A 72,089-nucleotide genomic window follows, 5' to 3' on the forward strand; every position below is an offset into this window, starting at 1 on the left:
AAACATCCTCCCCTACAAATATGAAAAAATCTAAAAACAACAGGCAACTAATATTTAATATTTAACACTCTCATCTGTACGGTTAAAGGATTTCCACTGCAATTCATAGTTTTAGTACACCATAAGGAGGTACGGATTAGTATAAACATTTGTGAATTGCGTAAGATTTCCAAACTAATTTCGAACTAACATAAACATATATGCGATCTTTCACCACTTTCATTTGTGTTTAAATGACTACACTATTTGTCAAATACATGAAAGGGTATGTTTTTTGTTATTCAAAATATATGAAAAGGTTGGATACAGGATGTCTAAGATGCTCATCTCTACCAAAAAAAAAATATTGAAGTGCCCCTCCCTACCCCGATTTATGACCACTTCAACGGATTCTTGTCAGACTTAAATATATCTATATATATATCACAGTTTATAAATATTGATTAATTTATGACATCTTTTTTGGTGGTCTAGGTGGCAGTTTGTACGATGGGGTTGCTGGTTTATGTGTTGTGTTACTCGGAAGTGGAGCTGGTGCCCGTTTTGACATCGGACTAGGTAGTGGTGGTTTATTTCCATTGTTTTGATCATTATTTGTAGGTATATTAGGAAGAGGCCGACCGACAGATCGTGGAGGTCGTTGTTCTCTGGAAGAGGCAGGTTTGCCAATATCGGAATCTGGCAACGGAAGAGGTGGTCTATTTCTACTTGGAGGAGGTGGCGTTCCGGGTTTGAAAGTATCTGACGTCCGTGGAGGTAATATCGGAGATTCTTCTTCTTCTTTTTTGACTTTTTGCAAAAACTGGTCTTTCAGGGATATTCGTTTTTCTGCACTCTAAGAAAAACAAAATTGATACATTGTAATCTTCATTTTAAAATATAAATTAGTTATAATTTTTACGTAAGCTAATTTTGCTATGGCTCAAAATATTTCGTACTTAAGGAATTTATGTCTCCCGCTTTCCATGGCCTTTTACCGTCACTCTATTTAGACCACATTTCATAACCATGCTAACATTCCCCCTCCTACTCCTGTAAACCCTTTCCCAAATTTTTGGGTTATTTATTCCCATAGCTCGTCACCTTTGTCCTTTCCACGGAAATGTAATCCATGAAATTGTTTAATTTTTATCTTTGATTTGTGGTCTATAGTATGTAGATTAAACGACAAGGCTTATGTTGATCGCCCATTGTTATATGTCCTTTTTGTTATTCACAAACAGAAATACCAAGGGGACGACTGAGTACAAAATAAGTTGTTTAACCCCGATCCATGTTTATGTGCCGATCGAAGGTTAGGCAGGTCCTCAGTAGTAGTCTTGGTTTTAATAAAAGTGTTCTCGTGTCATTTAAAGAATTTTTTTTTGTGGTATCATTTACAACTATTTTATGATGCATATATTAACGCCATTATAGACTATTGTAGTTCAGTTTGGGGAAATTTATTACAAAAAGATTCAGATAGAAAAAGAGTAGCAAGAATAATACTGAATAGGATATTTCTGTTCCATCAAATTTTATGTTTTCTGCTTTTAAATGGCGACCCTTTACAGAAAGAGAAACAAAAACAACAATCAATTCTAATGTATAAAATTGTAAATGAACAACCACCTGCTTAATTATCAATGCTTATTAATAATGATGTTCAACACTACAACTTACGATCTGTCTCTACTAACGATCTATTTGTTCCAAGACCAAATACTAATTTGTATAAAAAAATTTTTCATTGATATATAGGTGTCAGTTGTTTTGTTTTTGACGTAAGATTGTTTTATCGTTAATTTTATGCCCACAATCTCGTTTTATTTTTATATATGTTATATTTGAATCACTTGCAACTGTAAGATTTTTATTGGTCATTTTAAATATAAATGGAAGTGAGATAGATAAAATAGCAAGCAATATGCATACAAAAGAAAAAAAGAAAAGAAAGAAAAGCCGAAAAATACCAACTATACAGACAATTCAAAAAATCAAAAAAAGATTGAAGAAATGGTAAAGTCGACAAAAGGGATGATTTTTCTTTCCCTATTGTGAATTTTTCTTTTTTTTTGGATGGCGATGTTCCTTTGGCACCAGCTTACGGTGTTTATATATCACACCAATTTTTGATTTAAGAGAGAATACCAAAATTTTATATGAGGATAATTCATGCAAATGTTTGATTTTTTTTGTGCAATTGGAAGAATTGGAGAAAAGGTTCACAAATTTTTAATCTTAAAAAAGGATATCACAATAATTATTCCTATTGAATATCAAAACATTTCACATAGCAGCTTACAAAGAATAGAATTTGAAAATTTACCAATCGGAATCCCTTGAAATTATTTTTTATAGACTAGCAAAGAAGTATTAGAAAAAATAAATTAAAAATGCTTATTTTTAAGATCTACTTAGACCCTCTATGATACATAATTTCAAAGCTTGTTCGATCCCACCCCAAGATATCGTATCTTATGTCGTAACTACAATACCCTTCCCTTTTCACCAATATGACCTATCGAATTAGACTATTTAACGGATTTGTAATAACATAAGCAACACGACGGGTGCCACATGTGGAGCAGGATCTGCTTACCCTTCCGGAGCACCTGAGATCATCCCCAGTTTTTGGTGGGGTTCGTGTTGCTTAGACTTCAGTTTTCTATGTTGTGTCACCTGTACTATTATTTGTCTGTTTGTCTTTTTTTAATTTTGGCCATGGCGTTGTCAGTTTGTTTTTGATCTATGAGTTTGAATGTCCCTCTGGTATCTTTCGTTTCTCTTCTTTAATAAATAAATATAGTCGATCGTTTCAATAAATTGATAAAACAATATTGTCTTTTCAGATAGATATTTGAACATTGACAAGCAAGAATAAAAAAAAGCGAAATAAGTCATTTATTATGTTAAATACGAACGAAATTATGGCTTTTCATCAATGACATTTTAAGCATTATTTTTTTCTACATAATGACTCATCAGTAACGCTCAAATCAAAACAATTGGAAAACCAAATCAAATAGAAAGTAGAAAATTCCAAAAGGTTGTGTCAAATACGGCTAAGGCAATCTTCACCTGGGGGTAGAAAACCTTAGTGTTTTATAAAACGATAAATAGCAATCATCTATTAATTGACATAGCTTCTTCCTTATTACTTTCACATAAAATATACATAGTGAACCGACAGAAAACATGCAACACATAAAACAGTACATTTTAAAAGTTTGTTAGTGAGGTTGTAAGCACAATTTCCACTAAACTAAAAATGGTTCCAGCTCTTTTCATAATGCTAGCAAGACAAAGGTTTGTTTGACTTGCTTGCTTTGTTTGTATCAATGTTAGCTCAAGCATTGTTATTAAGATTGACATCTGCAAACAATATAAGTAGGCGGAGTTAAACCTGTGTATAGGTAAATGTGATTATTTGATAATGTCCAATCAAATTTAAATATAATGTATACAAGTTTAAATCCGCCTTTTTATGTTGTTTTCAGATGTCAATCTTAATTACAATGCTTGAGCAAACATTGATACAAACAAAGCAAGCAAGCCAAACAAACCTTTGTCTTGCTAGCATTATGAAAAGAGCTGTAATAATTTGCAAGGCATTCCAAAACAATATATAGAGAGGCAACTAAACAAAGTTCTAGCAAATGTGGCCTGTATTGGAAATATGTACTGACTTATAGAAAAATGGATGCTTATAGCCAGTAAATTAGTTTTAAACGAGGAGTGGTCAGTCACAAATTGCAAGTTTACATATATATACAAGGTTTTAGGTTTTATATTTAATTGAATAGAATCAATGCAAATCCTACGTCGGACTTACTGCTGAAAAATAAGAATTACCTCTAAATAATATATCTGTACACTGTATATATGTATATGTTCATGGTCACAGGAAGCACATGAAGCATGCCATGACACATAAATATATAGCAAATGAACTAATACACACAAATAATAGTCTTCAGTATTATTTGTAAAGCAAGTGCTAACTATTTCAATTAGGATGGTTAAATAACACACGGGCTATAATATATTGAAATGCAAATCATATACGTACTCTGCGGATGTTTAAAATCTGTTAGAACAAACAATGAAAATTAAAAGGGCATAACAATATTATTTAGGATATGAGAATCTACGCAAACATGACAATTAGCATTTGAAAAGGAAAGAAAAGCCAGTTTACTTTAAACATATTTTCTCAAAGCGAAAAGGACCAAACACATGAAAACCACTTATGTCTTCTCTACAGTACAATATATATATATATATATATAACAATGAAAAATTAAGTGAGCATGCATTATAACATATGAATAACATTTATATTACAAACCTGAATTGAACATAGAAAAGGTGATTAAAACGAACGATCGATGATGATGACAATGTGTGTTTAACATATATAGATATAAGAAGATGTGGTATGAGTGCCAATGAGACAACTCTCCAAGTCACAATTTGTGAAAGTAAACCATTATAGGTAAAAGTACGGGCTTCAACACAGAGGCTATGTTAATATCATACCACCATGAATTTTTCTGATACCTTTATAAAGTGTAAAACTTGTTTGAAAACTTGAACATTTTCGTCATAGAAAAGATTATATTTTCCCAAAAGCAAAAGTGCTGTATCTAAATTGCAGCTTCCAGGAAGCCAACTTAGACTATTAAATATGATAGTTCTTTTGTTTAAATTAAAGGAAATCAAAAGGCGTTTATCATCTCTACCGATCCATATTGACATTTTGCATCAGATATAATATCAGCCCAATGTAAATCATATATTGTAAATGAATTTTAGTCTGAAACGGTCATTTTGATCATAACAGGATCCGAAAAAGTCTGAATAATAAATTATTCAGGCATGTTGAGCTTTTCAGTCTGTATCCACTGCGGTGTACTGTTCAGACAATTCGCTTGTAATCAATTCAGTACTGTAGTCGGTAACATTTTATTAAAATAAATTACCTCTTTTGGTTCAGATTGTCGTCTCTGTACTTCATATACTGGTGTGTCCTACAAAACAAATATTTTCAATTTCGTAGAGATGTTTTGTGTTAGGGTAAATGATTTGCACTTATACGAATAGATTCTGATAGTGAAATAATAAAAAGCAAACAACATTGATATTTTTTCACCGTGTCCCCTTATATTGTACAACTGGAGATGTTTATGATTGATCTTAATGTTGATTATTGGTTGAGAATTGTATTTATTTTATCTTGAAACTGATTGGTTTGCAAGAACATGCAAGTACTCTCAACTAAAACAAGCACTTTAATAAATACAATGAAAAATAATATTATATTCAAGATATTGTTACATATTGAAGAATGAATTTCTTCGAAATATAAACAAAATATACTTAACAATATCGATTATTCAAACTAAACCAAGTTTTAAGTCGTTTTTATGACCCTCAGAGAATTTATTTTATAAAATCAAGAATAGGAATTCGTACATTTGAAAAAGAGAGGGATTTTCTTTAATACCATATTAATATATAGGATATGGAACCTTTGTTACGAGAATAAAGAAGATGAGATGCAAAAATTCACCTTTTTTGTGTCATATTTTTTTTTTAGCAAAAATCAGCTAGAAAAGACAGGATAAAGATACTAAAGGGATATTTAAACTCATGATATCAAAACAAACTGACAATGCCATGGCAAAACACGAAAAAAGACGAAAAGACAAACAACAGTACACAAAACACAACATGGAAGACTGAGCACCGCAAACCCCACAAAATAAAAAAACGAAATCACAAATCTCTTATTAATTGGTTGATGAGCAATGAAGACAAAAATCATTCACAATTGGTTCTCAATTATAAGAAAGTTTAAATGTAAAGTTACAGAGATATTATATCTAGTAAGATTATCACATACCTCTGAATGTTTAGATATATCTACACAGCACTGTATTTGAAATAAAAAATAAATAAATGTGTACTGCCTATTTATTTACTTTCAAATCAAATGTTAATCAACCAAATCAACAACAAATCGTGATTTATTTTGTTTAATTACAAACTTTTACAAAAATTATGTTTGATAATTAAGATAGTTGTCATTCTGCTGGTCCTGTGTGCTCTCAGTGACAAGTTAAATATGTTTTGTTGTTCTTTGTATTACTACGGTTCTCCTCCTTCTTAACTTGACCAATTGACTTTTAGTTAGCAACTAACAATTGATCTATATTAATTTGATATAAAATGATGACATATATGTTAGATAAGATTTACACGTTCTGTGTATTGGCAAATATCATGTCGTTGCTATGGATTGAGATATTCCTACCAAATCTAACTCTTTTTGTGATGTTAGATTTACAAACGTTTTGAAATTCATTTTTACGTTGAGTCGGAGATCGAAAGACTGAATGAATCAAAGACAAGCATTCAAGATAAAGGAATCTCATCGGGTGCATGGATTTAATCGGTCGTTTACCTGACTTATATGCGAATTTATACGTGAAATTACCAAGATTCACTACCCAAACAGCTTCCCACTACTGTATGATATGTAAAAAATTAAAGATAACATGTTTAAAATTAAGCACGTCAGACGCTCGCTTCGTCTACATAAAACTCATCAGAGGTGATCGATTTAACAGTTGAAAAGCAAAATTAAATACGAAGTTGAAGAGCATCAAAAATCGAAAATTCCGAAAAGTTTGTTCCAAATTCGTCTAAGACAATCCATGCCTGCGTTAGATAAACCTTAGTGTTCTGAATAATTCAATATTTTATAAAAAGTAAACTGTACTTACATCAATACCATCACTATCAGATGCACTCTCCTCATGCATGCTTCCTAAACTGCTATCTCTCCAAGATTGGGTACTCATTGTACTGCCTCTTGATCCTCCACTTGATGAGCCTGAACCGAAAAATTGTTTTTAAAGGTTTATTCAATAAAATGTTTCCTAAAAATTTGTTTCTTTGTTCCCAGGAAAAAGAAATTGTATATTGAAGCTTTTGAAAAGTAGTGGAGCATTTCGGTAAAAAAATCTTTTCAGTTAAAGACAAAACCATACTACATGCTATTAAACAACTGTTTATCTTCAACAAATACTTACTTGAATTACTTATAGTGCTATCCCGTCCTGGGGTGTGTGTCTTACCATCCCTGCCGACAGAAGGATGCTTAAAATATAATAATCTTGAGTTAAAACATTTAAGAAACTGTTTGAACAGAGATATGTCTCGCCTTTTTGTTATTTTGATAGTAAAATGCAAATGTTGAAATTTATATAGCAGTATTTTAACATGTGAGTTGTGCATAATATTCAGTCTATGAACCATGACTAAAGGTACAGGGCCAAAAAATCTCCATGGAAATGAGATATACCAATGCTAAAACATATGCTTACCAAATGTCATTGACCTACCACTACTGGTTCCCCAATAACCTACCTAATCACAAACTAATACATGTAAACTAAGCAAAAGTTTCAAAGTCAATAGACCAGGACTGAGGGGGCGGGGCAAAATAATTACCATGGAAATGAGATATGCCAATGCTAATACAACTGCATACCAAATATCATTTATCTACCACTTGTGGTTCCCCATAAACTGACTTAATCACAAACTAATACATGTAAACTAAGCAAAAGTTTCAAAGTCAATAGACCAGGACTATAATTACCATTGAAATGAGATATACCAATGCTTATATAAACTGCATACCAAATGTCATTGACCTACCACTAGTGGTTCCCCACAAAACTGACCTAATAACAAAGTAAAACATTGTCGACGACGCCGCCGCCGGAAAGAGCATTCCTATGTCTCGCCTTTTGACTCCGTCAAGGCGAAACAAAAACCACATACAACACAAACATCTTGTAACAGACATATTATCTCACAGCATCAATTTTCCCTGATTTATAATAAGTAAAAAAAATCCCCGAAAAATACAGATACTTCTCCATTGTAATTGAATTAATAAAGTAGCTGTAGACATATGTAAGGTTGATATGAGACGGATGTAAAATTTATGAATCATTTTACAACAACTGAATAGAAAAATCAATGTTTCATGAAAATTAATACAATTTCTAATTCAAGACTAAATATTTCTATCTTACCGTGATTTGCATTACATATATTTCCTCTGCTTGAGTTTTTTTTCTTGGAGAAACTTTCTGTTTTAATTTGGTAAAAATACTTTGTCGCTGTTGCAGTTGCTTTTCCGGTTTAAAGACTGTTTGGTACTGGTTTCTGAGTTCTTCAATTGCCAGTTGTCGCTCTTTCAGCGATTTCGATTGGGCAGCCTTATTTCTATCCACCCACGAAGAATACAGCCTTTCAGCTTCGTCTACTGTAAACTCACCATTCTTCACGGCATTGCCAATTTCTATTAGTTCATCATGAGTTGAAGATCCTAATGTTGATGCTGTTTGAATAGCTATTTTAACAGATGGATAACAAAATCAGGCAAACAAAGTATTTATTCTGAAATGTATTACAATTGCACTACAAAGGCTTCCAACAATAACGTTGAAATACTTTATTTGAAAGGCATCTTTCACATACTTATCATATTCAAATTAAATTCAAGAATTTAGCTGTCTTCAAAAGTTAATAAATTAATTAAAACATCATTCTGTTCATGCTTAAACAAATAGTTTTTCACTCAAATCAAGTAATTGGATTTTTTTCAATAATTATTGATCGGGCTAGTAATTTTTGTTAATGATTAGTAAAAACGGGTAATTAGTGGAAATTTCAATTGGGCAGTTTTAATAATTATGAGAAGTCATATTTGTATTTCAAATAATAAGTTATAACAAGTAATATTTTAAGAGATTCCAACTAATATCGTTTTGATAACGTTTAGTTGATTGAAGCAATGTTAATATTCATTTTAAATAATTAAAAGTATTTTCATAAGTATTCATAAGTAATAACGAGTCATATTACAAACAGTCCGAAGTAATAACCCAATTAAATGTGAGCAATTGACAGTAAAAGTGTAGCCTTTTGATTAGGTCCATACCGATGAAAGTATATAGACTTAGGAAGCAATCCGAAATACATGTTGCTTTCCGTGCCAGTACTCTTTAAGTGCATTTGTCTCTTCTAAATATGCATGTGAAAATGAAAATGTGCAAGTCTTTCGTTCACCTAAGCATTGTTAAAAATTTCTAGGTCAAATCTTAATGATTTCCTGCCATTCTTTGATGCAGTTAACCGAAATCAAACGACAACTTGATTCTGTTTGGCTGAACTTCCCAATCAACCTCAAATAAAATACGAAATATTTATAGTTTTGTGTAGCGATATAAAGCCATATAGTCAATACCTATCTATTTCAAGTAAGACATAGACAAAAAATGTTTTTATGATAAAAATATGATTAACATATAGCTGCTTTCCAATAATTTTAAATTCTAATAATCCAAAATAAATACAAGTAATCATTTAATTTATTCAATGTAATTACTAAGTAGTCGAAAGAAATAAAAAATGTGTACTTTATGTACTTCCAAGTCATATTTTTTTGGAAATTGCAAGTAATCTAAAACTTGTGAACATCACTGACACCTACATGTAATTAAGGTAGGAAGTTAGTTTTCAATGTTAATTGCCTACACGTGTGTACAACTACTTATTGTATGTGTCCTGACATCAATACTCTCAATAGATGTTCGTTCACCTGAAAACCCACCTGATCAAAGTACTCCATTACCTAGTTTCTCTATGTTTGAATTCAGGTTTGTTTAGTTGCAATCTATTTTATAAACATAAATGCTTGATTGTACTTTTGAATTGAACATACATTTTCAATTTTGATTAATAAAATAAGTCATCTTAAAAACACATTCATGATCACAATAATCTCGTATGTTCCAGTGTTACAATGTGTATTTATTCAATACAGTACATATTTTCTAACTCTAACAATTCATTTAGACCGCAAGGCAATGAAATAGAAAGAAAACAATATTTGTCATTAGAAAGGGTTCTTAAATAACGAAAAGTGTAATTTTGGCTTTACCATGTGAATACATAATAGTGATTCCTCGCTCATTCGATGAGGGTAAATCCAGGAAAGGCCTTTGGATGCATGAAATTTTAAAAGTTATTTTCAAATACTAGTCAATACCACTGCTGGTTGGTGGTCTAGTAGTTCTCGATTGGATCAGCATGTCAGTAGTCAGTGATTAGGTACTGACATGATTTATAACATACTATTCTAAAATTTCTCGTTGACGAATTACGAAAACAATTAAAGAAACTAACTTTCCAATTCCATCAAGCCAAGTTGATCTTAGATGAATTTAGCCATACTTTTTAGGTCCCGTTTGTTCATATCGCTCCGAACGTGTCCACGCATTTATACATCTCTAGCTTTCAAATGTTTTGGTTTTAGTGTTCTTGATTAATGTAAACCCAGAAAGCGCTTCGGACGCACAAAAGGAGAAGATATGATGATAAGATTCTTTTTACCCTTGAATTCGAAAATCCAAAAGAATTATAAATCAACCAGATACTACCCTTAAGCTGCTCATATAACTTTAGACTGTCGGACATCAGTATTTATATTTTTGAATTATGGCTTTTATATTGCGGCTTCAAACTTTTTACATTTAGTGCAAAACATCAAAACTGACAACATAGCCTCATTTTGAAATGAGCGACAGCTTGACCCAAAACGATACTATACTACAAATTTTATTTGACATATTTACAAAATATGTGCGAAATATCTTCCTGGGTCAAGCTGTTGCTCATACATATTTTTTGTCCAAAAACTTTGCGTGTAATGGCAGTTTTTAGTCAAATACGTAAATTTCGTTATGTTTCTGACGTCATTGTGACATCGCAAGGGACCTTTTTGCACTAAAGTATTCAGATTATACATGTTACATTATCGAGTTTGTTTATCAATAAAATAAACATATATTAAAAGGTTTAAAATTTAGCTTTTTTGCAATTTCAGGGACCAAATAATAGCTCTTATCATACCGCCTCCTTTATGAGGTATTGATTTTTTTAAATATCCCTGTTTTGTCTTCACTTTTCTCTGTTTGGCTACATCGGAAAAGTCATTTCTCTCTAATATTCTGAAGTATGGAGACCCCTGATAAATTTTCATGGAAATTATTATAAGATGATGAAACCGAGCATGCAAACATGGCCCCAACAAAATAACCGCGACGAAAGCAATTTCTACTGAAGGGTGAGCAGTTTCTGTATCATGCTAGACATTAGCATGTTTCATTAGAAAGTCATGCTTGGGACGGAAGGAAAGGAGGAAGGTCAGTTGTCTTTCAGAAAACTAAAGACCTCAACCTTGTGGCCAATACTAGTATGCTCCTGTTTTTGAGAAGTTTTTGTATAATAAAGAAAACAATATTTTTGAAACTCTCTGAAATATATGGACAGGACAAATTTTCTATGATTTGATTCTGAGAGGGCAAATGTGTTTGACATTACATGCATTGGTAAAAACATTTAGGGTACCAACTAACTTGCAACAGATGCCCAAATCGACAATAATGAAAAATATTTCTTATACAAACAGATAAAACAAAAAAGGACCATAAGTAAAGCCAAACTCGGACAAGGGATCAGAGGTATGCATGAGAAAGATACATTCTTTAATTTAAAGATTTCAAACATTTTCAATACATTGCATCACTATCTGACATTATAAGATTACAAATCACTTGCCATGGTATTCTATATTTGGCATGTCATTTAGGAAAAGAAGTATACAATGAGACACCATAAAGCAACGAGTTACTTATACTGCAAACAGCTATCAATCCAAGTGGAAATGAAATGTGAATGATATAAATTCATATTATAAGTAGTAAAATGACCATGTAAAGTTGTAGTCACTATTAGTAAACTCCAAGTAATTACCTAAGCTAAATCAAGTTAAATGATCTAGTAATCATTAAAAACCAAACGAAGTAATAAGGAATTTTTTTTTGTAGTAATCAAAAGTTGTATCAGTCACTTGAAAACTTGCATGTTAAGGACAAGTAAGTCATTGTTAGAATATTTCAAAGTAATACATTTACTAAATATGTTTTTTGAATGCATTCGAGGTCGATCCAGTCTGTAGTCGTAATTTCAGTAGCTATTCGTTTTAACCCATATTTTAAAACTGGTTTGACATTTGCTAGTTCAATCTTACAATACGGTATAATTTCAGATCAGACGACTATACTGGTATTTAAAGATATAAGACCGCAAAATATCACACTAGTGAGTTGAGACACCGACATGTCGAATCGATGAATTTGTGATAGTGACCGTTTGAATGTCCGTTAGGTATCCTTCGCCTCTCTTTCCTATATGAGTTCTGCTTCATATGATAAAATGGAGAATGGAAATGGGGAATGCGTCAAAGAGACAACAACCTAACCAAATAGCATACAACAGCCAAAGGCCACAAATGAGTCTTCAACACAGCGAAAAAATCCCGCACCCGGAAGCTGGCTTCAGCTGGCCACTAAACAAAAATTTGTACTAGTTCAGTGAAAATGGACGTCACACTAAACTCCGAGACATATAAATGAACTAAAATTTAAAAAAACGTACAAGACTAACAAAGGCCAGAGTTTGGACAGGCGCAAAAATGCGGCTGGGTTAAACATGTTTTGTGAGATCTCAACCCTCCTCCTATACCTCTGGCCAATGTAGAATAAACAAACACACAGTAATACGCACAGTAAAGCTCAGTTTAAAAGAAGTCCGAGTCCAATGTCAGAATAGGTAACAGAAGAAACTCAGCAAAATGACAATGATACATAAATTAACAATGGACTACTAGCTGTTACTGACATGCCAGCTCCAGACCTCAATTAAACTGATTGAAAGATTATGTCTTCATCATTTGAAAATTAAGCACAATCCCTCCCATTAGAGGTTTAGTATCATTCCATCATAAATTATATGAGAAGAACATAACCCGTATCATGCCAATAACTGGTTTTAGAAAAAATGTGTTTATTTCCGATGAGTGAATCAATATTAATTCCAAAATATGCAATCTTCAATGACCTGACAACAGTATAGTAACTATATCACTTCTGAATAAGTCTTTTTAAAGGTTTGGTTAGCTATTGATGTTAATGACGACATTTTTGTGCTTTGTATAGAATATTACCATAAAAGAGTATTAAAACAAATCGGTCAGTAGCAGTACACAATAAGTACCCATTGGTATGCTGAAATATCCATCCTCCAAATTAACAAATATGTTGTCGATCAAAAAGTCCAGAATTTTGATGAATTCGTCTTCTGTGTATTTGTTGTGGGAATCAGTGTGAATCTTCACAAAGTAGTTTTTTTCATGACCCTAATCAAGAAATTCGTATCTACGATTCTCAATTTTGTCTCGCTTGCGACGAAAGTCGCAAATGCGATACATAATGTGAAGGCGGCACCGTCGACAACGTAAACTTTGTGGATAAAGCTTTATATTTCCAAAGATAGAAGGTATGGATTAATCATATATGCAGACGTTTAGAGATGCCTTATGTTACGAAATTTCGGGATGTCACATGTCTACTGTCATTGACCTCATTTCCATGGTTTAGTAACTGCTTGAAAAAAATGTAGATTTTTTTGTAAAGTGAAATACTCACTTATTATGAATAAAAGGATAATTATATTTGGTATACCGGTATGGGACCCTTGCAAGGTCTACATACCCGTCGATAGGTCAACTATATATCGTCTACGGAAAGATTTGAAAGTGTACATATCCGGTTGGAAGGTTTCATCTGACCTTAACTTCATTGTGATGGTTCATTGGTCACTGTTTTTTAATTTTCATTTTATCTTTTTGTCAGTTATTCTAAGCAATGAGGTCACTCTATTTGATGCATGGAATGATTGTAAGGTGTACATGTCAGTCTGGCAGGTTCCATTTAACCTTGGCCTCATTTTTAAGGTTCATTGGTCAGAAACCCATGTTCTCATTGACCATCGTAAATTTTGAATGAGCTTTTGAAAAATTGGACCTTTTAGCCGACTTTGTATGTCAAAAATTTTGTCCGAGGAAGATATTGAAATCAAATTCACCGCCTGTAAATATGGAACTATTGCTATCACAAGATAATATTTGCAGAGAAAATGAACAATGTAAGATCAACGTTCACCCCTCAGGATCAGTTATGTTTCTGAGAATAAACTTAAATTGTCCATTTCAATACAGCAAGGATTGGTTTGTTATTTTTGCTCTTTTTTGGAAACGCAAGATTTTCCAGTATTTTCTTTGAGGAAATGATTTTAAAACTAGCTGACTTCGAAGTCTATAATACTTCTTAGAAATATGAATTTTTACCTTTTAACATGTTTATAATGAAATGAGTTAGTTATCAACTATTTGGCGCGTAAAATGTGGATGAAATGGATATTTGGGGCAAAACGGGTTCCATTCTATTTTCTATTTGAGATGAATGCTTTGGAAATTTTAGAAATCAAACAATTATGTCATTGGACACCTTTTTATCAGTAAGTTATTAAATTGGTTTCAGGGAGTGAAAACATGTCTTTTTCGTCGAATTCGACTTACAAATATAAAATCAACACGAGTTGAATTAATGTATACTTAGAATAATAAAACACTGTAGGCAATTGTCATTCTTCAACATAAGCAATAAGACGAGCATAGAATTTCTTCCTGTCCGATTTGACCCATATGCTGCACACATATTGGCTTTAGACATGTTTGTCGGCGGCATTATCAGACACTTATTTTGAAACTATACCCATGGATGAATTAGACCAAGTTTGGTTCAACTGTTTAAGTGGGATCATGTTTAAACATGATTTATAACAAACTTTTCTAAATTTGTCCGTTTATAGATTTTGAAATTATAAAGAAACTAAGGTTTCAACTCCCTCAGGCAAAGTTGACCTTAGATGAATTTGGCTATTTGTTTTAGGTATTTTTGTCGTATAGCTCTTCAACTGTTTCGGTACTTATACATCCCTCGGATTTCAAATGTTTGGCATTGAACGTTCCTTATGAAGGTAATCCAGAAAAGCGCTTCGGACGCATGGAATTATTAAACGTGTTGTTTCCAATTTTTTAAAGATGTGTTCAATTGTATCCATACAAATGTGACAGTAAAAATTTCGGTTGAACTTTTAACCTACCATGTGAAAAATATGAACTAATGAGGAAGATACTAGAGGGATATTCAAACTCACAAGTCGACGACAAACCTACAATGCCATTGTAAAAAACCCAAACCCAAGCCAATACAACGAAAAAAAAACCCAACATTAAACAAAACAAAACAAAAGACTTAGCAACACAAACCCCACCTGTGTCACCCGTCGTGTTACCCATTTAAGTACAAAATAGGTGAAAATTCTAATTCAGTAATGTTACATACGAGGAAAAGAGGATGGGACTATGGTACCGATAATTAAAACATATCTGTCATCATCTGTTAAACAGATATTCCATAACGGTCAAACTTGTGATGATATCCGTAAAATTTTCGAAGAGATAACTTCAACTTCATCACTTACGCACTTGGTTTAATAGCTTTATTGTACTCAGTAACCCTCTCTCATATCTTTTGTCGTAAAGTTTTGTTCTCGACAGACCCTCATTGTCAATTTCTAGATGAAAGTCAAGACATCAGGCACACTTAACTGTATATGTATGGTTTATTCAATAAAGCATGAATCCTACATTAAGTCCGACATATAATAATGCTTCCGTCAAAAGTCAGGAACCTAGTCTGTTGTTGTCTTCGTTGATATCTTATCTTGTCCATTTAAGAAATGTGTGTTAATGGCATTGTGATCTTAAAAACCATCTGGTTGTCCGATCAAGAACCGCGTAGATTCGGGAGGCCCCTCATGGGGGTGTCCAAGTAATCACATAATCACAAATTTTTTGCCAATATAATCACATAATCATTATTTTTTTTTTTAAACAAGATAATCAAATAATCAAAAATACAGTCCTTGATTATCAAATAATCAAATAATCATGAAATATTTGGTCTCGTAATCAAATAATCACTATAAAAACGTCCAAGTAATCACATAATCAAAAACCCTATCAGAAGGCTCATTCGGAAAAGGGGGGGGGGTGGTATTTGGAACTTGAAATACAGTAGAGAAACTGTTGTTAAATTTGTATTTTGATCTAAAGTTGTCTTTTTGTTTTATTGTGATGTTTGGTTAATACATCACTGATACATACCCTACATGGTTGATACTTTAAAACTATTCGTAAAAGTATTATTTTATTTGCAAAGCAACACCAAGGTACTCACGCTTAGAACTTATACCCATGAATTCGTCTGGTTTCATTCCACCATATTTTTCTTCTTCTTCTGTTGGTTCAGGAGGGAGAGGAACAGATCGTATTGGTCTTGGCAAAGTCACTGGAATAATTAAGACATATTACACAGTTACACATTTACACATTACGCATTTGAAGATCAATTAACATTTGTTTAGAATAATGGTCTTACAGAAAAATTTCGACTTATTATTTGGTGTATTGCATTTTAAAGTCATTAGCTTTTGTTTTAACTTTACAGTTTCTTCAGTTTCTTCATTGCTCGAAATTTGATATTCGGCTAAGTAGATATTAAGGATAAGAGAATGTACATCTGTAAATTTTTATGAATTTAGTGATGTCTTACTTATAGTTAGAAAATAGACATTCAGCGTTGAATAACATTAGACAGTGTCACAAACTGTTCAATAATTACATGAACATGGATTTTCTACCGAAGGAATGGATTACCTTAGCTGTATTATGCAAGACCTTTTGGAATTTTGGGTCCTCAATGCTCTTTAACTTCGTACTTTATTTTGTCATTTTAACTTTTTTAATTCGAGCGTCATTGGTGAGTCTTTTGTAAACGAGACGTGCGTCTGGCGAACTATAATGAGTATATATATGGCCCGCGGAAAATCATAGTTTGTTTAATTAACCTGTTTCACTAATGATATGGTCATAATCATAAATTAACCGTTTACAAAACTTAGATTTTTTCGAAATACTAAGGATTTTCTACCCAAGGAATAGATTACCTTAGCTTTATTTGGCAAAACCTTTCGGAATATTGGGTCGTCAATGCTCTTCAACTTCGTACTTTATTTGGTCTTTTTTTTAATTTTTTTGATTCGAGCGTCACTGATGAGTCTTTTGTAGAGTTGAATAATGAAATAACACTACAGTTGAATTACATTTTCAGCTACTAATTCCAGTATTTTGGTTTAAATATCGAGTTAGTATTCGCGTTTCATTAATACATGTCTGTGTAATCATGGGAACACGCAAACAAAACAGAATCCATCAAGAGTTTTGCAATAATACCACATCTTCTTATTTTTATATCAACTAAACAGTTCGGTAAAAATTAAATGAGTAGTTTAACAATGTGTGTAAATGTTTTGATAATCTCTTAATACATAATATGTTGAACACATTGTTAACTTATCTGTGTTGTTTGAATTTCCAATTATAAACCACTACAAAATCGATAATTATTCATCAAATTCATGTCAAGTTAACTTGAAAACGGAAAAAACTTACAGGATTTTTCCTCTAATTGAATTTTTTCTTGTGTTGGTATGTTTTTAAAACTTTTGCTTCTAGAGTTATCTACAATAGATACATAAAATATTCGAGAGATAATCATTGTTACGTTGAAAAATGTGTCTTCAAATTTTTAATTGAATATTACCGTTTCGCTTGTAACAAATAAATAAGTACATTTTTTCAATTGAAACTTTCATAATTCAGACAAATTCGTTAGATAAAATCAGCTGTTTATGAAAAAATATTAGCTTTAAATTTCGGTTTAATTATAAGAAATTGGAACTTCATATTACTATATTACACTATTTTCTTTCAAATTAGTTAACTGTCACCATACAGTATTTGGTGAATACCACTGCCTGTTAAGTGTTCATTACAAAACAAAGGGTTTTTCAAGTGTGATTTGTTTTGCCTCCCTTTTATATGTATGAGGTATATTCACAGGGATATGGGCTCATATTTCCTGTCATTTGTTTTATATCTCCTGAGCCGTTTGACGAATATAAGTACATATCCCCTGTGAAGCCTTACAAACAAATATATTATACTGGAGTGTCCTGATTGCAATAAAAATTACCATCCTGGTCTCCGTTTTTGGTCACATTTTGGGCCCATATACCCTGTAAAGGTAACCTATCAAATTGTTGGATTAGCCGGAATATTTAACTCCAGTATAATATTCTATTATTGCCTCCCTACTTTATTCTTTGTCTCCATATTGTATGTTTTTGTCTCCGCATTATATCGTATTGGCTCCCTTTGATGTCTTATCATTTTTTTATTGTTCATTTCGTTTTTATTACAGAAAATTTTATGAAGTTTCAAAAACCTTCATTATTAAAGAAACATAATTCATGCTTTTAGAAATGTTTCTTAACATGATAACAATATTTCCTCTTTACCTATTGCCTGATTCCTAGCTCTTTCTAGCTCTTCTTGGTTAGAATAGTTGTTATCCATAGCCAAATGGATATAATCAACCATAGTTTGAGTTTCCTGAAAGATAGTGATATCAACATTTTGGCCATGGTTGACTCATGGTTATAATATTCAAAAACTAAAAAGTACCACACATTCATGATTCCCTGTTTAAATAAATATATATGTATGCTTTATGTACACATCTCCTGATGATTGTAGATTTTTTGTTTTCGCAAATGCGTATTTTATAAAGTGATATATGTAATTTTATTTCTTTTACAGATTTTGTAAAATTTCATTTCAACGAAAATCTTTATAGTTTCATGAACACACAGGACATTCAATCGTATATTCAAATTAAAGTTGAATCCGCTTCGAACAATATGTTTACGAATTGTGTTTTCCATCAACGACTGCATACAGCGTAAACTTCAAATCAATGACAAACTTACAAAATGTGTTCTCATATGTTCAGCTAGGTCTACGTGACCATTCAATTCCGCAAGATCAGCCGGGTCGTGACCGTCTTTATTTTCTATCTGAAAGGCGGCACTAGATCCAGGGGTATCTAAGATATTGCATGTCAAATCCTCTAAGCCATGTTTGGCAGCAAAATGTAGTAATGTTGGTATTTCCTGGTCACTTTCGATTACTGTTGATAGTATAAATAATACCTCATGTAAATAAATAAACATTATGTCATAGTGATAACAAGCTGAAAAGATACGTTATCAAGATATACTGGTATGTTCCACTCAAAAGGTTGAAATTCCGACGTAGAAAGTCAAATGCGGTGTGTTTCTTGAATAACTTTATTTTGACAATGCAATATGTTTAAAAGTTTTTAAACAGATAACATACAATGTCTAAATTCTAAAATCTATGAAATGTGAACAGCCTTAGATACATGTCAACAGAACACTAAATGAGAAAATTCAAGTGTACAAAAAAAAAAACATTTAAAAAAAACAAAGAAGTTGAAACTTGAAAAATATGAGCATGAAGTGCAGAAAAAATCCTAAAACGAATCATAAGTCATTATTTATTGAAACTACAATAGCGAAATCATAACAGATTTAATTGAAAAAAAGATACACAAACAACATATAAAAATAGATTTATAAACAATAAGGCAACGAAAGAAAATACACTTATAAAAGAACAGGACTCAAAAATATATAAAAAGAACTGGTACACGTAAATAAATCAGCATCTTCATACAATTACACAAAAACCAAATCAGCAAATAATAATGTCAAAAACAAAACTACTCGAATAACCAGGGAAATATAACAGGTATAACAGGTATGAAACAAGGTGAAAATCAAAAAAAAAAAAAAAAGAACACACAACAAACGTACGTGTATAGTAGTAACAACAAAGAAAGCAATTTAGACACACAACAAAGAAGACAATAAGGGTGAGCAAATAATAATAATTAACATAGTAATAATTTTATTAAAACAAATATATAGGAGAGGAAGATCAAGGACAAGTGTACAAAGAGCAAAACAATAATTAAAAAAAAACGATGTCCAAGCAAATAAGAAAAATATCATATATATACAAAAACATAAAAAAGAAATAAATGTAAACAAGAAAGGTAAGCACAAAAAAACCAATAACACATATTAATGTGACGAAATAGGTATACAATCCCCTCCCAAAAAAACCAAACTTGTTCAGCAACAACAAAGAATAAAATAACATTAAGCTACTTAAAACCTCAACAAGATTAACAATGAAATAGGTGTTAGATTAGTATATCAGTTCTCAAGAAGACGATATAAATACTTGTTCCAAAGGTCCAAAAGAGAGGCGAAAGATACCAAAGGGACATTCAAACTCATAATTTGAAAACAAACTGACAACGGCATGGCTAAAAAAGAAAAAGACAAACAGACAAACAACAGTACACAAAACACAACATAGAAAAATAAAGAGTAAGCAACACGAACACCACCAAAAACTGGGGGTTATCTCAGGTGCTCCAGAAGGGCAAGCAGATCCTGCTCCACATGTGACACCCGTCGTGTTGCTCATGTTAGTACAAACTCAGTAATAAGTCTAATTTGGTAGGTCACATTCTAGGAAAAGGGGACGAGATTGTAGTTACGACAATTGGAACATATCCGCTGTCATCTGTGAAACGGATATTCCATAACGGTCAACCAACTCTTGATTGCGTCGTTAAAATTTACGAAGGGATGTTTTAAGCTTCCCAACTTGGAACTCTTCGTTTAATTCCTTCCTGTGAGCAGCAACCCTCTATCAAGGAAATCATGATAGGAAATAAAATTTCTGAAATATCGTATCAACTGGGAGATATATACTCCATATGCAGGCGCTGCTGGAATGTCGCTACATAGAAATGGAAAGTTCACAATTGGGAAGCTGACATCATCTCTTTTGTCGAGTTTTGTTTTCAACTGACCCTCATTGTCAATTTCTAGATGTAAGTCAAGATATGAGGCAGACTTAACTGTATCTGTTGCATCCTTTATCGCAAGTTCGATGGGATAAGTGCGTTCAACATAGTCACCAAATTTTGAATTATTTAGTGAGAGAACATCATCTATTTAGCAAAAAGTAAAGTTAAAGGATGCTGCTAACTTCTTTTCTTTCTTCCTAAGAAGTTCCTGTATGAAGTCAGCTTCAAATGAATAAAGAATGAAGAAATTAAGCATCTTGATAATGTCAGTTTCAGTGAATTTTTTATTTGAATGAGAGTGATTTTTTACGAAGTACGATTGTGAAACTAAATACCTGCTGTCAACATTTTAATATGGACAACAAATGGGTTTTAAATAGAGGACAGTTCTCAAAATGACATTTCTGTATATTCTACTATTGCTCTTATGCAAAACTAAGCCACCAGCAACTGGATACACTATGAGCTGATGAGTTAACAAGTAAATACCAGCAGCTCATCAGTTGCATCCAGTTTATACTAACTTTTTAAAACACTTTAAACCGAAACTTATATTTAAAGGGGCATTATGTACGATTCAGGCAAACCATTAAACTATTATTCCTTTTTGTTTCAAACATTAACAAAAGCGGAATATTGATATAATATTTCGGTATTAGCAGTCAGTTTGGTTACATTTTGTCAAATGTAACCCCAAAACATTGCTGATGTATTTATACTATTGGCTTACAGTTCAAAACTTCAACCTCATTTCAATTCATATTCATGCGACCTTTGTTGGAAATTGGATACACATGTGAGCATGTACAGTGATTGGAATGAAAATCAGTTGAAAAATCGAAACTAAGGGAGACAGCAGCAGGAAGACCGATTTTGTTGATTGATTCGAAAAACTGAAAAACCAGTCATATACAGGTTATGACTAAGTGATTAACATTTAATTTATAAGTTTTTATATATGAAATGAGATCAAACAGAACTAACATAAAGAAAATCGACCTTATATTGTTGCATGTGCTTACCTATACAAAAATAAGAAGATGTATGATTGCCAATGAGACATTTCTCCACCAGTGATCAAATAACGTAGAAGTTAGCAACTGTCTATTACCTGTCTATTTGCATTTAATCTTTACCTGCCTGTTAATATTTATAACTATAATGGGGTCGCATGCCTCTCTTTTGTCGATTGAGTCACACGAAACGTAGATACTTATAACGATTCCAGACAGTGTATATTGTTTTCTATGGAACCTGAGTTACGTTGTAGTAAATACTAAATCAATTTTGAGAGTTTGAATACATTCGGTGAGCACAAATATGGTAGCAAATGCCCTTTGAAAAAATAGAGTACGACAACTTTAATTTGATAGAGTAATTTTCGCTTTCCATTTTTAAATAACAAAACAAGAAAAATAGAAAATTTCTCAAATTCCATAATCTTTTTATACATAAATCTATTTTTTTCAAATTTATACCACATCACTCATTTAACATAACATATAATATTAAATTTACCATATGAAAGCCAGGTTGTACAAATTTACAATGAAAAAAAAGATTGAGAGACACTAGTTTTCACATAAGGATGAATAAACATAATGTCATCTTTAATTTATGTTTGATGAGGTATGTATACTTTCATTAAAAAACAGCCTGATAAACATGAAGAAATCCTTTTTCATATGATTTAATATAGCAAAGACTTAACCAGTCATTCTGCTTACTTTTTGAGTTCATCTCAATATATTCGACGGGCGAAGCACTTGAGTCGACTCACCCTTTTTTTTATCTATCATATTCACGTAGCTCAATCCTGAGTTTTTTGTATGATGTTTTGTGAACTATTTTTCACTTTTCGTCGATTTGCTTTTGGTGTTGGTTTTGTCTTTTCTTCATATTAATGATTTTTTAAATATCATAATCACGTAGCTCAATCCTGAGTATTTTGTGTGATTTTTTTGTGAACTGTGTTTGATTTTTCTTATATTATCTTTCGGTAATGGTTTTGTCTTATCTTCAACTTGATTTCTAATCGCAACTTTGGTATCATCTATTCATAGTTTATTTTGTTTGTTTGTATTCTGGAATATAATATTTCCAAATGTTGTCAAAGGGTCAATAAATCAACTTCTTATATAACTAAACATAGTAATTAGATACACAAAAACTCACGTTCTTGAAAGGGCATGTCCTGAGCCTGCACTTTCATCAGTTCAGCCAAGGTTCCATCGCTAGGAATACTCTTGTCGAATAGATCTAACAATTTACTATCAAGTACTTGTTTTTCATTAGCATCCACGCCTAATACTTGTGATAAAAAGTCTAAACATTCGTATGCAGCTAGATTAGGCTTCACAATTTTCAGAACACAATCCGCTGTTTTTTCACTATCACATAATAACGATATCCGTACGTCTCCGGATTTTGGTAATGCTGAAAAAAGACTTTAATTGTGATTTGTGTTATTTAAGTTATCGTCACTTCTTGTCTAGATTCGGGGAGATTTAGACAATTGTAAAGTGTTGAAGGCCGTATCGTCGCGATATAGCCATTTTGAGCTGAGGTGGCGTAAAACAACCACCAATCAATCAATCAATCTAACAATTGAAAGCCGTATGTTGAATAAGATCGCTTGTTTTCTCTTTTGAATTCTTTCACATTTTGTAATTCTTATGCCTTTTGATAGCTTACTATACCATATATGAATAACTCATTATTGAAGGCCATTCATTGTCTTTAGCAGATAGTCGTCTCATTGGCAATCATACCACATCTGCTTATAATTAAAGTTACCGAAAGCAAGCTCAAATTATTTAAGGACGTTAAGTAAATATTAATTTATTCATTTATATATCTTTGTTATTATCATTCATTTAATTTTCAGGTATTACTAGTACTACGTTTGTATATGTTCCAACGTCACTTTATCGGCGAATAACATTCCATAAGATGGTCGGGCAGACCGAAACGTCCTGGAAGTAGGAACAAGGTTTTATACTCGAATTTAAGAGAGGAATCCACTACTGCCACTTCTTCCTAAAACACCAGTACATAACGCCTAAAAAAGGGGTTCAATTTAAGGGACATTATTCAATATTTCTTAATTAAAATTATTATCATGATTATTCCATGTTAGTATATTATTTTAGGTTTTATTTGTTAATTTTAAATATTAAATGTTGAATAAAACAACGTATCACTTAAACAAATGTAGAAAATTATACACACCGTGGAATGCGTCACCTGTTATCTAATTAAGAAATAACTAAAATGTATATATTCATGGAGCGAAACATCACGTGCAACCCGAAAAAAAAGGTTATTTTTTAAAATTGATATGGACTACCCTTAAAGTCATGTGCTTTAAGATGTAAATTCCTTGAATAAAACAATGACTTCTTTTATTTTGGTTAATATGTGATTTAATTGGTTTTTGAAAAAAATGATATTCACCTTGGTGGTTGTCCTCCGTGGATATTTTTTTTAATGTAAATTTGTGGTTTAATTGACTTTTTACACGAAAATGAATTCCTGTGACAAATCTTTGAGGGATACATATGAAATGAAATGAAACGAAACGTAGCGAAATGTAATGAAATAAAATGATTTTCTTGGTTATTACATATATGCATTACACGACCCTTTTCGTAAATCAGCTGTGATGGAATTTAGTAACGAATTTGGCATTGTGTACAAATGTGAAAGATTCATTTTAATAAATACATCCGTCTTTTTTCTGCAGGAAATTTTCTGATATCTTTTTTCATGTTTTTGTTTAAACATAGATTTAATGTCGAGATGTATATCATTTTAATTTAAAACCGGTGTTGGTGATATTGAGATAACATATGATGCACTTGATTGTTCAAATAAAACAATGTACTTACATGGAACGCGGAAAAGATATGTAGTTTCATTGATTGATTCTTTTGCATCAACTATCTTATCAAATTCGTTGAACATGACCTGAACAGTACCATTTGGTGGTTTCTGGAATATAATCGCAACATGCTCGTTTGCCTGCAACAAAAACAGATTTAGCTAAAGATACAATCATTATGTTCCAACGGCTCCTTCTTATGTAGTGCATATTTCTCAGTTGATTAAAACTCGTGTTTTGTAGTGCTGTTTTAGAATTCAATGACCATACAATATCGATTTATAAAACTTGAACAGGATGCATATTATAATCAAATGGATCAACACATCTTTTTTCTAAATCTTGACGAATACACAATTGTTATAGAAATATGACCCATCTTAAGTAATGTAATAAAGAATAGCCTTTCCCAATCAGAGTTTAAAGTAATATCATTTATCAAGAGTTAGTTTGGTAAAAGCCATATTTGGTCCCGAAATTAAAGTCCGTTCTTTTAAGATAAAAGAGATTCAAGTTGATTAATAGACATATGTATGAAAGTGAAATAGAACTAAACACTAAACAAATAGAGTCCATTTTTCTCTTTTCTTTCTATTTTATCACACGATTATTCTCTATTCTTGATTAGACGGCGTAAAGTAAACATCCATCAACCAATAATCATTTTCCCCTTCTCTCTATACTTTATTTCTTTGATCCATTATTCTCCAATCTGTAAACCCAATCCAGACCCTCATAATATGCACATGATCGTTTTCTTAATTGTTGTTAATTCATGCACACGAAAGACAAACTTTGAAGCCTTGTACTTCACAGTATTTACTTACATTACAAAAAGGAAGTATCACTTTAAATCAACTAGATTTGAATCGTAGACCAATTGAGAAAAGAGACATTGGTTTGATATATTTGAAACACCATTCCGGAAATAACAATATATCAAGGATAAAGCGCATTTATGGTCTTAATCCTTACAATTATTAGAAGGTCTTCCACAATTAACCGGACTTATTAATTTGACAAGATCAAGTCTGCAGACCAAGAACTAATGTTTATTTAAAGGAGCACTGTTTGAAACGAGGAAAACGAAATTACACTGCAAACTAAACAATTTTTTCGGCGGAAATAACTGATGAAATAAAACAGAAAGCTATTATTCAGATTAAATCTTTACACAATTACACGGAAATCACAAAATGAATCAATTGTGTATGTTGGACTTTGGACTTTCGTCTCATTACAGGAGCCCTTTTTTGAGACTTATGTTGGCAATCTAGCTAGATGTCTGACACTTTTTGACTTGTTGGACGGTCATTTATATTTTTCCGTAATGATCAAAGGAGATTAATGGTTTGATAGAATAATCGAATAGTTACATTAAACATTACTCCTTTTTTGCAACATATCCGCATTTTGACAATTTTTGTCCCATCGACGGTGCTCGAAACCAAATTAATGAAATTCCACAACATAATAGAAACGTTTAACAGCTGTAATAATCGAAAAAGAAAACAAGTGTTACCATAACCCTAAGAAGGAATAAGAGCTACATGTACGCATGAAGTAGATAAATTCCCTAATTACTGAGGATTTTCTATAACAGGAATAGATTACCTTAGCTGTATTTGGCAAAGCCTTTTGGAATTTAAGATCCTCAATGCTCTTCAACTTCGTAATTTATATTGCCCTTTTAACTTTTTTGATACGCGCGTCTGGCGTACAATATTTGAAGCTGGTATCTATGATGAGTTTATACACAACCACTGAGTCGAAGCCATTGCTTGGAGGTTTACTCCCCGAGGTTATTACCAGCCCAGTAGTCAGCACTTCTATGTTGACATGAGTAATCATTGATATGATCATAATTATGAATTGAAAAAGAGGGACGAAAAATACCAGAGGGACATTCAAACTCATAGATCGAAAACAAACTGACAACGCCATGGCCAAAAATAAAAAGACAAACAGACAAATAATAGCACAGATGACACAACATAGAAAACTAAAGTTTGAGCAACACGAACCCCACCAACAACTGGGGGTGATCTCAGGTGCTCCGGGAGGGTAAGTAGATCCTGCTCCACATGTGGCACCCGTTGTGTTGCTTATGTTATTACAAATCCGGTAAATAGTCTAATTCGGTAGGTCACATTCGTGAAAAAGGAAGGGTATTGTAGTTACGACATAAGGAACATATCCGATATCATCTGTGAAACGGTTATTCCATAACGGTCAACCAACTCGTGATGGCGTCCGTACAATTTACGAAGGGATGATTTCAACTTCACCATTTGGAACTCTTGTGTGTAACTGTGTAACTTTGAATTTTTCAAAAAACTGAGGATTTTCTACCTAAGGTATAGATTACCTTAACTGTATTTGGTAAAACCTTTTAGAATTTTTGATGCTCTTCAACATCGTACTTTATTTGGCCTTTAAACTTTTTTAATTCGAGCGTGTCAGGTGTACAAAATAATAAGTCTTGTACACGTATCTTTTATGAGTTTTTTTTTTACACTGATGGTATAAGCTGTCATATTGACCGAATTGTGTTCACTTGGTACTTATGGCATGAGCTGATATGTTAACTGATTAGTGTTCACTTGATACTTATGGCATAAGCTTTCATGTTGAGTGATTTTTGATCATTTGATACGTTGTGCTTTATGTTTTTAGTGTTATCTCTAAATTTTTAAAGACTTATTATAAAAATGTGATGTTTGTCTCATTCAAAACTCATTCTGTTAATCTACTTCATTTTTGAAACATAACGAAAAAGAATTGATATGGTATTTCAATTCAGAACACAAAATCACTATGCGCTATTGCTTGTTCCTAATCGGAAACGTTAGTTATTGTCCTTCCACGGTTGGATAATGCATTTAATTTTGCAAGTGAATTTGATACCACCCTTGTATTATAGACTGTTTTTCTTTAACGCTTTCGAAGAATCATATGCTATCAAAGTAGACAAAACATTAATATACTAATTTGCATTAAAAGCAGCAAAGGTTGAAAAATGCACAATTACCTTGTATACACAGTTTGGGAAAATTTTAGCGGATCTCTTCGATTTTCTTAATAATCTTTTCTTTGGTAAAGGCTTCACTGTGGGTTGGGGCACACGAGACTGTTCCTCAAGAACATCAAAAATACTCGCTATAGTTTCAGTACATTCCTGTTTAGTTTCAAGATTCTGAAATAGTTTCCAACTTTTTGGGTCAACTGCTAATGCTGTTTGTAAGCGTGATATATCATCATTTTCCACGTAATACTGCAGACAAATTATGCACGGATGATTCACCAATATTTTTTGAAATCTTTCTATTTCCGACTCGTTGTCAAAGAATTCTATCATACAAGGACTGCATAGTACTACTACCAATTTGTATGTAGATAATTCTGTCAAATCAGCAATCTCTCCGATGTTTTGAAAGTTTATCTTTAATTCTAAATTTCCTTTAAGAAATAACTCCTTAAGGTATTCCGCAAAGTCTTCGACATCTTCACAGTTTAAAAGAACACAAATGTCTTTCATTTTTACTTCCTTAAAATGAACATCATATTACTTAGCGCAGCAGCATTTTAATAAACATTGTACTCCTTCTTCTTTTTTACATCACACTCTTACACAAACATGATGTGTTTTTTTTCTGTAATAGAAGGTATGATTAAGCATCATTTCAAAATATCTGTAATTCAGAATATCATATGAGGTTATGTTTGTAGTATACATAAATATAAATCGCTCTTTACTTGACATTGTCCCTTAATAAAAAAAAAAAAAAAACGGTAGGCATTACAGTAAAACGTTCTGAAATCCATGAGAAGGTTATTTTCATGCACGTAAATAACTTATTGTTAACGATTAGTATTGTACAATTGTGTTCAATCATTTAATTACAGGTCGATTTTTTTCACTGTTTTCTGCTTTAAAATTCTAAACAATATAAAAATAAGAAGGTGTGGTATGATTGTCAATGAGACAACTCTCCACAAGAGACCAAATGGCACAGAAATTAACAACTATAGGTCACCGTACGACCTTCAACAATGAGCAAGTTTATTCTGGATATTTCACAAGATCTCCTCTATAATATCCTTTTCACATTTTACACTTTTTCCCTGTATGCTGGTATTGGGTATTCAGCTTATTCGTAATACATGAAACAGAATCAGTTGAAGATTCTGGCTGGCCTCTTTTTTTCAGGATCTTCAGAACTTAGCAGATATATTCCTTTGATATGTTTTTCAATACGTTGGTGTCGATCGGATATTTAAAATGACCGTAAGTGGAGGCTAGCTGAAATAGGAAACAAGTGGAAAATAACAGTTTCGGTTTCTTTATCAAGTTCAGAAAGAGAGAAAAAAAAACCATGCAGGTATGATGTAAGGAAGTTATAATGACTGATGTTACTTTACAAACTTTCCAGTTAAAGGTCAGCTACAAGAACCACTGAATTGATTGAAACGAGATAAAGATCATTTACAAGTGTTTATACATACCAATTAAAAATTTTAAACGGTTGCAAAATTGACATTGAAGGGGCAAGTTTTTCTCAAATACAGATGATGTGAGATAAAAAGAAAACATGAAGGAAAGTTAAACAGAAGACACTTGACACTAACGGTTAGGTTGGTGCCTCTGAATGGGCCAAGAGGCACACAAGCAACAAGATGGTCATATTTGTCCAAAGATTTTTTTTTAAGAGTAACCAATAAACGGATTGTACTGAAATTGCCACATGTCCCTTTGTAGGTCTGTGCTATAAGTGCTGTTGAAATTTACAATCGCCCCCTCCGTAGGTCTAAGTTAACATTGTATAGTTTGTTTGAGTTTTATACATCTTCAAAAATATATAATAAAAAATCCTAATTTTATATGTGGTAGCTGAATTTGCACCTCGTCTTTTTGTTATCGTGAAACGAACTCAGGTTTGCCATAATTTTTTGTCAATTGATTAAAAAGTGTCCTATTAGCTCATTATAATTAATATGTTTTTCACAATCTTATCTATACAGAGGGGATATAGTTTATGACAATCCAACTATACAGAGTTTATGACATTAACAGCCATTTAATTTACAATAGAAGTGCCAATCAGTCAATATAGAATTGAATAATGTTTTCGTAACACTGCATTCAATTCTTAGATTTACAGATTTTCGAAATAAAAAAGATATACTAGTATTTTACAACATTTTGAATCTGAACGTAAAACTTTGAACACAAAACTTAAACAGAAATTGTCTAGCGAGATGAAAGCAGCATCATTCCAAGCGAAATCAATTATACGTCATATAGCTGAAATTGGCAAAGTGAAGATGTCGATTTCAAAGTAGTAATTAGGAAAATATTTGTTAAATTTTCAGTAACTATTATAGATTTATATCATATGATGATATAGCTATTTTTTTATATATATTTATATCAATTATTCATATTTAGAAGATATACTGTCAACTACCTTCGTATATTGAACACCTACTGTAAATATGATCTCCTTTGATATTAAAACTATAATAAAAGTCTATGTTGTTTAGAATCATGGATTGAACACCTGACAATTTGCAGTCATTTTCAGTGTATGCACTTCGATCTAGACTGTGTTAATAAAATTTTTACCAAAATTATACCAAATGGACATCTTATTTTTATATCTGTTTTTATCAAGTTTAGCAAATACTCGGAAAGTAGATGTAAGAGTTTGTATACAACAGAGATAAAGATAAATATATAGTGCAACATAAACAACGTAATTTAAAAATCTAAATTTTCTAATAATTTATTTTTTCGAAGATTGTATACACTCAAACGGACAATAACTAATGACAAGGTCACTGATCACATGGGGCAATATTAGTTCAGGCTATAACGACAAGGTCGCTGATCACATCGGGCAATATTAGTACAGGCTATAATATTTCGTTTGACTTCTATAAATCTTTAAAAAATGATTATTAAAAATCAGATTTTGAAATAACGTTCTTTATTTCGTAGTATATATTTATCTTTGTAAAAAAAAATGCTCATACACTGTTAGTTTAAAGGTCTAAGTAATTATGAACAACAATTCCATGAAAGGATAACTTTAAAAAATCTAAAAGTTAAAACGTTTACGATGATAAATCGTTCAACACGGAAAACAAAATACACAGTGAGTGCGTTGTATGTTATATATAGGTGTTGTTCAAACTAAAACAGGAAATGAATTTTCTACTCTCTTTTTAAATGCAAATGTCAAACCTTTAAATGATGATTACAGAACTTGCATTGAGTTAATAATCAAAGAGAAAAACTATTCTGTGAGCCAGACATTTGATTTTGCTAAAAATCAAATTATTTTGCTTTAGACAAAATTATCTGTCAAAAAAGAGAAAATGTTAATGTTTTTATGAGCTGTTTCAACATTCTCTTCATGAACACAGTTAAACTAATAGGACTTGTCTTTTGCGACTAACTGTAGTTGATAACTTTCAATCTAGTTTTTTTGAATTTTCAGAGCGAGCAGAAATAAGAAAATTCATAAATAATTTCGTAGACAGGGAATTGGTAATGGATTTAAGAACACAAGAAAAAGTGACAGCTTTGCTCTACATCGACTATCTATCTATATTGAGAAAACTATTAATGTAACAAATGATTTTCGCAATAACTGTAACTAATGAAATAAGAAATTTAAAAAAAAAATTTCAACATCATGTACTCTTTATGGAAATCCAAGGTGTCTTGTGTAGAAATGTAATGAATAAGTAAGCCAAGCTGAAAATTTTGGTAAATGTGATTTAGTCAATACAGTGGTCAATAGTTTTTGAAGATATCAAGCTCGAAGTGGTGGGAATCCAGGATTTTCAAATCGGCGGAGATGCCATCTGAAAGGTTTGCCTATAAGGAGGGAAAATATACTGAAAAAACTCATCATAGATTCTACGATTATTTTTTTTTCGCAAGACGCACGAAACGTTTCGTCTACGAAATACTCATCAGTGAATCTCGAATCAAAAAAAATTAAAACAGCAAAATAAAGTACGAAATTGAAAAGCATTGAGGACCCAAACTTCTTAAATAATTTTCCAAGTACAGATTTTAGTTTGTAATTATGGCCATATCAATGATAATTCATGTCAACACAGAAATGCTGACTACTGGACTGATGATACCCTCAGGGAGGTAACCTCCACCACCAGTGGTTGTAAATAAACTCATCATAGATACCATGGACCATGTCAATAAAAGTATCCTAGGATATGTCCTCAGATATGTCTTAAGACATTATTTAGGATGGTATTAGGACGTGTCTGAGAACTGTCTTAGGATGTAAACAAAGCTATCTAAGGACAGTTCTTACTACGCTTGTCATAAGACCACCCGAACACATTTATGTAATTAATAAAAATATGTAGAGAATCAATTGAAATATATTTCAATGTATTTCAGTATATCTATAAAGGCAGGGTTGTATCTTTGATGAAGAAGAAATAAATTAACGCAAAATAAAGATTTAATATAATACTAATAGATCTGTTATTGTACATTATATATATATATTACAAATGATAAATAAATTTCATACAGCAACTAAACTTAATGTCACAAAATTTTGTTAGAGGCTATTATCGTGCAATTTAAAATATGTAAAATAGTTTTGTCCTTAGTTCCAATCGATTTCATTACATGTATTGAATCAGCCTTTAATTAGTTCGAAAACAAAACAAATTTTTACTGAAACCAAAGATCAAATGTTTTCCACATTTCAATTATTGTATTTCCATTTGATCAGGTGCAAAAAATGTTGCTAATATTGATAAAATTTTAAGCTTCAAAAAAGGGCAGCACGAATTAGTGTAAATGAGCGTAACGATATGACATCATCAAACATACTTTTTGGATGCCCATTTCAGATTATTTCGTATTAGAAAAGAAATGTTAGTTCTTCACCAAATGACTCAAGAATATCTCAATGTATTTAGATATTTGAAACAGGTTAGTTCTATTACATTTGTTTTTTGGTTCCAAAAACTAGAATTTTTTTTTTTGAATTTTATACGTTATGTTTTATATATGTATATGATGCTGCGGCTCTTTTCACAAAATATCTGAAGAGTAAAAATACGCATAAGTCATACACATTTCAGTATAACTTACTTTGTTGTTTTTATTTCGACTTAGGACATCGTAACTTTTAGGACTATCCTAAGACACCTATGTATATATCCTAACTTTAGGACCAAATTTAGGACATATCGTATATTTTGAGACTTTTGTTAACCCGACTTAGGACTAAGACGTGTCCTACGACCATCCTAAGACACGTCCTAGTCCTAAGACAGCTTCGCTGACACGGGCACAGAAGATCAGTGACACTCGAATAAAAAAAAAGTTAAAAAGGCCGAAATTACAATTGTCCAGCCATCTAGGTCCCTGGGACGATCGATAGTAAACCGTGATTGTAACTCTGGTAATATATGCAATCATACCAATGCCCCCAAATGCCTCCAATTATTTTGATCATAGTAAACCATAACATAACAAATGACCATAACTTTTTTTGTTTATCTTAAGTATAACAGACTGAAAAGCTTCCTTCTACTAGAACACAACCATATGTAATGTACGGCAGACTATTAGTATGTGACAGTTTTCTTTATTTATCAATCTCAGGTAAATTTATTTGTCAAAGTTAGGTACTATCTAGGTGATGTGAATCATTCACTTTAAATACACATGTAAAGAGATTAGTTTGACGTCGACTTATTGTGTTGTGTGTATAAGTGTACTATTTAGTTTGACCTTATCTAATATTGCTCACAAAGTTAAATTATGTTTTAAATAAGAAAACTCACCATAAACGCTAAATTCAGACAGTAAATAATTTCCATCTAGACATGAAGTAGCTTGCATGTTTTTTTCTTATTGAAACACAAACGAGGAAGTAAGAGATATGTGTCACATGAGTAAGGGAACGGAAGGTATACTTCATTCATAAACATGTTAAAGAAAACGATGTACAATTCGTTTTATTGTAGCGTTATTTCTTGGAAAAAAATTTTTGCAATGGGCATGTAGTTTATTTTGCGTAGGTCAAACTCTAATGGATGCTATTCTCATAGAAAATTAAAATTTACATAAAACTCTGGATCATATGAAAACAAAAATCAAAACCAAGAATAAATACTCTCGATCTACCATGCATGCTTATTGGTTTGATTAACTTGAACGACGATCTGTTGACAAAAAAGAAAGATAGTTTTAGATATATTCCAACATAAAATTCTTGAAGATAAGTTACATAAACTCATCTCTTATTTGATATTTTATACAAATCGGTACATGTTCACAATACTAGATGTGTATGTCATTACAGTCAGTCTAAAGTCCGTTTAATAATAAATAGCTTGACAAATTTAAAATACTTCGAATATTTCAATCATTTTACAAAACAATATCACAAATTTAGCCTTATCTAAAATAAATTACACTATACGTGAATTCATACCCTTGCAGGTACCTCATTAAAATTATTGCATATAAGATAAAATACTTACTAGGAAGTAGTTTGAACGAAATCTTCTTCCGTCTGATTGATCATCTGAAGTGTCATACACATTAATTTTATATATATAATATTATTTACAAATCAATGAAAATAAAAGAATGATGCATTCTATTCTTGAAAAGTCTTACAAGAAATCATTGTTGTAATGAAACGAGATGTCTATCGTACACAGTACTGATAGTATAGTCATTTTAGCACCTGCCCACAAGACCCAGTGAGTCACTACTTTGCGGGAGTCATTAGTAAAACTACTTTTCACTGCATCTTCCGAACCCACCAGCCTGTACAAACTTTACATGAATAAAATTTCGTCAGTCTTATTTGAAAGTTCCTTCATGGGAATAATCATATATTTTGCAAAACATTCTCATTTGATGTTGATTTTTTATATATAGAGCGGGTCGTGGGTTCGAACCCCGGCCGGGTCAAACTAAAGACTCTAAAATAGGTATTTGCTGCTTCTCCGCTAAGCACGCTGCATTAAGGAGTAAGCTCGGAGTCAGAATAATTTGTCCGGGTAAGGTGACATGTCTCCCTGCGGACCGTTACCTTGTGAACTAGCACGTTCAAAATCCGGCTCAGCGTGTCGGTCTAGTACACAGCAGGGTGAATATTCATATTACATTAACATGTTCTCGTCCTGAATATGCATATTGATTTGCCGCTGGACGTTATGCAACCATTTTATCATCACCTTATATATAGACCGGTATTACTATGAAACTACTAGGCAAATTTTAACCAAACCTGACAGAAATGATGTATGAAAGACATTCTACAATGGTCTTCATTTAGCTAAGGTTCTGATCGGACAAAAACACGACCTACCAGATGCTATTCATCCTGATTGATCTTTTTAAAAAAAATCTTCGGGGATTGATGAAAGCGATCCGTCAGGAGTGATCTTGTAGTTATCTTCTCTTGTTGAAATAAAATTTCACAGAAACAATGGTCGGCATTATCATAGATACCAGGTGAGCGCTATAGGCTCTTAGGAGTTGTTAAATTTTTGTTTATACATAAGTCCAAAAAGGAACAACTTCTTGTATGTTTCAAATATTGCATTCTTTTTCTGAACGAACAAGCGTAAATACACTTTTCAAAGGAACCATAGCATTATAGGTAATAGATTTCTGAAAAAAAAAGCAAACAAATTACATATTGAATGAGTTAACACAACAACAAACTATGGCGCATAGTGGCACCAAAGTAAGAGCTTTATTTTTCATGGAATTTTGGGAATAGATATAAGAAAGCTTCTCTAAAATCGTTTTCTCTCCCGTCTTGCAGAAAATTTTGAGAAAAAACTTGAAATATTTTAATTTGTAGACTGTCCATTTATGTCGACTTAAACAATTTTATATATAGTTTATATAATAATATTCTGACCTGAAAATTAAAGTTCGAATATTTTAATGCTTATATGATATTATGTTGTGCTATTAATAAAAGCATACCAATTGGTTTTAACGAGATTGTCGTAACCTGTATCAAATGACTACACATATATTAAAAATAATTGTATCACACAACACTTTCACTATCTAACTTGATAAGCTTTTATGAGATAATTATAAAAACCCGTGTATAATCAGTATTAATTTTGTACATCAAGTTGCATAAGTTCATTTATCGATGACAAATGGAGAGATCAAGTAAGTAATATTGAACTTCGGTCAGTACTACTTATGAATTAATCATTTTTGTTTGGTGGTTTCTTTCTGTTGTTTTTGGTTTTATTATTACTATTTGTTGCTGTTTGACATAAGAAGATAAAAAAGTTGGAACAAATTGTGCAATTCAAAAGTCCACCAATCCCTAGAAATCTGCATAGACCGTAGGTTTGAAATATATAAATCACGGAGGTACTGACAGAACAAAAGCACGATTTGGGACTGCCAATCTTATTTTCCAAATCGGATTTCTATACTTTAAACTTGTAGACAAGGAAATAATGCGAATTCTATATCTATCATATCATTTAGTAATCAGATTTACAATTTTGGGGTAAAATCATGACCAAGTCGCATACGGGATCTGGAAAATTGAACATATGCGGAAAGTCTAAGAAAATAGTTATCTTTAGGAGGATTTTCGATAACTTATCTTGACCTATTTGTTTGTAAAAATTTCCTTTGTAAGGAGGACTTTATCCTCTTTATTTACAGCATTTCTAAAATTTTATGTATATCTTTCATAAACAAAATTTACTTCTAGACGGATGCAGAAGTCCAATTAGAAACCAATTTCATGTATTATAGTGCGGGAGCGTTTTTTCTGAGTAAAATGAAAATGTGGGGGTAGGTTGAGAACTAAACTTTGAAACAAAAGGAATGGTTTTAATATTCTCATTGTGAACTTTCTATTATATGCAACGTCATTCTAGCCACAATAACAAATGGAATATATGTAACCCATTTGATACTAAATTCCATATCTTGCGTCTTTTCCTTGATGGAGGGTTGCTACTTACTGGGTAGCTATTGAACGAAAGGTTCTTAATGGTAAACGTCCAATTGTATTTGTAATATTTGTATTTTTATCCATCTGATGAGTTAAGCCTCTTTCAACTGATTTTTATAGTTCGTTCTTATGTTGTACTGTTACACCACTGACCCAGGTTAGGGGGAGGGTTGGGATCCCGCTAACATGTTTAAACCCGCCACATTCTGTATGTATGTGCCTGTCCCAAGTCAGGAGCCTGTAATTCAGGGGTTGCCGTTTGTTTATGTGTTACATATTTGTTTTTCGTTCATTTTTTGTACATAAATTAAGCCGTTAGTTTTCTCGTTTGAATTGTTTTACATTGTCATTTCGGGGCCTTTTATAGCTGACTGTACGGTATGGGCTTTGCTCATTGTTGAAGGCCGTACTGTGACCTATAGTTGTTAATTTCTGTGTCATTTGGTCTCTTGTGGAGAGTTGTCTCATTGGCAATCATACAACATCTTCTTTCTTATATTAAGTACTGTTTTGAAAGTATTACGGACACCATCACGATTTGTTGACTTGGATAGCTGTGTAACACATACCAACGGATGTTCCACTTCTCGTTTAAGAAGCTCTAGTTTGTAGCGTTTTCTGGAGTGTTGTTTGATTGTTCGTGGTTTTTCTATTTGCCATGGTGTTGCCTGTCGTTCTTCGGCATATGATTTTTGATTCTTCTTTGTGTATCTTCAACTTTTAAACGCAATTAATATCTCAGTTATAATGTCTCTTTTTAAATAATGTCATGTCTCTTTCAGACCTGATATGGGCTGTACGCCAAATATCAATAATACATTATATGTTATACATTGCTGTTAGTATTTAATCAAGAGATGTGTATTATATGTTACGTAATATTGGATCAAAATTATATCACTTTGGAGAATGTGTCGTTGTGTTATTTTTTGTACCAGATACCTGTATAACATTCATGAAAGACTAGATAAATTGTTTTTTTATTTGATAGATTTTTATACACCCGTTACGGGACGTATTATGGTATACCGTTGTCCGTCCGTCCGTCCGTCGTCAACATGTCGGACAATAACTCAAAAATGCTTTAACCAATTTGCATGAACCTTTAGTGAATTGTTTATATCTATTGATGTGAGCTCCCTTTCGATTTTTAAAAATCTTAGATTTTACGTTTCCGAGTTATGGGGTTTTATTCATTAAAAAGGGGGGTTTTCCAGTTTTTGTGACAATAACTCAAAAACACTTTTACCAATTTGCAAAAAAAACTTTGGTGAATTGTTTATATCTATTGGTGTGAGCTCCCTTTCGACTTTTATGAATTTTAGATTTTACTTTTCCGAGTTATGGGATTCTATTCATAAAAGAGGGGTAATTTTCCAATTTTCGGACAATAACTCAAAAGTGCTTTGAGTAGTTTTCATGAAACTTTGGTGACTGGTTTATATCTATCAAAATAACCTCTCTTTATTTTTTTTTTTTTTTTATAAGTTTCTGATGAGGAGTTATGGAATTTTATTCTTTAAAAAAGCGACGGGTGTATCATGCGCTCATGGCGCAGCTCTTTATTATAACAATACTGTTGTCATTTAACGTGTTATATTGCAAAAGATTTAGACTTACAGTATGGAGGTTTTCTAATCATTCGTCAGAAAAGTCACATGCTTTGTTTTTATCAGATCCCATCAAAACAATGATTTTGATTTTTTTAGATACATGTATTTCCAAATTGGTTACTGTTCACTTTTTTTGGACAAAAATCCGAAACTAAGAAACAAAATTGCCCGATGCCATGCTTAAAGCCAATACACTTAAGAAGTCGTATCTGGATCAATATGATTGTTCTGTCCATTCATATAGCTTGCCAAAAACATTTCTTAATTCTCATCTGTTATCGTTCTTTTTTTGGGGACCTTATTTAGACAGCCGATTTGTCCCTCCAAATTTCTTATAAGAGTGATTTACTCGGTTAGTACAATTGTCAATGGCTAGTATAAAAATCTCGAGGTTTTATGTCTGTGATAGTAATATAGAAAGAAAATGAAATTGGAAATCTATGAAAACCCTAGTGACTAAATAGCTGGGTGCTTAACAAATGTCTAGCAGAGGGTTATGAAATATAAGTTTTAAAACTTTTTGAGAAAAAAATGGAAACTTACTGCATGTATAAAAAGTTACAAAAAATGAAATTAATTATTTTCTGGTTTCTATTCATGTTTTTGTTTTACCCAAGACTATGGATTTTCCTGTTCGATTTTTGTTTCAGAAGTTCTTTTAATTTAGTGACATTAAAATCAAAAACTTTGATTCAAAATTATGACCAAACCGATCACGAAAGAAAATTAAAAAAAAGCAACAAAAGAATAAGCCTTAATAAAGGTCAGTGGTATAGCCTATAGATAGAGCATGTATTGCATATACAATGTATTACTGCTGGCATATACTAATTGACTAAATATGTTAGATAAGAATGAAAGCAATGGGAACTTAATGCGGTACTTTAATAGGATACTTTGGCCGATCTGAATGGAAATGTAAAATCCGATGCCCTGTGTAAATCGTGTTTAAGAATCCGTGCACCAAACTCTCTGAGGGGTCCTTCGATGGCATGTCGTTAGACAAAATGTTTGCCCCTATCGAATGTATCCTCATTTACCAGTAGCCGTCCAATGTCTTCTTTGTTCATCCTGGTCTAAATGCCTTGCAGAACCTATTGTATATATTGTTGATTTGTTGTCGTCCTTAATATGATTGAAATATTTGCCGTTGGACGTTAAGCAAGCAACAATCAATCAATTAATGAAAAGGCAGCTAAACTGAGGAGGCCAGAGATCAATTGCTCCTTCTTCATTCTGAAATATGGAGAAGGGATCAAATATGCTTTTGTCTTCTTGCTTTTCAACCCACTAAAATTATGATGCCAATGGATATTGTTGATTATTATAGCTATTTTCTGTCAGGTTTTCAAGAAGACCAAATTAGTTTCTTTCATGCAGACGACGGTGAGGATATTGCTGAATATATTAAAATGAAGCTTAGTTCGGAAATATACCGTATAGCTGTGACGTTATACAACATAACTTTGGGAAATTTACTTAATATTATTAAGGTGAAATGTGTACAAGTTATATTCTTGACACCAGAGGTCCATGTACAAATGCTTGAAGGAAAGATGGAGTCACTGTTATCAAACTTTATTGGTGCTTCAAATCTGATTATACTACATCATCCATTAATCGAGTTGGATAAAGAAGACAGACAGAAATCTATAAGTGATATTCTCCCTCAAAGCACCACCTGGACATTTATACCTTTAGGCGACAGTGATTATTATTTTAAGAAAGCTTTGTTAAAAATTGTAAAGATTGTGGACAAACCAGAATCGCTTCCAGTTCTGAAACAATTTACATTGGCACCAACACAAGTATGGAATGTAAGTTTATTTAAAAAGAACAACTAACAATTCTAAATACAATTGTAATGTTTAGAAAATATGTCAAAATACTGCTCCACGAGGAAAAATTAATCGTGATTCGAAAGTATAAAAGAAAATAATATGGAGCATCGTTTTTCTTTTACTAGTATCTTCATTTTAACAAGTATGAACTATGTGACATAGAGTATACGTCGATGTGACAGCAACCAAACGACACAAACCATCAAAAGGATAATATAGGGTATCGACGACAAACCAGTGTATATACAATATGAAAAATGTATGTATATATATATATACTGTTTAGATTCCTAACATCACTGAAGAGACATTAATTGTCGAAATCCGGATATGGTGTACAAATTTTTGCACCTCATGTTTGCGGTATACCATCTTTTCAGCAAGTTTATTGAAATTAATAATTAAGATCCATTTTGTTACATCTTGTGATACGTTTATTTGGCAATCGCCATGGCAGTCAGCAGGGTTTAAGAACATCAAATGTCAAACCGAACATCAGGTAAGACGCTTGCACAATTCTAAATATGTGTTAAACACGACATATGTTATATGACTAATTACAACAGAGAGTTCAAATATATGCTTTAAATAAAAATAATAATGTGCGATATGAACTAGCACAATTCTAAAGCTTTAACGGTGACGACAGTTATGATGTTACAAGAACGATTGCGTCAATAAGAATTCCAAATAAACAGCACTGAACGATCTAAATTTGTAAGTATTTCAAATTTGACAACGGTAGAGTAGTTGCAACAGAGTCTGCGTATTTAAACATCGCAAACAAACGGCCGTTAAAATATAATAATAAATTTTGACTAAGGTTAACTAGTTGAACGTGGATTGGTACTTTTACATCCCTCTAAAAATTAAGCAGTTTAAATTGGTATATTCAACAGATTTATTTTACCTACGTCGTGTTTAACACATATTTAGAATTGTGCAAGCGTCTTACCTGATGTTCGGTTTGACATTTTTATTGTATAAATTTCAAGATTGGTATAGTTTAATCTAAGTAGACTGATATATGATTCATTCAACATCACAATCATATTTACTGATGAAAGATATCTGTTATCCGAAATATTTATAAATAATTACATTTATAGTTCCTTTTTTTGTTATTGGTGTTGTTGTGTACACTTTTTAGGCGTTTATATAATTTATTTATTGTGTACGTGTATCGTTACTCGTAACGATCCAGCGCCCTCGTGGGAAAAATCGTTGACTATTATTCAGACGTTTTATACATATATATATATATACAAGTCTAAATTGAAAACAACGTTCAAACCTATGATTGCGTTGGATAAAAACCGCAATTTTTATACGTGTGCATGCAAAACAAATTTCTTGTTAGAGGGGTCTAAATACAGCACAAACAACATTTTCCAAAAGACCAAAAAGGTGAAAAAGTATATTTTAACAAAACGCATTTGACTAACAGGTCGAACAACAAATGTTCTTAAATCCTGCTGACTGCCATTGGCGATTGCCAAATAAACGGATCACAAGGTGTAATAAATGGATCTTAACTTTAAATTTAATACCAAACAAATAAACTAAATATATAGCTATATGATCCGAACGCAACAATTGAACAACAGAATAATTTTAACTTTCATAAACAAGTCTATTAATGATAAAAAAAGTAAAGACAGTTCCTTAACTTTTTGCTTTATGAACAACATAACCGTAAAAATACTGTTGTAAAAAAACCTGCCGATGAAATCATATTTCGACTTTAAACCTCTATATCTATGATAAAGTTAAATAAAAGTTCTGACCAAATCTATTTGTACGTGATTGGTTTTTTTCTAAAGATTTACTGATGTTCACCTTTTCCCGAAAATAAAGTATTTCTGTTAATAAATAATATGAGGTGCAATTGTTCTTAGTTTTGCATACGTACGGTTTTCATCTGGAGTGTTCCTGATGAGTAACTACTTTAGAAACAAGTGTGCTGCGTACAAAAAACGGAATCACTAGAAAAATAAAGAGATGAGGTATGATTGCCAATGAGACAACTATCCACCAAAGTTCAAATGAAGTGGGTGTACGCAATTATAGGCAACCGTACTGCCTTAAACACTGAGAAAACCCCATACTGTATAGTCGGCTATAAAAGGCCCCGACATGAAAATTGTGAAACAATTCAAATGAGATAACTAACGAAAAGTGTACCATGACATATGAAGACAGTATCACACGTCTTATCAACTAATAATGACGATGTTACATACATTATTCAGCTCAGCTGGCTACTAGGGCAAAGTGAGCTTTTCTCTTCACTTGGCAACCGTCGTCCGTTGTCCATCATCCGTCGTCGTCAGTCGTCGTTGTTTAAGTTTACAAAAATTATCTCCTCTGAAACTACTGGGCCAAATTTAACCAAACTTGTCTTGAATCGCCATTAGGGTACCTAGTTTAAAAATATGACCGATGACCTCGCGTGCCAACCAACATGGCCGACGTGACTAAAAATAGAACATGTGGGTAAACTGCAAGTTTTGTCTATTATCTTGAAAACCTCTATGAATAGAGAAAATCTAACGGAGCAGAAATATTTAGAATGATGAAATCTACCTATTGTCTGTTGCATCAAATCTTTCAGACGACTTCTTTAAGGGGTTATTGCCCTTAAATGGCGAATTTTACCATTTTTGTTTTTCATTTTTGCTTATTATCTTGAAAGTTATTGGAAAGCAGCAAGACAAGATCTACAAATAAGTTAACATAGTTGAAATCGTCAAACAACTCCTTATTGGAGTTATTACCCTTTAATGACATATTTTTGCATTTTTGCCTATTATCGGTATAATGGCCGAAATTGTCAGTTCACACTCTATTAGAGTTTTTGCCTGTTAATGACGATTTTTACCCGTTTTTAGTGTTCTTCCTCTTATCTGGAAAACTATAATAGATAATTCAACACTTTAAAAGTGATCAGCAAGACACGATTTACAAATAAGTCAAAATTTTTACGATGTTTTAGTAGACTCATAAGAATGATTGCTCTTACTTGATCATATTTATACCCTTATTTGTGTGTTTGGCAAAAACCAAAGAAGATAGAGGGACACTGTAAACAGAAAAAAAAAAGATCAGCAATACAAGATTAAAATAAAATAGAGATTTTTGTCATGAATTCTGTTAAAGTCCACAATATTGTTGAAGATTTTATTGTGTGTTTTTTCATGTTGTAATGTTACACTACTGCTTCAGGTTAGGGTGAAGGTTGGCGCCTGTTAAAACGTTTGAACCCGCTGTATTTGTTTGCACCTGTCCTATGTCAGGAACCTGTTTAAATGGTTGTCGTTTGTTGATGTGGTTCTTAAGTGTTTCTCGTTTCTCGTTTTTTATATAAATAAGACCGTTGGTTTTCCTGTTTAACTTGTTTTACACTAGTCATTTTGGGGCCCTTTATAGCTTGCTGTTCGGTGTGAGCCAAGGCTCCGTGTTGAAGGCCGTACTTTGACCTATAATGGTTTACTTTTTACACATTGTGACTGGGATGGAGAGTTGTCTCATTGGCTTCTTATTTCTAAAGACCTCTAGTAGGTGAGCGACGCAGCCTCTTTAGAGACTCTAGTTTGTTTACCTTTAAATAAATGTATTGTTTTTCAGACAAAAGATGAGGTATTCATAATTTTAAGAAAAGAATCAGCTGTAGATAAAGTAGAAGTACAAATAACGGACTTTGCATTAGAAAAAAAGATTGAAGATATCCGACAAATCAGTGCTTCAACCTTTGCGTTTAACCCTTCAGGTAATTAAAGACTGATTTTCAGTACATCTTTTTTGCGAAAACTTTACTTGATAAATTGACATTAAAATAATCATTTATTCAGACTTTTTGTCTAAAGTTTGGAATGTCAAAGCTTTACTGGAAGATATATATTTGAGAAGGTAAAAAGGCGGTTTCTAAAGCGATATGTTGAAATCAATTTTGCAGCCTATCCACCAGATCAAAAGGAATTGATGAATCTTTGTAAAAGGTTTCCCAACATTGTATGATTTATAAAAAGGTTTTAGAGTTTGGCTTGTATTTCAATAGAGGAGAAATTTGCCTTGATTTGTGCATGGGTAAACCACGGTTTGCTCAAATTCACAGATTGCGCTTGCATTAAAGCAATTAATTAATATTCTTTATTTACAATTTCAAAAGATGCAATCATATGCATTGCTAAGTATAAATTCTCCTTTGGCATTGTTGTATTAACAATATCGATCAAAATATAATGACAAATAAGGTATTCAAAATGTCGATGTTATTTAGGTCTAGCTCCTGGAAGGAAAAAAGTAGAAGTTTTTTTGAATGGTAAAACTGCAGGACGGAGTTACTTAGATATAAAACCCAAAATTGAGATGCTAAATCGTCTTCTACACGATGCTGTCAATCCTATTGAACTTTTATGCCAAACATTAAATATCGAAACAAGATCACGAGAATGTGTTGACCTTGAACTCAACGATATATTTACAAATGGTGGCTCGAATCCACTGTCTGAATATGCTGGTGAAAACTTCGATTATACTTCAGGTTTGTTGATATAGTGGATAAACAAAACATTTTTATTATTAACAGATTGTTCAAAACATATAATGTTATCGTAGTAAGACAGTTACTTATTAAACTAAAAAAGAGGCGGAAGATTACAAGAGGACATTCAAAATTCATGATGCGAAGACAAACTGACAAAGCCATGGCAAAAAACGAAAAACGACAAAAGACAAATCTGTTCACAAAACACTACATAGAAAACTAAATACTGAGAAACACGAACCCCGCAAAAAACTGGAAGTGATCTAAGGTGCTCCAGAAGAATAATCAGATCCCGTTCCACATCTGGCACCCGGCATATGTCATTAACTAATGGCAAATATCAGATACATATATTTAGTGTTATGGTACGTTTTATGGCACGCCTTATTTATTTTTATGCAATGTTCAAAACATCTCATAATCTTTATAAGATGGTATACGATGCCATCTCCTTTTTATTAGATATTTTATCAACTTAATCCTATATCTCATATAATTCACATTGAATAAGATAGATAATTAAATATATGAGATATCTTATGTTATTAATTAGCTATCATATCTAATGTGAATTATGTGAGATATATGATTAAGTTAATTATTGTTACCGGCCGCAAAAAGGAGCAGGGACATAAAAATCAGAATTTAGTGTTGTCATGGCCGAATAAAGTCCGGTTAAAAAAAGTCAAGGTCCACTATCTGTCCGATTAGTTTTTCAATGCAGATCATTCTATAAAACTAAATGATGCAACCTGTTTTTGTTTGTCGCTTCTGAATCTACAAGATTAAATTATATGACTCTTGTGTATAGAGTAGTTTTTTTATCCTTACCTTTTTATTATTTAGTTTGAAGTATCTGAATACAATGATGAGAAGATGTGGTTTGATTGCCTATGAGATAACTTTCTACTCTACTCAATTCTAAAAGACGTGGATGTAAGCAACTATAGGTCGCTGTACGGCTTTCAACAATTAGCAAATCCCATACCGTATAATGATCTTAAAAGGCCCCTGCATAACAATTAGTAAAACAATTCAAATGGGAAAACAATCTCCCTAATTTAAGTACAAAACAATAAACGAAAAACAAATATAATATGGATAGACAGCGACAACTATTGAATTACGGGCGTCTCACTTGGAACAAGCACATACAGAATGTGGCGGGTTAAACACGTTTGCGAAATCTTTACTAGCCCATAAACCTCGGACAGTGTCAGCACAACATAAAAACAAACTGAAAAAATCAGTCGAGAAAGGCTTGACTCAAGAGATGCACGAAAGTTACAAAGTATTGTTTTCATTAACTAGTGCTGGGTCGATACCACTGCTGGGTCGATACAACTGCTGGTAGACTGTAAGTTACCAAGGGTATTATCAGCTCAATAGTCAGCGCTTCAGTACTTATATGATTTATAACAAACTTTTCTTGAAATCTCCGTTGATAAGTCAAGAAATTGTTAAAAAAAACTAAGTTTTTAACTCCCCAGACCTCAAATGAATTTGACGAATCTTTAACCCCTTTTGTCATAAAGCTCATTACTTATAAGGTTATATATACATCATTGGCTTTAAAATATTTTGGTTTGAGCATTCGAGATAAAGGATTTTCCAGAAAAGCGCTTTAATTTCATTAAAAAAAACAAACACCAAGAAGACTAAGGACTCAAAGTACCGATCTAAAAATGCTTGCAGTTACTTAAGCTTGTTTAAAGACTATTCTAGAAAAGAACATGATTTTCGAATGACTTTTCCATTATCCCATTTATGTCAACACTTCAGTTTCTCATATAAGCACATGGCCATTTGGCGAAAATTGTGAAGCTGAAAAAAAAACCACCAAAACAACATCGCATCATAGCGGCTTTTAATGACACACGATTAAACAAATATCATAGCAAAAATGCAATCAACAACACACCACAGCGTTTTTAAATGAAATGTGATTGCTCTTAGATTAATACGAAAGAGTCTATGACAAAAAAACGTGATGAAAATAGTTTCTTACTTTTCTTAACATTAGTAATTACTACACGTACATGTTCTTTATCAGTTGACAATAATAAACATTACTTGATATCCTTTGAAGTTTTATTGTATACTTATACAGATATACATAAACAGAATGAATTACCAACATTGCTTCATTTTGCTGCTAGTTATGGTTTAGAACAATTATGTACTACATTATTAACTTTTCCTGGTGGAAGACACGCATTGAAAATCAAAAACAACGACGGAAAAACACCATACAAGTTGGCAATTGCTGGTGAATTTACACATCTTGCGGACAATATCCTTGTAAGTAAAGAATTACTCATGGCACTTATTTAGTAAGTTAACTCATAAATCAACCAGTGTATCTGAAAAGCATAAAAGACTGAAAATAAAGAAAAGATAACTGCATTTTTTTTGTTTCTGTGTGATATTTGAGGTACACTTGTTGAATTTTAATAAAGCTTTTACAATTTGTTGAACGTAAATAAAGGTAAGAACCCTTCGATTTTAGGTCTGTTGGTCAAAATTTGAGGTCATAGCTGATAAGGATATCTGTACATAGTATGAAATTCTTCAAATTGTTGTTTTTCAATTTTTCTTGATAGTTTTTATTTGGCATGTGCATCCAGACCTGGCACGTTAGTCAAAGAAAGGGGGACTCCTGCCCTATTCGTTTTAAGTAAATTCCCTAAAAGGGTTTTTATGTGTATTGGGACTCAGGAAAAAATATTAGTAGCCATTTTGGTTTCTAGAAACCTGAATTTTTATACTTCCTTGAGCATATAGTCCTTGCTTAGTTGTACAGTGTTTGAATAATAACTCGAGTATCCCATTATTAAACATTTATGTAGGCTAAAAATAGCAATGGTAGTACATAGTTTATTTGTTTTTCCAAGCATACCAGAATCCTTGAAATAATAATATTTCTCAAAACATATGTACAGTGCGAGATTATTAGTTGGCAGTACCATCTTTACAATTATTGTTGATACTTTCAGCTGGAATATGATGGCAAAGAAGATAATGACAACACATCTGAAGATGTAGAGGGTAAGTGATTTCTTTATAGAATAATGTTGGGTTAAGGATGTTCGCTACTCTTGGTTTGAACTATTTGTCAGATCTTCGGAATCCTTTAGTTTTTCTTTTCATTTCATAATTTTATTACATATAGTTAAAAAAGCCATTTTTGAAAATGTTATAAAATCCTTGTTATTTTTCATTGCTTTTAAAAGAAAAAAGGTAGCAATGTTAAATGTATGAAAATCTAGAGAGAATCATTTCCCGCCAAATTTTCAATTGATTATTTCTCAAAAACAAGGACATGGACCTGTCATTTTTACTGCTTTTGAAGTTCCTTTATTCATATACTATCAATTTAGTACAGTCTTTTAAAAAGCTTGAAATTCTGAAAATATACATTATTTGAAATAAAGTATGAAACCGAAGAACATTCTTTAATTATAAAAATGCTTCATTTGACATTTTATTCCAAGAAGACGACAGTGGCTTAATACCTAATTCGAACTGTAATGTAATTATTCCTTTTATTAAGCACTTTGAGGGCGCAGATAACAATTGTGCTTAGCTCCGCCTTTCATGTGGACATACAAATACAATTGATGGACAGGTCCAACGCAGGCATTTGAGAACAACTGCAATGACTATCAAGCAAGGCTACACTTTTGCCAAAATATTTAACTTTACGACAAACTAAGAATTTAAATCACAATAGACCATTCTTAGTATGATAATATAAAAAATGATACTTGTAATTATGGATAGTCACCGGAGATGCAATAGCATATCACTTTATTTAATCATCTTTATTCTCCATCACGTGTACATTTTTATTTGGTTCTTCTTTTTTCAAACTTACTTTATAGACTCCGAATAAGGATGTACTTAGATCAGGTTTAGGAATTTGTGTCAGATGTTCGGGCTCCTTTGTTTTTTCCCTACAATACAGGGTAAAATATTTTGCCCCATAATACCCATTTTTCTTTTCACATAAGACTTCAATAGCTCATAAAATGTAATTTACCAAAATTAAAGCAGATTCTAGATTTCTTTTCTTTCGATTTGAGACCCAAATAATACCAATACAAATATAAGGATAAAGTCCGAGCCAGCCTTTTCGCGCCACTTTTAAAAAATCAAATATCTCGAAAAAGAGCTCCATAACTTATCAATAGTTGTAGCTTATTTTGTTCCTTAAATAATGCTCTTTCGACTTATAGTATCAATTTTAAATTCTAGATTTTTGAAATTTCACCTAAGTACATCATTAAGTCTGGTCTCATTAACATGAAGCGATTCATGGTTAGTTATTGGTTTGCCTTTATCCGGATTTTCAAAATAATTATCCCAATTCAAATGAAATCTATGTTGGTGTTGAGATATACAAATAAACTGAGGTAGTTTTGTATAAATGACATCACAGTAAAAAGAAGTTATGACACGATGAAAAAACTTCTTTCAAGAGTTTTCGTAAAAAAAAAATAGAATTTTGTCAATTTTCATAATCATTTGCTTGATAAAAAAGATTTAAACCTTTTTTTGTATACACCTAGCAGATATAGTGCGTTGACAAAAGGGCAAAAATTCATCTAGATTTTAAGTTTAATTTCCCCCCAAAAAAAACACATGACAGATACTGGTATTATATTTAACAAACAGGTGTCTCCTATATTTTCAATTCTATCGTAAGAAATCCGCAAGGTCACATTTCCCCCAAAAATAGATTTTATGAAAATTTATTTTTGTAATCTCGCAATCCATCTTTTTCAAAATGTTTATTTGAAGTTAGATGCCAACATTTCTTCGAAAGATTTTTGTTCTTGCAGTAAGTATTTTAAAAAATGTTCAGTTCATATATCATTTGGCATCTAATCTTTATAATTTTATTTGTTTTATTATAGTTTGAAAAGATTATCAACCAAAGTAATTTTCAATTTGAATTATGTTTGCTAGATAGGTTTCCAGTTAAATGTTCATTATATAATGTATATGTTAGAAAACAGTTTGCCTATACATGATATCGTATTGTATAAAAGCAAAGTAACTGACGGACATTTCAAGTAAAATTACATTAACGGTACTAACTTCTACTCACCAGATGCGTATATCGACAATAAATGTCTCTTCAGTGATGCTCGAGGCCGAAACTTTGCACTGATACGTTCAGTCTATTGAATATTTACTCCATTAAGCTTCACTGTTTTTTAAGTGCGACCTCTTTGACAGATATTACGTAAAACCTTCTATCAAGGTGGTTGAATGGGACAGAAGATTAACTTTTACATCGGAGGTATGCAAATTTCTAAGTAATTGAAGGTTATTTCCTAATGTTTTTTTTATCTGGCAACGAAAATAAACAAGCATTGATGTTACAACCAAACTAAACATAATGCACTACTATTATTAGGTATCAAATAAATAACCCACTCTACCTGGAAGTTTTATCTATCCATAAATCGCATTTGTGCAAAAGGTGTAAATAACTGTCCAACTTTTAAGGAAACGGTAATATTTCTTCCTCCATAGGCGTCAATACTAATATTTTCTAAATTTCCAATTTTCATTATAAAAACCTGGACAAAGCAGTTATGTGTGAAATTAATACTTTATCATTCGGTTCTATAATTTGAAGTCATTTGGTGACTTCGAACGGAGCTAGATTTATATAGTATTCATTCATGGCCACCGTATTTTACATCAAATTTATGAAAACTTGGAACCCTTCCCGAATAAATCTCTAGGAAATATTTTAATGTGTTTCAAAATTTATTATTGTAAGAATACACACAAGTTATTCGTAAATAAATAGAAAATATATTTTACCCTTACATCCATTCACAGCGCTCTAAAGTTGTCTTCCTTCACCTCCCTTGAGTACACAAAAGGCCAACCTAAAGCCGGGAAAATGTAATAATCCTTTTCCTTTTACAGTACACATTAACGGACGGATACGCGTTTGATTTTGCAGCTATCGACGCCACGCCTAAAGACAGTTTGGATACCGTCACTATTCAAGAAAGAACATACTAAAATCTCTTGACACGGACGTTCTAGTTCTTTGGTTCTACTTTTTCATCCCTAAAAAGATGAGATGATATATAGTTTTTAAAAACAAACATGCGACATATACGCAAGACGCTAGGAACCTGTGCATGAACAATGCAATTTTTTGCACCTTTAATCAGTAAATGATTGCCGATAACGTTCTGCAATTGCATGCATGATGTGGCTCCACACCGGGAATGTAGCGAGACGGTTTTCAAATGTCTTAAATAGACACCAGATTGAAACTGTTATTAGTGAATCTCTTTTAAAAAGTGGCAATAGCGTAGACAGTGATCTGAATAAATTGTTTTAAAACTATAAAATGATTATGGTAATTAACACATTTTGAAAAGGCTTTTACAATTTGGTGGCGTCTTTTACAATGTTTCATAACTTTATTCCATATGAGTTATCATCATGTGGGTAGCTGGACTTTGCAATTTTCAATTGCGGATTTTACCTTTACGACATATGTCTAAAAGGTAAAAAGGAGAAGAAGGGGGAGGGGGTGTAGGCAAAACTTGTTTAATCCCCATTACCACAAAATTGTTGCTGAAATTTTGTTTGCTTTTGATTTGAAATAATTGACTGTGAATGGAATAAGATAATGATGATGTTAAACCATCTTTATTGAAAATATGTAATTGTGTAAAGATTCTTGCACAAATCAATTGAAAGCAATGTTTGATAGTTGTGGATAGTAAAGTGTATATATACTGCTACTATTTGAATTTTTAGGCTCGACTATTTTATTTATTACTTGGGAGTGTACATCATTTTTTTCATCTTCCTATTGTAAACTCCAGTTTCTGCAAACCGGATGTCTTATGCAAATTGCACAAACCAATCGCAATATAAATTTAAGCACTCAGTTTGCTTTATAATCTGGATGCAATAATTTTTATCTATCATATCTTCATATTTTGTTTCCTAGATGCCTTCAATTATTCTTATTCTCGTTATTAAAGTTTTCTGTACTCATGGTTGATGTTGTATAGATAAATTTAAATTCAAATTTCCATGTGAAGTGAAACCCTGTGGCATGCAACTCGTAAGAAGGTTTCGTATATTGTTCTTGAGAGTAACACACCAGCTCCATTGGGACCTCTTATATACTGACAATTATTTTGGTCTCATAAAACATCTCAAATTTTAAGGATTTCCTGAAATTACTTAAATCAATCCAGATATTCTACAGGAGAACTTGGTTTTGAAGAATATCTTATTTTCAGAAGTTTTATGAATACCTGAACATACTCTCAAAAGAACCAATTTATGTAAAAAGATATGTAGAAAACAGTTTGCCTATACATGATATCGTATTGTATAAAAGCAAAGTAACAGACGGACATTTCAAGTAAAATTACATTAACGGTACTAACTTCTACTCACCAGATGCGTATATCGACAATAAATGACTCTTCAGTGATGCTCGAGGCCGAAACTTTGCACTGATACGTTCAGTCTATTGAATATTTACTCCATTAAGCTTCGCTGTTTTTTAAGTGCGACCTCTTTGACAGATATTACGTAAGACCTTCTATCAAGGTGGTTGAATGGGACAGAAGATTAACTTTTACATCGGAGGTATGCAAGTTTCTAAGTAATTGAAGGTTATTTCCTAATGTTTTTTTTTATCTGGCAACGAAAATAAACAAGCATTGATATTACAACCAAACTAAACAAATGCACTACTATTATTAGGTATCAAATAAATAACCCACTCTACCTGGAAGTTTTACCTATCCATAAATCGCATTTGTGCAAAAGGTGTAAATAACTGTCCAACTTTTAAAGAAACGGTAATATTTCTTCCTCCATAGGCGTCAATACTAATATTTTCTAAATTTCCAATTTTCATTATAAAAACCTGGACAAAGCAGTTATGTGTGAAATTAATACTTTATCATTCGGTTCTATAATTTGAAGTCATTTGGTGACTTCGAACGGAGCTAGATTTATATAGTATTCATTCATGGCCACCGTATTTTACATCAAATTTATGAAAACTTGGAAGCCTTTCCGAATAAATCTCTAGGAAATATTTTAATGTGTTTCAAAATTTATTATTGTAAGAATACACACAAGTTATTCATAAATAAATAGAAAAATATACTTTACCCTTACATCCAATCACAGCGCTCTAAAGTAGTCTTCCTTCACCTCCCTTGAGTACACAAAAGGCCAACCTAAAGCCGGGAAAATGTAATAATCCTTTTCCTATTACAGTACTCATTAACGGACGGATACGCGTTTGATTTTGCAGCTATCAACGCCACGCCTAAAGACAGTTTGGATACCGTCACTATTCAAGAAAGAACATACTAAAATCTCTTGACACGGACGTTCTAGTTCTTTGGTTCTACTTTTTCATCCCTAAAAAGATGAGATGATATATAGTTTTTAAAAACAAACATGCGCCATATACGCAAGACGCTAGGAACCTGTGCATGAACAATGCAATTTTTTGCACCTTTAATCAGTAAATGATTGCCGATAACGTTCTGCAATTGCATGCATGATGTGGCTCCTCACCGGGAATGTAGCGAGATGGTTTTCAAATGTCTTAAATAGACACCAGATTGAAACTGTTATTAGTGAATCTCTTTTAAAAAGTGGCAAAAGCGTAGACAGTGATCTGAATAAATTGTTTTAAAACTATAAAATGATTATGGTAATTAACACATTTTGAAAAGGCTTTTACAATTTGGTGGCGTCTTTTACAATGTTTCATAACTTTATTCCATATGAGTTATCATCATGTGGGTAGCTGGACTTTGCAATTTTCAATTGCGGATTTTACCTTTACGACATATGTCTAAAAGGTAAAACGGAGAAGAAGGGGGAGGGGGTGTAGGCAAAACTTGTTTAATCCCCATTACCACAAAATTGTTGCTGAAATTTTGTTTGCTTTTGATTTGAAATAATTGACTGTGAATGGAATAAGATAATGATGATGTTAAACCATCTTTATTGAAAATATGTAATTGTGTAAAGATTCTTGCACAAATCAATTGAAAGCAATGTTTGATAGTTGTGGATAGTAAAGTGTATATATACTGCTACTATTTGAATTTTTAGGCTCGACTATTTTATTTATTACTTGGGAGTGTACATCATTTTTTTCATCTTCCTATTGTAAACTCCAGTTTCTGCAAACCGGATGTCTTATGCAAATTGCACAAACCAATCGCAATATAAATTTAAGCACTCAGTTTGCTTTATAATCTGGATGCAATAATTTTTATCTATCATATCTTCATATTTTGTTTCCTAGATGCCTTCAATTATTCTTATTCTCGTTATTAAAGTTTTCTGTACTCATGGTTGATGTTGTATAGATAAATTTAAATTCAAATTTCCATGTGAAGTGAAACCCTGTGGCATGCAACTTGTAAGAAGGTTTCGTATATTTTTCTTGAGAGTAACACACCAGCTTCATTGGGACCTCTTATATACTGACAATTATTTTGGTCTCATAAAACATCTCAAACTTTAAGGATTTCCTGAAGTTACTTAAATCAATCCAAATATTCTACAGGAGAACTTGGTTTTGAAGAATATCTTATTTTCAGAAGTTTTATGAATACCTGAACATACTCTCAAAAGAACCAATTTATGTAAAAAGATATGTAGAAAACAGTTTGCCTATACATGATATCGTATTGTATAAAAGCAAAGTAACAGACGGACATTTCAAATAAAATTACATTAACGGTACTAACTTCTACTCACCAGATGCGTATATCGACAATAAATGTCTCTTCAGTGATGCTCGAGGCCGAAACTTTGCACTGATACGTTCAGTCTATTGAATATTTACTCCATTAAGCTTCGCTGTTTTTTAAGTGCGACCTCTTTGACAGATATTACGTAAGACCTTCTATCAAGGTGGTTGAATGGGACAGAAGATTAACTTTAACTTCGGAGGTATGCAAGTTTCTAAGTAATTGAAGGTTATTTCCTAATGTTTTTTTTTATCTGGCAACGAAAATAAACAAGCATTGATATTACAACCAAACTAAACAAATGCACTACTATTATTAGGTATCAAATAAATAACCCACTCTACCTGGAAGTTTTACCTATCCATAAATCGCATTTGTGCAAAAGGTGTAAATAACTGTCCAACTTTTAAGGAAACGGTAATATTTCTTCCTCCATAGGCGTCAATACTAATATTTTCTAAATTTCCAATTTTCATTATAAAAACCTGGACAAAGCAGTTATGTGTGAAATTAATACTTTATCATTCGGTTCTATAATTTGAAGTCATTTGGTGACTTCGAACGGAGCTAGATTTATATAGTATTCATTCATGGCCACCGTATTTTACATCAAATTTATGAAAACTTGGAAGCCTTTCCGAATAAATCTCTAGGAAATATTTTAATGTGTTTCAAAATTTATTATTGTAAGAATACACACAAGTTATTCATAAATAAATAGAAAAATATACTTTACCCTTACATCCAATCACAGCGCTCTAAAGTAGTCTTCCTTCACCTCCCTTGAGTACACAAAAGGCCAACCTAAAGCCGGGAAAATGTAATAATCCTTTTCCTATTACAGTACTCATTAACGGACGGATACGCGTTTGATTTTGCAGCTATCAACGCCACGCCTAAAGACAGTTTGGATACCGTCACTATTCAAGAAAGAACATACTAAAATCTCTTGACACGGACGTTCTAGTTCTTTGGTTCTACTTTTTCATCCCTAAAAAGATGAGATGATATATAGTTTTTAAAAACAAACATGCGCCATATACGCAAGACGCTAGGAACCTGTGCATGAACAATGCAATTTTTTGCACCTTTAATCAGTAAATGATTGCCGATAACGTTCTGCAATTGCATGCATGATGTGGCTCCTCACCGGGAATGTAGCGAGATGGTTTTCAAATGTCTTAAATAGACACCAGATTGAAACTGTTATTAGTGAATCTCTTTTAAAAAGTGGCAAAAGCGTAGACAGTGATCTGAATAAATTGTTTTAAAACTATAAAATGATTATGGTAATTAACACATTTTGAAAAGGCTTTTACAATTTGGTGGCGTCTTTTACAATGTTTCATAACTTTATTCCATATGAGTTATCATCATGTGGGTAGCTGGACTTTGCAATTTTCAATTGCGGATTTTACCTTTACGACATATGTCTAAAAGGTAAAAAAGAGAAGAAGGGGGAGGGGGTGTAGGCAAAACTTGTTTAATCCCCATTACCACAAAATTGTTGCTGAAATTTTGTTTGCTTTTGATTTGAAATAACTGACTGTGAATGGAATAAGATAATGATGATGTTAAACCATCTTTATTGAAAATATGTAATTGTGTAAAGATTCTTGCACAAATCAATTGAAAGCAATGTTTGATAGTTGTGGATAGTAAAGTGTATATATACTGCTACTATTTGAATTTTTAGGCTCGACTATTTTATTTATTACTTGGGATTGTACATCATTTTTTTCATCTTCCTATTGTAAACTCCAGTTTCTGCAAACCGGATGTCTTATGCAAATTGCACAAACCAATCGCAATATAAATTTAAGCACTCAGTTTGCTTTATAATCTGGATGCAATAAATTTTATCTATCATATCTTCATATTTTGTTTCCTAGATGCCTTCAATTATTCTTATTCTCGTTATTAAAGTTTTCTGTACTCATGGTTGATGTTGTATAGATAAATTTAAATTCAAATTTCCATGTGAAGTGAAACCCTGTGGCATGCAACTTGTAAGAAGGTTTCGTATATTTTTCTTGAGAGTAACACACCAGCTCCATTGGGACCTCTTATATACTGACAATTATTTTGGTCTCATAAAACATCTCAAATTTTAAGGATTTCCTGAAGTTACTTAAATCAATCCAAATATTCTACAGGAGAACTTGGTTTTGAAGAATATCTTATTTTCAGAAGTTTTATGAATACCTGAACATACTCTCAAAAGAACCAATTTATGTAAAAAGATATGTAGAAAACAGTTTGCCTATACATGATATCGTATTGTATAAAAGCAAAGTAACAGACGGACATTTCAAGTAAAATTACATTAACGGTACTAACTTCTACTCACCAGATGCGTATATCGACAATAAATGACTCTTCAGTGATGCTCGAGGCCGAAACTTTGCACTGATACGTTCAGTCTATTGAATATTTACTCCATTAAGCTTCGCTGTTTTTTAAGTGCGACCTCTTTGACAGATATTACGTAAGACCTTCTATCAAGGTGGTTGAATGGGACAGAAGATTAACTTTTACATCGGAGGTATGCAAGTTTCAAAGTAATTGAAGGTTATTTCCTAATGTTTTTTTTTATCTGGCAACGAAAATAAACAAGCATTGATATTACAACCAAACTAAACAAATGCACTACTATTATTAGGTATCAAATAAATAACCCACTCTACCTGGAAGTTTTACCTATCCATAAATCGCATTTGTGCAAAAGGTGTAAATAACTGTCCAACTTTTAAGGAAACGGTAATATTTCTTCCTCCATAGGCGTCAATACTAATATTTTCTAAATTTCCAATTTTCATTATAAAAACCTGGACAAAGCAGTTATGTGTGAAATTAATACTTTATCATTCGGTTCTATAATTTGAAGTCATTTGGTGACTTCGAACGGAGCTAGATTTATATAGTATTCATTCATGGCCACCGTATTTTACATCAAATTTATGAAAACTTGGAAGCCTTTCCGAATAAATCTCTAGGAAATATTTTAATGTGTTTCAAAATTTATTATTGTAAGAATACACACAAGTTATTCATAAATAAATAGAAAAATATACTTTACCCTTACATCCAATCACAGCGCTCTAAAGTAGTCTTCCTTCACCTCCCTTGAGTACACAAAAGGCCAACCTAAAGCCGGGAAAATGTAATAATCCTTTTCCTATTACAGTACTCATTAACGGACGGATACGCGTTTGATTTTGCAGCTATCAACGCCACGCCTAAAGACAGTTTGGATAACGTCACTATTCAAGAAAGAACATACTAAAATCTCTTGACACGGACGTTCTTGTTCTTTGGTTCTACTTTTTCATCCCTAAAAAGATGAGATGATATATAGTTTTTAAAAACAAACATGCGCCATATACGCAAGACGCTAGGAACCTGTGCATGAACAATGCAATTTTTTGCACCTTTAATCAGTAAATGATTGCCGATAACGTTCTGCAATTGCATGCATGATGTGGCTCCTCACCGGGAATATAGCGAGATGGTTTTCAAATGTCTTAAATAGACACCAGATTGAAACTGTTATTAGTGAATCTCTTTTAAAAAGTGGCAAAAGCGTAGACAGTGATCTGAATAAATTGTTTTAAAACTATAAAATGATTATGGTAATTAACACATTTTGAAAAGGCTTTTACAATTTGGTGGCGTCTTTTACAATGTTTCATAACTTTATTCCATATGAGTTATCATCATGTGGGTAGCTGGACTTTGCAATTTTCAATTGCGGATTTTACCTTTACGACATATGTCTAAAAGGTAAAAAGGAGAAGAAGGGGGAGGGGGTGTAGGCAAAACTTGTTTAACCCCCATTACCACAAAATTGTTGCTGAAATTTTGTTTGCTTTTGATTTGAAATAATTGACTGTGAATGGAATAAGATAATGATGATGTTAAACCATCTTTATTGAAAATATGTAATTGTGTGAAGATTCTTGCACAAATCAATTGAAAGCAATGTTTGATAGTTGTGGATAGTAAAGTGTATATTTACTGCTACTATTTGAATTTTTAGGCTCGACTTTTTTATTTATTACTTGGGAGTGTACATCATTTTTTTCATCTTCCTATTGTAAACTCCAGTTTCTGCAAACCGGATGTCTTATGCAAATTGCACAAACCAATCGCAATATAAATTTAAGCACTCAGTTTGCTTTAAATTCAGGATGCTATTATTTTTATCTATCATATCTTCATATTTTGTTTCCTAGATGCCTTCAATTATTCTTATTCTCGTTATTAAAGTTTTCTGTACTCATGGTTGATGTTGTATAGATAAATTTAAATTCAAATTTCCATGTGAAGTGAAACCCTGTGGCATGCAACTTGTAAGAAGGTTTCGTATATTTTCTTGAGAGTAACACACCAGCTTCATTGGGACCTCTTATATACTGACAATTATTTTGGTCTCATAAAACATCTCAAATTTTAAGGATTTCCTGAAGTTACTTAAATCAATCCAAATATTCTACAGGAGAACTTGGTTTTGAAGAATATCTTATTTTCAGAAGTTTTATGACTACCTGAACATACTCTCAAAAGAACAAATTTATATAAAAAGATATGTAGAAAACAGTTTGCCTATACTTGATAAAGTACGAAGTTGAAAAGAATTGAGGACCCAAATTTTGAAACAAAGGTTTTGCCAAATACATCTATTCCTGGGGTAGGAAATCCTCAGCATTTCCAAAATGTCAAAGTTTATAAATATGAATATATTGCTATACCAAATATAAGCAGAGTCCATACCCATCTCCAAGGGTCTTCAAATGAGTGAGAAAATTCCGCACCGGTAGGTGGCTTTAGCTGGCCCCTAAAGAGTAATGTATACTAGTTCAGATAAATGGACGCCACACAGAACTCCGAAATATACAAATGAAATAAAATTTAAAAACACAAAAGACAAACAAATGCTATAGGTTCCTGAATTGGAACAAACCCAAAAATGCGGCGGGTTCAAACATGGTTAAACAGATACTAGAATTAAAATTTTGCACGCTAGACCCGGGTTTCGTCTACGAAAGACTCATCAGTTACGCTCTAAACAAAAAAGTTATATATTAAGGCCAAATAAAGTACGAAGTTCAGAGCATCGAGGACTCAAAATTCCGAAAGGTTTTGCCAGATACAACTAAGTAATCTATCTGGGGTAGAAAATCCTTAGTTTTTAGAAAATTTCAAAGTTTATAATAGGACAGTAACTCAAAAAATCATGACCATAATTCAAAGTTATTTGTCAAACTCTTGCTGTCGTGTCCTGAACTTAGATAATAAATGAGAAAATTCACATTCCACGAGTGAAATTTTTGAATGCTCGTGGTTTTCTTGCGCAAGAAATAGTAAATGGAAAGCATGCGCACTCATATCCTGGATTTGAATATGCATTTGCGTCATCACGTATATTTATTCTAGGCTCAAGTCTAATGTTAGTTGAATTCGAATTTCAAACTACCTATCATCAAGTGGTTTGTCACTGTCATTTAATTCCGGAATTTGTGTGAACGAAACCGATATTGTTGTCAAATCGGATTTAAAAAATCGCACAATATTGCAAAGATGTAGCTGCTATAAGGTTGAACTATTAAAACAAAAATAAATTGATTGCATTTTCATTTACAAAATTTAATAAATCTTTTCCGAAAATTTAAAATATACAATCAATAAACACAATCGTCAAGTATTTACAGATAGACATATTTTTAAAAATCAATCTCTTCTTCAAGTCTAACTTTCCAATTGATGAATAATTTGGCATACAGAATATAAGCAGAGGCTTACAAATCCATACTAAAACGATATGAAATATTTACGTAGTTATTATCAATTATAAAGGATTATTGTAAAATATCAATAACGTTTTTCGTGAGATGCAAGGATTAAAAATCCTTGTGAATTGAAACCATGCAAGAATGTTTTCATTCACTACAGCTTAAATTTAAGATATTAATTTATGTGTGTGCATCCCTGATAATTGGTGCTCACATGTTGCATATAATTTTCATAATATATTCAGTATTAAAAGCTGTGAAACATAATGTAACATTATTAATAATTTGAATGCATATTCCCTTGGTCTGATAGTATCTTTTGATGAAATTAAATATTTTTGAAAAACGTATCGCTTTTTTCAATTATCTTTCTGCTTTTCGACAAATGTGTTTCCGGCCTAAAATAAATATTTTAAACTGACATATCGTTTAGTTTAATTCTCTTTTCTTTTCAACATTTGCTCATATGTTGCATAGCATTGCTTCTACAAAAATATCACGGGCTAAAACGTTCAGAAATAATCAGTTTAATCTGGGACATAAATAAAGGCAACAGTAGTATACCGCTGTTCAATAGTCATAAATCGATTTAACTGAAACAAATCTGGGTCACAAATCAAAACCGAGGGAAACTTATCAACTATAAGAGGAAAATAACGGAACAACATAAACACTGAACTGCTACAAAAACAAACGCCAACATACATAGAGACGGACTAATTGATAACAACTGCCATATTCCTGACTTAGTACAGGACATTTTAAGAACAAATGGTGGGTTGAACCTTGTTTTATGGCTAGCCAAACCTCCCGCTTATATGGCAATGTTAAAAATACCGCTAAAATAACAACATTACGTGACAGAAATAAATTACAACTAAACGCAAGAACACTCAGGACAGAGATATATACAGAAATAAATAATATATATACATTACAACATGTAAACCACAGAATAACAACGGACACCTCCCATTTACACCACACGAGAATTATGAACTGTACGTCACACGAATGTATCAACGTCACAAAAAGTGACGTCACATGTAAATTTCTAAAAATGGAATATAAAATTGGGATTAAGTTTGTAATGGTGTTATTCTATGTATTTTCTAACCATTACAAGAATATTAATATAGAATTGTCTTAGTAAAGGTGTAATTATTTGTATTTTCTAACAATGTCGGTTTTTCTTCTAAATCAAGACTGTAAAAACAAATAAATCCTGTGCATATAGTAGCTTTAAACTAAAAATCATTTAAATGAAATTTCTGATTAATTATCTTAACTTTTACATATATGTAGAAAATAAAAAAAGAATTCAAACCACAAACGATAGGAAATAACACAATATCCAACCAGAATTCCAAACTAAACCTCATAACTAAATACATGAATGTTGGATGTATAAATACCGAGACACGTCTAATATCAATGCGAATTCACACTCGGGAAAACAGTCATATTCGGGAATAGGTCACGTTCGGTACTTATCAGACCAGACGACGTAGATGGTAAACCACAATCTAAGACGTGGTAAAAATATCGTTAGTTAGTTTAGACACAGACACATCGTATCGATCAATCAATTCGTGATGGTGTCCATAAAATTTACGGAGTGTCATTTTTAATCTTTCCTCCTCATAACTCTGTTTGAGCAGTTTCTGCGTAAGGAGCACACTCCTGTATATTAAGTCCTTATAGTGTGAAAATGCACGAGCATAACGTATCAAATGAGATATGTAAACACCAAACGATGGGGCAGAAGGTATGCTACTGCTGAGAAATGGGAAATTGATAATTGGGAAGTTGATATCGTTCGTTTGTCATAGATTTTAGTGTGAAATCGTCCATCTGTGTCAATATTGAGGAAAAAATCAAGGTATGAAGCAGTCCTTCTAGTATCAGTAGTATCCTTAATTTCAAGTTCACTGGGATATATGAGATGCAAGTACTGACTGAAATATGGGTTATTCAGTGATAGGACATCATCAATATATCTGAAAGTAAAATTGAAGAATTTCGTAAGGTGCTTTTTCTTTTTGTCTTTTAGAAGTTCCTGAATGAATTCCGCTTCATACGAGTACAAAAACAAATCGGCCAGTAGGGGTGCACAAATAGTACTCATTGGAGTACCGACTGCCTGCTGAAATATCAATCCTCCAATCTCAACAAATATATTGTCGATCAAAAAGTCCAGCATTTTGATAATATCATCTTCAGTATATTTTCTGATAGAATCAGTGTGGTTCTTCACAAAATAAGAATAATTATAACCCAAAACAAGAAATTTATATCTACGATTCCCATTTTTATAGAAAAAGCTCTGTTTGATGAGATGGTGAAGTCGATCTTTTAATTGAGCATGTAGGCGAGTGACATTTTTCAAAAAGACACTAAGTCAGAGACTTTAATGCACCCATCTAACACACGGCTGTATTATATATCATTCGAAATCTAATTATCTGTTCTTTCTGTTTTGCCTGGTCGTAAAAAAAATCGTACGGTGCAATTTTCGTTAAATCAATGTCAAAAGTCAAGAATAAACATTCCAATTTTTTGCGATTATTAAACAAAATGCCAAGTTTGTTTACGATAAAAATTTTCCAAAAGATTATATGAACCTTTAGAACAGGATACAGTAATTCCAAATCAACAAAAATTAGGAGGTTAATTGCGCAATATTTCCCGAAAATTGAAATTCTGAACAAATCCTACAAAAATGAGAAAAATACTCTTAAAGCAAAATATATCTTGGGGGATCGATATTTGTATGTTTAAAAATCAAATAAATGCTTGGTTTTTAGGTCAAGAAATATTTTTTCATTATTTTTAGATGCAATTGATATACAATTTTCTTGGAACAGCCTTCTATTGAAGTGTTTGCAGTTTCCCATAGAACTACCATCTGCAAATGGCGAGACATTTGCTTTTCTATGTTTAGATAGCACATCGCTGATTGTTAATATCAGGGAGAACAGTAATTGTCCCTAATAAAAGTAGGATATTTAAAGTTCGAAAAGAAATATACGAGCTAAAGGAGGAAAAAATATGTTTTTTTCGAAGTCAAACTTAATTGCCCTTTGAAGTCATGTTGAAATGCAAACATGACTTTGCGACTAAATCGATAGCAACATTAAAAAAGTAACCAGCGTTCAAAAACACTGTGCGGTCTTTTACGTGATAAAAACTAACCAGAAAAAAATGCTACTGCTTTTTTCAAAACGTTTAGACATGTTAAATGTGTTCAAAAGTTTAATCTCGTCAACTATTCGAATGACAGTTGTTTTCCATTCGTTTGAGGTGTTTGAGCTTTTGATTTTGCCATTTGATAAGGGACTTTCCGTTTTGAATTTTCCTTGGAGTTCGGTATTTATGTTATTTTACTTTTCAATATTCGAATGAAATCTGTTTTGAGTGATTTCACTATAAGCTTTTAAAACATAAATGCAGGTAATTGTGTATGTAAAGAAATTATTAGTAGTTGTGTTATTAAATATATGAAAGGTTGAATATTATTCCTGGCCAGATAAAATCATTCACGACTTTATGTAGTGTTCATTTTAACATTTCGGTGTTGTGTTTTGTGGACTGTTGTTTGTCTGTTGATTTTTGTTTATTAATTTTGTTCATGGTGTTATCTTGTTTGATTCATGGTTTAAAATTGTTCCCTGGTACCACTTTACTTTACAGACAATTAGTTGCAGTAGTGAAAATCGCCAAAAATCGCCTCACAGTAAAGTAAAGAGAACTAAACGCAATTAAAAAAATATCAGCGAAAATAAGTTAATTTGCTCACGGGGACTTATAACTTATTCGTAATCATGATAGATTCATTCACAATTTAAAAAAAAATTATTACTTTAAGAGAGGCGAAGGATATCACAGGGATATTCAAAGTCATAAGTTGAAAACAAACTGACAAAGCCGGGGCAAAAAAACGAAAAAAAACGCCAAAAGACAAACAACAGTATACAAAACACAACATATAAAACCAGAAACTAAGCAACACAGACCCAACCAAAAACTTGGGGTGAACACATGGGCTCTGGAAGGGTAAGTAGACCCTGCTCCACATGTGGCACCAGTCGAGTGTCTCATGTAAGTACTGACCCGTTGGTAAGTCTAATTCGGTAGACCACATTCAAGGAAAAGAGAACGAGATGGTGGTTACGACAACTGGAACATATCCGTCGTCATCTGTTAGTCAGGTATTCAATAAAGGTCAACCAACTCGCAATGGCTTCCATAACATTTTCGAAGGGATGATTTCAGCTTTTCAATTTGAATTCTAGTTTAATAGCTTCCCTCTATCAAGGAAATCATGAAAGTAAATGCAAGCTCTGGAATATTGTATCAACTTAGGAGATATATAGTCTATATGCAGGCGCTGATGAAATGTTGCTACAAAGAAATGGAAAGTTCTCATTTGGGAAACTGAATTCAACTCTTTTGTCGTTAAGTTTTGCTCTCAACCGACCCTCATTGTCAATTTGTAGATGTAAGCTAAGATATGTGATAGACTCAACTGTAACTGTTGTATCTTTTTTTCAAGTTTGATGGGATATATGCGTTCAACATAGTCACCAAACTTTGAATTATTCAGTGAGAGGACATCATCTATATAGCGGAAAGAGAAGTTGAACGATAATGATATCTTCTTTTCTTTCTTCATAAGAAGCTCTTGTATGAAGTCAGCCTCATATGAATAAAAGAACGAGTTATTCAAGCTATTTAGGAAGTCTAGTTGTAACTTGAATTATTGCTAGTTAATAGATTTTTTTAAACCAAATTATTCTTTTTTCAATTTCGTGCGTTCGAAGTGTTGTTCTTGATTTACCTTCATCGGGAACGCTCAAAACCAAAGTTATGAAAGCAAAGGGTGTATAACTACTTGAAAACGTGCGGAGTAATAGCATTAAAAAATATATCTGAGGTTAACTATGTTTAAGGGAGTTAGGGCTTAAGTTTCTTGAAAATTTCTAAGTTCATTAACAGAAAATTAAAGAAAGGTAAGACATTGAATGAATTAAAAGTCAATGATAATGCAACATTGATACTTGACAATTACGCATTACTGTAAGGTTTCTTACTAATACCAGGAATACAGATCATTGCATTGTCTAGTATGTGATAATTTTAACACCCTTTTCTGTCGTCGATGAATGTATGCATTTAAACAATGAACAATGCAGTTTAAGCAGCCAGAAGACAAGTTTTCTAATTTGTATAAGTGAATTCTTTGAAATATTACTCTTCATTAACTGATATTTTATTTATTTGTGTCTATATTTTTAATACCTTTTTTTATGGTTGACATTATATAAATAAAAAATCATTTAACTATATAAATCTTTATAATGAAATTATAAATCAAACAATAAGAAAAGTCGAAAGATATTTTTTTATTTAAGTCTAGCAGTTACAATGCGCATTGAAATATCGAAGTTTCGCCCCCTTAATCATGTTAATTGTAAGCAATAGCATGATGCCCGCATATATTTTCTTCCATAAAATGTTTTCACATATTTTTATAACTTTATTTTTTGAATGTTTAATTGACTACATATTATGTTTAAGGTGTAGTACCACCATTGATTTTCCCCTTTTAGTCTTTACAAGTTTTATCCTGTCCAGTACTAAAGACAAAATTTCACATAACATTTCATTGCATATAAGAAAAAAACCATCACTTGAAGTTAACCAATCAAATTTTCACCCCTGTTTTTCCTGTGTACAAGCTTTAGTAACCATGTAACCTCAAGTTTCCAAAATATTTTATAGAAACACCAAATAAAAAAATAAAGGTGCTTTGAAATACCCAAGATATGATATGTTTATGACTCAGAAATTTTTTACTGCAATGAAATGTAGGATTAATTTCATACAACTGTCAAATTCAAGGGAATATTTTTTTTTCGACACTTTTTCGTATGCAACCGGATGTGACGTACTATGGTTTGATGGTATTACACCTAAAACCGAAGAAGTGCTAAAAAGTTGTGTTTCGGCAGATGGCGGTATTTTGAGCAACTGTATCAGTTGTTATGATTGGTTGTTTTATTAGAAGTAAGCATTTTTAAAAGAAACTGATGATGTCAAAAACTTAGCACTAATTAAAGGGTTTAAGCGTCTCTAATGGGTCTTATGTAGACGAAACGCGAATTAAAATTATAAGCCTGGTACCTTCTGATAGCTATTATTTGTGTGTGTCTCTGTCCTGTATGTTCTCCCATTTATTTGTATTGTAGTCCTGTCATGTAATCTTGTCATTTAAATGTTATATTTAACATTGCCATAAAAGCGGGAAGTTTGGCTAGCCACAAAACCAGGTTCAACCCACCATTTTTTCTTAAAATGTCCTGTACTAAGTCAGGAAAATGGCCATTGTTATATTATAGTTCGTTTCTGTGTGAGTTGCATTTTAGTGTTGAGTTTCAGTTGTGTCGTTGTTCTCCTCTTATATATGATGTGTTTCCCTTCAGTTTTAGTTTGTAACCCGGATTTGTTTTTTTCTCAATCGATTTATGAATTTCGAATAGCGATATACTACTGTTGCCTTTATTTTTTTTAGTTTGAGGTGATTAGCTATTAAATTACCAACACATATTTTGGTTTTCAATCATTTTTATCACTTTTACTCGAAATTCAGGGAAAATGTGCTGTCTTTCAAAACACGCTTTATATATTCAATAATGCGTTTACATACATAACGCGTACAAGGACCGTCTCAAAACAAAAATTATATGCAGTAATTGCTTTATCCTTATACGGGATATTTGATAAACATTCACATAAAAACGCATATGTTCTTTCAAATGGCAAATAGGCTGGAATATATAAATGATTTATTTCACTGCAATCTAGTCTTTACTGCTTTACTCTCCGATTTACAACGAACTTTGGTTGTTGAAATATGCAATGGCACGTGGTTTCCTATACATAGAGGGACCGTATCAAAAAGACAGAAAACTATCTGTATAAATAATCGAATATTTTCGAGACGTTCCGAAAATCTTGTTTCCGAGGATATCTGAATTGCCAATAGAAGCTATCTATCAAAACTCACCAATATATAGGCTTGAACCCCCTGCGCAAACATACGTCATCGGTCAACGCACTATATAGTTCCTCCAGATTTTTTTCCCCGAGTTAAACCATGGTACTCTCTGCAGTCACAGAGTTAACAGTACCACGTGGGATTGGATTGTTACGGCAAATTTCGTGCACCTGTTATGATAAGTTAATTCTAACTTTTGTGATACATGTAAAAATATTGCATTTATTGACAGTTTTGATTTTCAAACGAAATGTAAACATTTATCTATAGTTGGGCAGGATTTTTCTGTATTTTTTTCTAAAGGCAACGTACATGTAAATTTAAAGACAGTTCCTACATTATGATTTGGATGTAACTTTAAACATCAGACCTTTTAAGCGCATAGGGTAATTTTCATCATATATAATGCACTATTAAAGTACTGTATAATAATAAATAGTTGATGCTTTCAAATAAGCTATTGAAAAAAGTGTTTCTTATAATAAATATAAAGTCACCTTTTGGTTAGTTTTACGAACATGTCATGATTTGTTTGATTTAACTGAAAAGATATATTTATTGCACGAATATCTTTATTGTCGTATCCTCAACGCCTTCCTCCATTCCTCCTCCTTTCATTTATGACATCACCAAATACAACTTATCACCGATCTCTTACTGGTCATGAGCTAAACGACGATACATGTTTTGAAGCATATGGGTTTATCTTTAGGATTTGTTTGGTTTGTGTTTCAATAGTTTATGATAATAGACAATATTTATTAGCACAAACACATTTACATTAAATGGTTATGGCATGCAGTATAGTACAATTGAAATAATAAACTGACAATAATCAAAATTATGTGTGTGGTCTTTTCGTAAAAGACTTCCTCTGTCTTCCTCTGACCTAAAATATTCGACGGCCCCTTTGTGCAAGAAATATATATTCTCATTCTTCATTGTTTTCTTAAGTAGGCGATGATCAAAACTAACATCTGAATGTTTTGTGTTTTGTTTGTTGAATATATGGTTCCATATAACCCACAGCTCATTTTATGCTTATTTTTTGTTTAGTCTGATATCAATTTGATTATCCATTTAGCAAACGCATTAAAATCTATAAAAAAGTAATTTATAACTTTTCAAAAAAGGCATCGGAGTAATTTATAAAAATAAATTTATCAAAGATATTCATGATAATGCAAGACATGATCATTTTATTTTGCAGATCATTATGTTGCTATGGAAGCCATCAGGGGAAAAAGTAAGTGAATTACCTTTATATTCCATACTTCATCTTATTCAGTGGATCTATATTCTTTATTTTACTATATTGCATCTCCTTGAAAGAAAGCTAGGTTTGAGATTATTTTCATTATATCAATGCTCCTTTGATTGTGTACCCATGCATAGTAAACATCACGACTTTGAATTTGAGCGTTCCTAGTAAAGATTAACCAGGAAAAAGTAAAATAACAAAAATACCGAACCCCAAGGAAAATTCAAAACAGAGTCCCTTATCAAATTGCAAAACCAAAAGCTCAAACATATAAAACTAATGGAAAACAACTGTCATATTCTGACTTGGTACAGGCATTTCCTTATGTAGAAGATGGTCGATTGCAGCTAGTTTTATAGCTAGATAAATCTCTCACTTGTATGACAGTCGCAAAGAATTCCATTATATTGCCTGTGTGAGCAAAACAAACAGATATAATAAGTAAAAATGTAAAAAATTGGGGTACAGCAATCAACATTGTGTTATAATGTTAATCGTTATAAAAACAAAAAGCTATGCCAAAAAAAAAACCAAATGGCATATAGAAACTTTACAGACATAGCACAAGGAAATTAGCATCAGAATCTCCGTTTTCTACATTATTGAACGGTTAGAGATGAAAAGAGAAGACAGTACTATAAAACTAGACATAACATAACACCATTTAACAGATAGTTTTAACAAAGCAAATATTTAGATGATATATTCTCTGTAACAAAAAAAAAGTTTTTTTTCTTAATACACCAATGAAATTTATCCGGCTGAACTCATTTGTACTAAATTTATAAGTAAAAGTGACCGATGTCCATTTTCGACCTTAACACAATCATTTCTCATAGTAATTTATTGTTTTATATATTATTCAGCTAGTTAAGTACTTTGAGCTTGCTCTCTAGATCTGTAATTGTGTTCATTATTCATGTCGATATAATTTGTTAATAAATTTGATTTTTTTTATTATTCTGTTCAAACGTTATTTTTAAGTTTACATGTACTGATTTTTGTTGTTTGTTCTTTTATGAAAGATTTGTTTATGAACTGTCCAAATATAGGCAACGGTTGATTACCGATGTTCAAATCTCATAAATCGATTAAGAAGACAAAACACAGAAACACACAAAAACTGAGAAAATTACGGAACCTCGTCATTTGTTGTCTTGTGTTATATCGTATTGGTTATTGGCTCGCCTGCGACGAAAGTCGCAGTATGCTAGACATAGGGATTACTATCCAGAGGCGGCGGCGGAGTAAACTATTTGTATAAAGCTTTATATTTCAGAAGGTAGCAGACCTGGATGCTTCATACCTTGTATGCAGATATCTTTTGTCACGAGGTTTCTGTCTGTCATATGTCTATTGTCCTTATCCTCATTTTCATGGTTCAACGATTGATTGAAAAAAATCTGGTTTTTTCGTCATGTGAATTTCTCACTTATTATGAGTAATAGGATAACTATGCTTAATATATGGGTTCCTTATAACGTGTAAATGTCCGTCAGACAGGGTTCACTTGACCTATACCTAATTTCATGGATCAGTGATCATGGTTAAAGTTACGTGATTATGTCCGTTTCTCAGATACTATAAGCAGTAAGTCAACTATATGTGGTGTAAGAAATGGTTGTAAGGGGTACATGTCAGTCTGGCTGGTTTTATCTGACCTTGACTTCATTTTCATGGTTCATTGTTTAATGTTGAGTTTTTGTGTTATAGTCTATTTTTCAATTACAATAAGCAATAGGTTAACTATATTTGGTGTATGGAATACTTGTAAAGTGCACATATCTGCCTGACATATCTGACCTTGGCCTCATTGGATAGATCTTTAAAAGATTTTAGTTTATTTGATAGTTGTAGTTAAGTCTTTATCTTTAAGACTTTCAACATAAAATCAATGGTCAGTAAAGCAGGCATTTCAGCATTTGCACTCCTTGTTATTTGGAGAGTTTGGTCTTGATGGAAGATCTTTGCTTGCGTCTGTTTGAATTATTCACAACTTCATTAGACTCCGGACTATTTAGAGCTCGACATATTATTGATTGTTGGTTATTTTTTTTGGTGGGTTACTGTCTCATTGATATTCACTTTTTTCTTTGGGTTGCTGGCTCATTGATGTTCACTTCACATATTCTTTCATCGAAGTTCAACCCTTCATCATGTTTACGCGCCTCTCGGGGGGTAAGTGTCATGTATTGGTCAATCGGGAATTGGGTGTTGGTGTCACGACATTTGACATCGTTCTTTAATCATTTCTTACTTGTCTTAAATCGAGGCCAATTAGAGTTTGTCTATTAATGTAGGTGCTAATAATGTATTTTGCTGAACATTATATATGAATCTCCATTATTTAGTTTAATTAATTTTTTTTTCACGCATTTTCTCAATGGAGTCAACCGCATCTCCATTTTATCACAACAAAACTTGAGTGTTTCTGCTTGCCTGTTCTTGTTCATTCTATAGCAATACTTTCAAGACTTTTCTCCTCATAAATGTCTATACTTGTAATTATAAACATTGGTTATGATGTTTTACAATGTAATACATAGTATTTGTTTGATTCTTTAGACAAGGAAAAACCAGTTTTACCACGGAGAAGTCGACTATTATCCGATGTTTCAGTAAGTATTCTTAAACATTAAACAGTACCTTGAATATCCCATTTAAACTTTTTTTTACATAATTCAAGGTAAAAAAAATATGCCTTTAAATATTTGTTTCGTTTAAATGCCGTGTTTTTTAACAAACAATCGACATTCATGTGTAAATCAACTGTACTTTTCTTCTTGCCGACTTCTTCCATTATACATGAGAGAGACTACACACAGGAGCTTTTCAGGAAGAATGAAAGAAAACTAGCTTTATTCTTTTGCTTTTTGGATAATGGCATCCCACTAAATAACCCAAGATCCCATCAAACTTAAGATACACGATACCACAAATACAGTTAAGTCTGCTACATATATTTACTTACGTCTAGAAATTGACCATAAGGGTCAGTTTAGAACAGAACTTTACGGCAAAGGAGATGATTTCAGCTTCTGAATTGTGATCTTTCCATTCCTATGTAGTAACATTCCAGCAGCGCCTGCATAAGGAGTGTATATATCCCAGTTGATTCCAGAGCTTGCCTTTCCCATCCATCATGATTGCCTTAATAGAAGGTTGTTGCTTAAAAGGGAGCTATTTATTATAAACTAAGGGTTCAAAGTGGTAAAATTTTTCAAGGGACGACATCGCGAGTTTTTGACCGTCATGGAACATCTGTTTCACAGATGATGAATATGTTCCTTTTGTCGTGACAACAATCACGTCCGCTTTTTCTCGAATGTGACATTACTGAATGAGACTTATCACCCAACTTTTACTTATACTAGCGACA

The 72,089-nt window shown here is 32.2% G+C and overlaps 1 protein-coding gene across 5 annotated transcripts; it reads right to left on the reverse strand.

Annotated features, from left to right (window-relative positions):
* Positions 1 to 243: 243 nt before the first annotated feature.
* On the reverse strand, positions 244 to 34,528 carry LOC127709703 (B-cell scaffold protein with ankyrin repeats-like). 5 transcript variants are annotated; one of them, XM_052215354.1, is made up of 15 exons: positions 34,333 to 34,527; positions 27,818 to 28,439; positions 24,794 to 24,926; positions 23,079 to 23,339; positions 18,925 to 19,124; positions 18,454 to 18,547; positions 17,546 to 17,614; positions 16,272 to 16,382; positions 8,094 to 8,413; positions 7,080 to 7,146; positions 6,771 to 6,880; positions 5,888 to 5,917; positions 4,965 to 5,012; positions 4,052 to 4,069; positions 244 to 835 (listed from the first exon to the last, which is right to left on the reverse strand). In XM_052215354.1, the coding sequence occupies exons 2-15, from the start codon at positions 28,322 to 28,324 to the stop codon at positions 449 to 451; spliced, it is 2,355 nt and encodes a 784-aa protein (XP_052071314.1). In that variant the 5' UTR covers positions 28,325 to 28,439; positions 34,333 to 34,527; the 3' UTR covers positions 244 to 448. The 5 variants fall into 5 exon arrangements, with proteins under 5 accessions (XP_052071314.1, XP_052071315.1, XP_052071316.1 ...); XM_052215355.1 differs by lacking the exon at positions 34,333 to 34,527 and adding an exon at positions 33,631 to 33,737; XM_052215356.1 differs by lacking the exon at positions 4,052 to 4,069 and having other exon boundaries at positions 34,333 to 34,528.
* Between the last annotated feature and the right edge of the window lie 37,561 nt (positions 34,529 to 72,089).

Source organism: Mytilus californianus, unplaced genomic scaffold (genome assembly GCF_021869535.1).
Source record: "Mytilus californianus isolate M0D057914Y unplaced genomic scaffold, xbMytCali1.0.p SCAF_7, whole genome shotgun sequence".
Lineage (NCBI taxonomy): Eukaryota > Metazoa > Mollusca > Bivalvia > Mytilida > Mytilidae > Mytilus > Mytilus californianus.

Excerpts from the sequence above, each read along its gene's own strand:
- LOC127709703 (XM_052215354.1), bottom strand. The coding sequence starts at position 28,324 with ATGAAAGACATTTGTGTTCTTTTAAACTGTGAAGATGTCGAAGACTTT. Across the intron at positions 17,615-18,453 it reads AGCTAGGAATCAGGCAATAG|ATAACTCTAGAAGCAAAAGT; the intron begins GTAAAGAGGAAA and ends TATCTATTGTAG. Across the intron at positions 6,881-7,079 it reads TAGCACTATAAGTAATTCAA|GCTCATCAAGTGGAGGATCA; the intron begins GTAAGTATTTGT and ends TTTTCGGTTCAG.